At 35.1% G+C, this 72,089-nt stretch overlaps 1 protein-coding gene across 1 annotated transcript; it reads right to left on the bottom strand.

The window, feature by feature from the left end:
* Nucleotides 1-35,487: 35,487 nt before the first annotated feature.
* LOC113715850 (uncharacterized) lies at nucleotides 35,488-51,815 on the bottom strand. Its single transcript, XM_027240150.1, has 2 exons — nucleotides 51,138-51,815; nucleotides 35,488-35,589 (listed from the first exon to the last, which is right to left on the bottom strand). Exons 1-2 carry the CDS (start codon nucleotides 51,813-51,815, stop codon nucleotides 35,488-35,490), a joined length of 780 nt encoding a protein of 259 aa, XP_027095951.1.
* Between the last annotated feature and the right edge of the window lie 20,274 nt (nucleotides 51,816-72,089).

Below are 72,089 nucleotides of genomic sequence, written 5' to 3'. Positions count from 1 at the left end.
GATAAAGAAATTTGAAGAGCTCTTGAGTTGTTTTTCTTGCTTGATGGCTGGCCAAATGAGAGAGTAAGAGAGAGAGATTTTGGTCTGAAATGAGGCTTCCAAAGGAAGCTTTAATGTGTGGCTACAATTTGCTCAAAAGTCAACTCTCCCTCGCGCGCGCGCGCGTTTTGTGCTCGATTTCTCTTGTGTTTGTTTTACTAGTGCACTAAACCTCTAATGCACTTGTATTCATATTAATATTATTCACTCTTAATTGTCCCAAAATAAGGGTCTAAAGTCCCTCAATTAAATCGCGCGTGTGGAACGTGTATTTCGGATTTAAGCGCGATACAGTGAAACTTCCAAGAAATTCTTATAACGATAGTACTACTAACTATCACTTAAGTATTTAAACATAAAAATACCTATTTTTAAGACCATTGTACAAGTCTCAAATTTTTCAAACTTATTGTACTCCCAAATCGGCTATAATCTCCAAACGCGTATTCGCTATTCACTCTAAACGAGATTCCAAAAATAAATTTTTGAATCAAGTCATTTTTATGACACAATTAAGTTATAGATCCATGTAATTAGATCTAAAAAAGTTATAAAATAATATTCGGAATAAATAGGCAATTAAATATTTAAATAAGCTCGAAATAGGAATTTAAAATAATAAATTTTGCGAGTTCTCACAGGAGTCTAGTATTAATTTCTCAATTAACATTTTTTAATCTACTATTGATCATTCTTAATTCTCCAATATTAATACGCTCTCGATTCAAGTATAGCCTCGAAAAACGTGTATTCGTTATTCCGAACTAAACGAATTTTCAAAAAGTTAATTTTTTCGACAAAACGCTTTAAACCCATAAAAGGGACGTTGTTCCATATGAATGGATTTAAAATGGTCGAAATAAATAATTCGGAGAAAATGAGTGAATAATTATTTAAATAACCCAGTAATATTCTGTAAAATTAAGAAAATTTTCGGGTCCTCACATCCTCCCCTCCTTAAAAGGAATTTCGTTCTCGAAATTCACACCTAAGACAATATCATTCTCTTAATGATTAAGTCTACCAGATCAATTGCTAACTTACGTTTTTCCAACCCATGCATCACAATTTTTATTCATTTAACTAGCAACCAAACTTTGATTTTTCTCATTAGATATTTTAATTTCCAGGTTATAGGACAACATAATCGATCTTATGTCTACCTCACATAAATAACGTCTTCACTCTTAATGCTACTATTACCGCCACTAATTTCAAATCATGAGTTGGCTACTTTCTCTCGTGATATATTAACTTTCTAGAGACATACACAATCGTCTCATCATGTATCGTTAGTATACATTCTAATCCATCCTTTAAAGCATCTGGATAAATCACAAAACTACCTCCTCCGTTCGGTAGGACTAACACAAGTGCATCGGTTAAACACCTTTCACTTTTAAAATTCTTCCTCACATTTAAAATCCCAAATAACTTGTCAAGTCTTGCACTCTTAAGAAATTCCTTGATCAAACTAAAGGAAAGATTCGACTACTTCCAAGAATTCCAAATTTCGGTAGGATTTTCTAGTCGTTTCCTCTTAAACAACTTCCACTGTAGTTGAGTTAATAACAAGTCCTTCCTTAAATATTGTATAACCTTGAAAGGCTATTTCCTTCCAATTGAACTCACATTTATTGAATTTAACGAAAGTTGGTGCATTCTTGAGGTTTGTAAAACATCATCAAGTATCTTTCATGATCTCCTCAAACCTTAGAGTATACCGATATATCATCAATAAATGCCACTATAGATTAATCCAATTACGATTTAAAACCTCGATGCATTCAGGTCATAATTGCTGCCAGTGCATTGGTCAACCCAACGGTGTAATTGAAAGTTCAAACTGTCCCTATCTTGAATTGGAAGTGATTTTAAACACATCAGTTTCTAGGATTTTCAACTAGTAATAGCTCTACTTTAAATTCAACTTGAATAATATCACGACTCCTTGTCATTGGTCAAAATCCCTGGTTATGTGAGACAATGAAGTATTTGTTCTTAATGGTCACATCGTTCAAGTCTCGATAATCTATATATATATATATATATATATATATATAGCCTCAAGCTTCCATGTTAAATATGATATCCGATCCCTCAATCATTATGCTCATCAAATCTACCAAAAATTTTCTTTCACTAACCCAAGTCTCACAGTATTAATATATCAAAATGGCAATCAAACATTAGGTCCCAACTTCAACACCAAATTCTCGATTTGGTCACGATCCCTGGTCATCTCCAAGATCTCCAGTTTGCCTACCCTTTCACGTACAATCTCGATCACGTCTACCACTGTTCATGTTTTATTATCAGTCTAAAGGTGTAGGGCAAAGTGTAACTGTACATATAAACCATGAGATTAATTAAAAACAAGGCACATCTCCATATATCATGGAAAATCGTAATAGTTGCATCAATTCGAGATAGGTTTATCAAATCATTTCAAAAGGAAAAGGAAAACAATAAGATTGTACCAAAACGTGTCAAGTTGCCAAGATACAAAATAACAAAAGACTTTCCCTTATTCAAAAGATTAAATCTCCAAAAGTGCTAGTCTAGTTTAGGGTAAAGTTACAACCTCTATCTCTCGAGTGGAGTTATCTACCCCCACTCGAAAACTTCCAACACTTAGACCCTTTCTGGCACTCGATTTCTTTGTGGCAAATCTAGCTGGCCGCTGAGTATTTTCTCTTTTTAGGTGTACTAGGGCAATTCAAAATCTTATGCTCGATACTACCGCACCTCAAACACTTTCCTTGCTTTATCCAGTACTTGTCCTCAGTGTGGTTAATCTTACCACAGTATCCACAATTTGCGTGAGAAGTGACGGCTTGACCAATTTGAGGATTTTTCTTGTATTCCTTCTCCAGTTCTACATTCCTACGTAGCAACTCAATTTTCTCTGCATATTCTTGTTTCCACCGTCATTCCCAGTAGTCAGCCAATTTCTTTTGAAATTCTACCTCATTTCGAAAAATATCCATTTCCTTACGCATTTCTTCCAAAGTTGTCATCTCACCAGTTGGTTTAAATCAGATGCTAGCCTGCCAGGCAAATCAAAGGATCAAAATAAGTAGCTATTCATAATGGAAGTTCGAGCCATATTACTCTTTCATTCTTTCACTTATAGATCGTCCCGAAATATAAATCTTAACTATTCTCTGCTAATATGGGTGAGCTCTTAAGTCTCTATAAATTACTACCATTACTTACGAATACAACTAGATACGGGGACTCTATTCCTTGATATAGAGTTTTTCATGTCTTACTTCACTCTTCAATACTTGTCTATGAAGTTGTTCGAGAAGAGATCATAATCTCTTAGTCTCATTAGTGCCTTATTGTATCCTTTCAAATCAATCTTATTATTTCGAGGTTAGGTTCTCCGTGAAACCTAGATAGGCGAATTTCAAGAATCATTTCATTTTCACATCTCTCTTGATCCCCAAGGTGGTTAATTGATTTAGAGCTTTAATGCTCCACTAATCGTGCTAGGGCATCAATCGTCTGGTTAATAACAATAACTACACGATTATTTTCCTTCATTTCTAAGGTTTTGGTTTAGTCCAGCAGTCACTCTATAATCGCCCTCTTGAACTGGGAGTTGCTTAATCCCTCGCCCTCGATCCTTTTTCACTCCTTTGACTACCCATAAATTTAACATGTTTAAAGACATGACATGAAGTGAGTGCACATAAACGGAGTTTGAAAAGGGATACCTTTATCACGCCAAACAAATACAAGAATAAAAACAAGACACCGAAATAATCGCAAATGTGTACAACCCAATTATGGATTTGAAATCATGAAACAGTAAAGTCAATCATGTCATGAGTAACATCCAATTGTTTCACATGGTAGTAAACATAATCAAGCAAAACACGAAGTGCAATGGCCTTTGAGCAAGCATCACCCCGACCACTTTGCCAAAACCATTAAGGTAGACTAAGTCACGGGTTTAGTGATTGGTGGAGCCAAAAGTCTCTACTATCCCGTAGGATCATTTTCATTTCCAGCACTAGGAGTTTTAATCTAATGTCCCTTATCGAATATCTTGTCATTCTCCACTTGTTCAACCAAGGCAACACACCTAGCCATCCTGTCTTTAATTTCGGATACTACCCCAACAAGTCGATTCTTAGCTGTATAAAGTTTCTCACAAGGAGCCTTTGTCTTCCTCGCTCCTTAAGTATCTCAATTTCCACTTCAGAAATTCTAGTAGTCTAGGCATCCGCAATTGCCCTCAATTCTCGATTATCCCCTCGAATCACCCTAGTTTCCTCGGATAGCCACTTTTAATGATCGACCATTATTAACACCCCATTATTTGGGTGCGAGCAAGTTCTTTGAAAATCACATGAACTCCTAGTTCTGTGAATTGGATTATCTCTCCAATGCTCTCTTAGGTCTTTCTCGATAATGGACCATCAGAAGGCGTCCCGAGACAATTTAATATCACCCTTACCTCCCATAGCTTATCCTTAAAAGTAAAAGCTCATGTAGGTCCAGATATATTCAATAAACTAAATCTGATCATTTCGTACTATCCCACATGTATCACACAAGATCAAGACTCCTTGTCATCCACTAATTCAAACCTAAGTTCTAGTTTTCATTTTCACAAGTTGTCACTTAACTTCCCAACTTGTTCCACAGTCCGGCATCCTAAACTTTTAACCCTATGATACACTACAGAGATCTAAAACCTAAACTCTGATACCAACTGTGACGCCCCCACTTCTCCCTAAAGCGAACCAAAGGGTATCCGCGGGACACCTACCTAACTCTCGCCAGGACTCAAGACGAATTCCGTTCAACCTTAATACAATACTAGTTATCACGGTAAGATAAAGTAAGAAAGAGAAGTCACCTCCATAAGCAACTTTCAAACTTATACCACGAGTTCCAAAATACATCAATTATCCAATCCTTACATCGATTTCTCAAAAGTTTCATCAACTCCCGAAAATATACAATCATCACAAGTCCAGCCAAATACATTGGAACCCCTAATACCCAAGGTACATCCGAAGGGTTTCTCCAGGTTTCATCTCATCCATTCTTGTTAAGGAAAACAAATCTACAGGGTGAGCAAAACGCTCGTGAGGCCAAGAAAACACATGCAAGCACATAGTCCAAGTAACACGCCCAAATAACAGGTCAAAGGATAAAGTACAAGTAATTGACAATTTCAATGAAATGTAAACAGATACAATTTAAGGATATGGTAGCTTTCAAGAGCTAAGTTCCACATGCTTTGCCAGGGTCATTCGTATACCTTCCCGCGACGACTCTCCATCAACTGGGTCGATATTTCCAATCCGTAGATCTCCAATTACTTCTCATGTCCGTCCACCGTACATACCACACCAGGCCCGCACGACATTTATAGGGCGTGTCTATCTCAACTCATATCTTTTAATGATTACAAAACAAATGGATATTTCTAATACCTCTTGTAGAAATCCTTTTCAGAAATGAACCAAACAGGTCTGAGGCTTTAAAGCAGAAAAAGGAAGATCAAAAAGTATGAAGATTGCTGAGGATGATGTCGGACGCACAAAAGGAAAGTATCGGACGTCCGATATCCTTTGAGCACCTTCGGACGAGTAAAAAACTCAGACTCGGACGTCCGAAGAAGACAAGCCAGAGGTTCGATGACTATTAATCATGATCGGACGCTCAACATCTGTGTATCGGACGTCCGACAAGTATTGCTGCTCTTCGGACACAACACTCTGAACGCATCGGCCGGCCGAAGGATTTCAAGAAAACTTCCAGAACTCATTGATCTCGTTCGGACGCATAAAATCCAACCATCGGACGTCCGACAGCACCAACGGCTAGTTGACTCTTCAGCTGCTTTCTACCCGTTGACAGCATTAATTGAGGAATTCTCTGGTCTCCTATAAAAGGAACAAAGTCAGTCACCTCAGAATAACTTTGTACATCAAGCCTACATCAGATTGTGAGTGATTCAAGTGCTAGAATACTCAAAAGAAACATTTGTATTCCTTGCATGTGCAATCTTCGTGTAGCTGTTTTTCAAGTGTGACATAGCTTCTTCAATAGTGTAGCATAGAGAGGGTTTGCGAGTGTTTGTAAAACTTTCTTACTTGACCAAGTGTGTTTTGGGGCAAGAAGGAAGTGATCCCTTCCTTGTACACATAAGATTGGTTGCAAGTCTATTCAGCTTGAAGTAACTTGGTATATAATAGAGGTTTTCAAACATCAGTTGTGTTTGAAGCTTGGTTTGGTTCTTTACTCTCATTTACTGCTTTTCTATATAAACTGCTCTTCTCCTCATCTCACTAATACCTGTGCTACTATATTATCTTGTTCATTGAGAAGCATCTTGAAAAAGAAGGGCCGTCTGTCAAAAAAGGTTGAATATTTACTAGCAGGTTTTTGAAAGCCTAATTCACCCCCCTCTTAGGTTGTCCTCGATCCTAACAATTGGTATCAGAGCTTGGTCTCCTAGAGATTAAGCTCAAGCGGCTTGGAGTAAGATGACAACCAGTCATGCTATGTTTGTTGAGGGGCAATCTGTTACTAGGTCTCCCATGTTTACTGGTTCCAATTATGTTAGCTGGAAAGAAAGAATGATTATCTTCTTGCAATCCATTGATATTGAGCTATGGTTTATTGTGAATGAAGGACCGCATGATGCTAACTTTCTTGATGCAGAAACAGGTTTGTTGCGGCCAAAAACGAGAGCTGAGATGAATGCTCAAGACAGAACCAATCTCACATTGAATGCCAAAGCCATGAATATTCTTTACAGTGCCTTAGACTCAAATGAGTCAATTAGAGTAAAAGGGTGTAAATCTGCCAAAGAAATGTGGGATAAGTTAAGAGAAATCCATGAGGGCAGTGACAACGTAAGAGAACAGAAAAAGTCCATTCTGGTCACCAAATATGAATCTTTTAAGATGGAGCCTCATGAGAACATCGACAAAATGTATTGTAGATTCAATGATCTGATCAAGGATTTAGAGGTACTCGAGAAGGAATACTCTCTAGGTGAAAATAACAGAAAAATTCTGAATGCTCTATCAAAGGATTGGGAAAGCAAAGTGACTGCTATAGAGGAAGCTAAGGATTTAAATTCCTTATCCATTGAATCTCTGATTAACTCTCTAACCTCCTACGAACTGAAACTTAAATCTAAGTTGCAGGAAGAAGAAGACACAAAAGGAAGGAAGAGTATTGCTCTGAAAACTTCACAAGATGAAGATGAAACAGCCTCACTGGATGAAAATGACTTGGAAGGTGATGATAGTGACATTGCACTCATCACAAGAGGCTTCAAAAGATTTCTTAATAAGAGAAGATTCAGGAAAGGCGGATCCAGCAACTCCTTCCAGAATCAGACTAATGACTTCAGGAATAGAGGGAAACTAGAGTTCAACAAGAAGCAGAATGATAAATGCTTTGAATGTGGCCAACCTGGACACTATGCAAATGAGTGTCCAATGAAGAAAAAGAAGGAAAACAAGATTGAACGAAAACCAAAGTTCAACAATTTCCAAATTACCTGGAATGACTGCAACTCAGAAGGCGAAGTTGAAGAAGAAGAGGAATCTGCTCAAGTAGCTTTCATGGCCATTGGAGATGAAGAGGTAACACAATGCAACTCTCAAATCAATAGTGATAGTGAATCTGATGATGATGTCAATTCTTTTCTAGAAAAAATGCATGACAGCTTGAAAGAATCCTATGCTAAAAACAAAGAACTGAAACAAAAAATCAGCTTTCTAATACAAGACAATGCAAATCTTTTTCGACAAAACAAATGCCTTAAGCATGAAAATGATAACCTGAAAAGGACTGAAACTGATGTGATTGCTGAATTTTACAAAAAGAAAAATTACTGTGACTTACTCAAAAGTGAGCAATGCAGCCTGAGAAAAAGGATGGATGATTTATGTAAATTGTTACATCATGTGAAACAGAATCATCTTCAAAAAATTGACACTGTACCTTATGTTAATACTCATCGAATAAGACTGAACCAAAATACAAATGAGTTTGCTATCCACAGAAGAAGGCAAGTCAGATTCATCAAACCTGTTCATTTGATTAATCCTATGTCAATATGCAACTTTTGTTATCAATCTGGCCACATGTACAGCAACTGTCATGTTAAGAAAAATATGAGGAATGGGATGAGATGCATGTGGATAGTCAAACATAAGACTAACTCTCAAGGACCCAACATATAAAGGGTACCAAGTATTATCTTGTGGGTTTGTGTGTAGGTGAACCAGGATTACAGTGCTAAAGGATTAAAATGGTTCATTGATAGTGGATGTTCAAGACATATGACTGGTAATGCATCACAATTTATTAAACTCAAGCAAAAAGCAAGTGGAAAGGTAACTTTTGGAGATGATAACAAAGCCAAAACTGTTGGCATTGGCGATGTTGGTAAGAATGATCAAACTTTTATCCACAATGTTCTTCTTGTTGATAATTTGAGCTACAATCTGTTAAGTGTTAGCCAATTGTGTGATAGGAATCTGTTTGTATTATTCAAAAAGCTTGAATGTCTTATATTTGACTCAAAGTTCAACATTATTTTCAAAGGAAAAAGAGTTAATGATGTCTATGTTGTGTATCTTGAAAATTTTGATTCCTCATATCTCAAATGTCTCAAAGTAGCAAATGAGGACCCATGGTTATGGCATAGAAGGTTGTGTCACTTCAATATGGACTTGCTGAAAGAAATTTCTAAAAAGGAACTTGTTAGAGGTCTTCCAAAAATCAGATTTGAAAAAGACAGAATCTGTGATGCATGCCAATTTGGAAAACAAGTCAAGGTCTCTTTTAAACCTAAGAAATGTGTTTCCACTTCAAAACCACTTGAACTTCTGCACCTTGATCTATTTGGCCCTACACAGACTGCAAGCCTTGGTGGTAAGAGATATTGTTTTGTGATTGTTGATGACTTCTCTCGATATACTTGGGTAATATTCCTTGCTCATAAAGATGATGCCTTTAAGAATTTTACCTCATTATTTGCTAAAGTACAAAATCTGCTTGGCTTGAAAATTGTTAGAATTAGAAGTGATAATGGGACAGAATTTAAGTTCTGTGGTTTTCCAGAATTCTGTGATCACAATGGTATTACCCATGAATTCTCCATTGCTAGAGTTCCTCAACAGAATGGAGTTGTAGAAAGAAAAAATAGAACTCTCCAAGAGGCTGCTAGAACCATGCTTAGTGAATGCAATTTACCAAAATATTTTTGGGCTGAAGCCATAAACACAGCCTGTTATACCATGAATAGAATTCTTCTAAGACCAATTTTGAACAAAACTTCCTATGAGCTCATGTATGATAAAAAGCCAGTAGTCAGCTACTTCAAAGTATTTGGTTGTAAGTGTTTCATTTTGAATATCAAGGAACATCTTGGAAAGTTTGACAAGAAATCTGATGAAGGAATTTTCTTGGGATATTGTGAAAACAAAAGAGGTTTCAGAGTTTATAATCGTAGAACATTGATTATAGAGGAGGCTATACACATTACTTTTGATGAATCTAATGGTGACATTTCTATGAGTTGTGGTGAAGATGATGACACAGGTGTTCAAGAAGGACTAAAGAAACTAGCAATCAATGACCATGACTCTGCTTCACCAGAAACTGATTCAAAAGATAATGATGCTCAGATCAGTCCAACTGAAGAAGTGAATAATAGAGATACCACTACTCCTAATGATCTTCCAAGAGCCTGGAAATTTGCTCATAATCATCCCAGGGAGCTCATAATTGGTGATCCTTCTGAAAAGGTCAGGACTCGTTCCTCTAGACACCTGGTAGATAATCTTGCTTTTGTATCACATATTGAACCAAAAAATGTTGTTGATGCTTTGAATGATGAGCACTGGATTTTAGCTATGGAAGAAGAGTTAATCCAATTTGAAAGAAACAAAGTCTGGACTCTGGTTGCCAGACCACAAGGCCATCCTATCATTGGCACAAAATGGGTGTTTAGAAACAAATTGAATGATAAAGGGGAGATTGTTAGAAATAAGGCTAGACTGGTGGCTAAAGGATACACTCAAGAAGAGGGAATAGACTTTGATGAGTCTTTTGCACCAGTAGCCAGGCTGGAATCCATAAGAATGTTTTTAGCATTTGCATGTTTCAAGAATTTTAAATTATTTCAAATGGATGTTAAGAGTGCTTTCTTAAATGGATTTATAGATCAAGAAGTCTATGTTAACCAACCACCTGGTTTTGAAAATGTATCTTATCCAAATCACGTGTTTAAACTCTCAAAAGCTTTATATGGATTAAAGCAAGCTCCTAGAGCATGGTATGAACGTCTGAGTGGATTTCTGATTGAAAATGGTTTTAAAAGAGGCATTGTAGACACTACACTTTTTACAAAACAAAGCTCACAAGATCTTTTGATAGTGCAAATATATGTGGATGATATCATATTTGGTGCTACTAATGAAAATTTGTGCAAGGATTTTTCCATCATCATGCAAAAAGAATTTGAAATGAGCATGATGGGAGAACTGAATTTCTTCCTTGGACTCCAAGTGATTCAAACCCATGATGGAACATTTATAAATCAAACAAAATACACCATGGAGTTGCTGAAAAGATTCAGAATGGAGGATTCAAAGCCTGTTGGGACACCTATGTGCACCTCTACCAAACTAGACAAAGATGAGGAAGGTATTAAAGTTGAGGAGAAGAAGTACAGAGGTATGATTGGAAGTTTACTTTATTTAACTGCTAGTAGGCCTGACATCATGTTTGCTGTGTGTTTATGTGCTCGATTTCAATCCTGTCCAAAGGAATCACACTTGAATGCAGTAAAAAGAATCTTGAGATATCTTAAAGGAACCTTAAATTTTGGCTTGTGGTATCCAAAATGTTATGAACTTCCCTTGTGTGGATTCTCTGATGCTGATTTTGGAGGTTGTAAAATAGATAGAAAAAGTACTACTGGTATATGCAACTTTCTTGGAAATTGCTTGGTCTCTTGGTTTAGTAAAAAACAAAATGCTATCTCACTGTCCACTACTGAAGCTGAGTATGTTGCTGCTGGTGCTTGTTGTGCTCAATTGTTGTGGATGAAAAACACACTAAATGATTTCGGTTTAGTGTATGAATGTGTACCCATGTACTGTGACAACACCAGTGCAATTAATCTAACAAAAAATCCCATTCAACACTCTAGGACTAAGCACATTGATATTAAGCATCATTTCATTCGCGATCTTGTCTCAAAGGGGATAATCCGTGTTGAGTTTGTTTGTTCTAAAGAACAGATCGCTGATATACTCACAAAAGCTCTTCCGCTAGATCAATTTGTGTCTTTGAGGACTAAATTGGGTGTTACAGAAAAAATGTTCTGAGTCTTATTACCAGTAAATCCTTATCGGACGTCCGATGAATTGGAACGGACGTCCGACAGTGTTCTTCATCCAAGGTCCAGAAAATCCCTGGCTCGGACGGTTGTGTCGGACGCATCACTTCGTTCGGACGTCCGACACTCACAAAATTGAGTCCTATAAGACAGTTATCCACTCTTCTCAATTCATTTTCCTTCATAAGTCTCGGACGCGACCTTTCAGTTTCTCTAAAATTTGAAATTCAAATTCCTCTCTCCTTAAACCAAGTTTCGAGAAATTGACTCAACCAACTCCATTACACCTCTCCTGCTCATTAATCATTCATAAAAAGCACTCCTAACACCCAACTACCCCAAAATTCCTAATTTACATACGAAACCCTAAAATCATATAACCATCTCCTTGCGGCTTCTCAGTACTCATCAGTTGGTTCTTACTCCACTCTTTCTTTGTACACCACACTCTTTCCAAAAACATATCCACATTGTATCATGGTTAGAATGAGAGGAGGATCTTCTAGTGTCGGACGATCCTTTAGGCTTAGAGATGAAGATATTGAAATTTTGGAACCACCTCCTGTGGCACCCAAAAAGAAGACTGTAACCCGTAGTGGTAAGGTGAAGCAGACTGCCCAAAGAAGACTGGATATCCAAACTGCTGAATCATCTGATGAACAGTTGGATGGGCAGAACTCTGAAGAGAACATTGTTGGTAGAAATGAGGAACCAGAACAGGCTGACCAGGGAGATAAAACTGTCACAAGATCCTCTGCCAAAAGAAAGAGGTCCGCTAAGAGGAAGAGCACTCCTCAATCCAAGAAAAAACAGTCTGCTGATCCCACTGATGATCAACAGAATGAAGAGAACACTACTGGGAGTAAGAAGACTCCTGAACCTTCCACCAGGAAGTCTCCAAGAACTAGATCTGAGGCTCAAAATGTGGAAGCATCTGCCACACAAACTTCAAGCAAGAAACGCTCTGGAAAGGATCCTGTGTCTCAACCAGTTGAAGAACCCACTCCTCTTCCGAAATTCATTGATGATGAAGCCAGAGACAGATTTGAGTTGGTCTCTCAAAAAGGTTTTATCACCCAAAGACTTATCATTCCCTATGAATTCCGTAAACTTGATCTTGAATCTGTTGTCAAACTGTTTGAATTCCAGAAATGGACCCATATTCTGACCATTCCTAATGTCTTTTACCCTGACATGCTATATCAATTCTTTGCTAATCTTAGAAAGGGTAAATCACACACTGAACTCATCTCTAGGGTCAATTCTGTGGACATTATGTTAACTCCTGACATTGTGAACTCCATTTTGAAAACCAGCATTGAACCAAGTTTCAAAGGAAAAATTGCAAACTTCTTTTCATATGAGGAATTTCCTTCTGCCTATCATCACTTTTACAGTGCTAAACTCATGACTTATTTTCAATCCAAATTCAACACCCCTGCTGAGGCAAGATTGGATGATCTCAGTCCTCAGAATCTGATCATCTTCACTATCATCTCGAATCTGTTGGTGCCAACTGATGGCCACAGAACAGATGCAAATAAAATGGAACTCTATCTTTTCTACTGCTTTGTTGAAAAAATCCGCATTGACTTTGGATTTGTAATGTGCAAATTTCTGCTCAAAATCAGCACTGATAGTCGTAGGAAGCTTTCCTATGGCAGATTTCTGACCCCCATTTTTGCTCATTTTGACATACAAAGAGACTGTAGCCGAGTCTAGAAGAAAAAATTTGCATGAAACCCCTGTCACTCCTAGAACTCCCCATGATCAGTCAGGGTATATATCTCCTTTCACCATTCATCCCAGAAAGTCTGCCAGTAAGTCCTTCTCTTCCAATTCTGAGGTCATCTCCCTGCTTGAAGACCTTAAACAGCATGTTATGCTTCTTGAAGATGGTCTCATGATGACCATGACCTCTGCCCAACAATCCTCCTTTCTTGAAAAAAGGAATCTTCTTGTGCCCCCTATACCTGAAACAAATGAAGCTGCTCATCAGAAAGAACCAAGAACTGAGCCCACAAGGCCAACCACTGGTGATGAGACTACTCCAGCTTCTAGTTCTCAGCCCAAGGATAAAGGCAAGGCTCCAGTAACTGAGGAAGCATCTGAAGATAGTGATGAAGAAACTGAGGAAGAAGAGGATCCTGCACAGTATCGTCTGGCCAGGAGAAGGCCTGGATCATCTAAAATCACCATCTAGGCACTACTAGGTCACTGCACCTTTATCTAGGATTATAATTCATCTTTTTGCATTGCACTTTTGTATCAAGTGCTGAACATTTGGTCTGTAATATCTAGCAATATTTTCTGTTTCTGAACACCTGGTTTGTATTAAGTGTTTTGTTATGAATGTTTTGAATGTGTGTTATAGTTGGTTATGTGTTTATGTTTGAATGTTTCTAATTGATTCCAAATTGTGCTGAAAAGTGTTACTGTGTATACTGATATTGCTTCTGATGGAATGATATTGCTTCTGATATTGCTTCTAATATTGCTTCTGTTTACTGTGTGATGACAAAAAGGGGGAGAAATGATTGAAATTGGATAATGATTGAAATTGGATTTGATTTAACACTGGTGGTGTAGAGCAACTAGTTAGGGGGAGTCAGTCTCAGGGGGAGTTGCAAAATGATTGAAATTGGATAATGATTGAAATTGGATTTGATTTAACACTGGTGGTGTAGAGCAACTAGTTAGGGGGAGTCAGTCTCAGGGGGAGTTGCTACAATTTTTTGCTCTATCCAATTGTTTTGTCATCATCAAAAAGGGGGAGATTGTCTATCTCAACTCATATCTTTTAATGATTACAAAACAAATGGATATTTCTAATACCTCTTGTAGAAATCCTTTTCAGAAATGAACCAAACAGGTCTGAGGCTTTAAAGCAGAAAAAGGAAGATCAAAAAGTATGAAGATTGCTGAGGATGATGTCGGACGCACAAAAGGAAAGTATCGGACGTCCGATATCCTTTGAGCACCTTCGGACGAGTAAAAAACTCAGACTCGGACGTCCGAAGAAGACAAGCCAGAGGTTCGATGACTATTAATCATGATCGAACGCTCAACATCTGTGTATCGGACGTCCGACAAGTATTGCTGCTCTTCGGACACAACACTCTGAACACATCGGCCGGCCGAAGGATTTCAAGAAAACTTCCAGAACTCATTGATCTCGTTCGAACGCATAAAATCCAACCATCGGACGTCCGACAGCACCAACGGCTAGTTGACTCTTCAGCTGCTTTCTACCCGTTGACAGCATTAATTGAGGAATTCTCTGGTCTCCTATAAAAGGAACAAAGTCAGTCACCTCAGAATAACTTTGTACATCAAGCCTACATCAGATTGTGAGTGATTCAAGTGCTAGAATACTCAAAAGAAACATTTGTATTCCTTGCATGTGCAATCTTCGTGTAGCTGTTTTTCAAGTGTGACATAGCTTCTTCAATAGTGTAGCATAGAGAGGGTTTGCGAGTGTTTGTAAAACTTTCTTGCTTGACCAAGTGTGTTTTGGGGCAAGAAGGAAGTGATCCCTTCCTTGTACACATAAGATTGGTTGCAAGTCTATTCAGCTTGAAGTAACTTGGTATATAATAGAGGTTTTCAAACATCAGTTGTGTTTGAAGCTTGGTTTGGTTCTTTACTCTCATTTACTGCTTTTCTATATAAACTGCTCTTCTCCTCATCTCACTAATACCTGTGCTACTATATTATCTTGTTCATTGAGAAGCATCTTGAAAAAGAAGGGCCGTCTGTCAAAAAAGGTTGAATATTTACTAGCAGGTTTTTGAAAGCCTAATTCACCCCCCTCTTAGGTTGTCCTCGATCCTAACAGGGCGATACTCCACGAGTATGCCAAGCGAGATCTCTCAAATAGATCAAGCTTATCATGTAATCTCATGGCTCACCGAGGTTTACGACCAAACCCATGCCGGCTCGAGTCCCAACGTCGGCCTATGAGTTTGGGCGTCCCCCATGTAACATGTGTGTGTTGAGGAGATCATTCCAGCGACGTATGCAGTCATAGCATACTATTTCATGTCAAGCAAGCATTTGATATATTCAACCATTCATGTCATGTCCAGCAGGTCATTCATTTCATGTCAAGCAAGTTAATCATGAGTTATTTGTTTTAAATGAGAACGAGTGCGATAAAGTACACACTCGACTCCATTTTCAAAATCTTAGATCATTGATAACAGATAAGCATGTATCAAGTTCACAGGAGTTCAAGTAATCATGCACTTGACACTCACCAAGTAAACAAGAAGAAAAGTTGCTTGAAGTTCAAGTGTTGACCGTGGGATCCTCTTGAAGGTCCTCGCACGAGCCTGAGTAATTAATAATGATTCGTCACTCATAAACCCCAATTATCGAAGAAGATTGCACTAGTGTACAATCTAAGGAAATCTCATAAAAATGAACTCCAATTATTCGTAAATCGAGACTCAAAGATGGGGTTTTAAAACACAAGAGCAATCGAGTTTTCATCTTTGAAATCAAGTATAAAATGTCCAAGTAATATCGATAGAATAAGGAGAATTCGAAAAACTCCATTTCCTTAAGATTCGAAAATTTCAGTTTTGATACGAGATTTTTGAAAAATCGTATCTCACTCTTTACAAGTCCAAAATTGGAAAAATTGGTACTGTTGGAAACCTCTTAGAAAGTGCTAAAAGTTCTTAGAAGACACTTTTCGATGATTCCAAACGTAAGATATTCAAAAATTGGCTCAAAGTTACTATTTTGGGGTACTTAGGACCGCTTCGGGGTTGGTTTTCGGCAAAGTTGGGAAATTCGGTAAAATTCACACAGTACAAATCAACCTCTAAAATTTGTAACTCAATTAGAGTTGCAAGCAAGGTTTAATACACAACAAGCAGATCAAGAATCAGAGTTTTGAGTACCAAGATATGGTATCTCAAAGTTATTAAAATTTCCTTGTTAAACAAGCGTTTTCCAAACTCAAATCATGAACTTTGGAAGTTTAGTTGAGCAGCGAAACAGACTCAGAATGACACCAAATTTGGTATGATTACATTAACATATATGGTCTATTCCTCTACCAAATTTCATGGATAAATAAGCATGGAAAGTTGGTTAACCAAATCACTCAAGTTTCCAAAATTTTAAGGCAAAGCTGCATGCCTTGTGTATGAAAATTTCCTTTTCTAAACTTTTGACCAAGGGAAAATGCCTAAAACATGTCTCGTTTATGATAATCAGGTCTAGTGAGGATTCAAAATACATTTGGTAGGTGATTTACACCAAGAATTTCAAATAACAAGTCCCAAACCAAGATTAGTTAAGGATCAGTCCAAAAATGAAGAATTCCATCACTGAGTCAGTTCCAAACTTTGGCCACAACTCACTCAATTCAACTCGGAATTGAGCGTGGTTGGTGGCGTTGGAAAAAAAATTAATAAAGATACAATGTTTCAGAAGAAACCATTTTCAAAATCTGTCCACAACTAGCCGACATTTGAGCATCAAGTTGTAGTTCATGTTCTACCTTCCAGTGAACCAACGAAACAGGGTAGCCAAGTTCAAACGGTTGGTGTGGTTCACTCAGGTGGAATCAAAACATGTACTGTTGGAAAACTGAGAATGTCTAGTTTCCAATGCCTCAAACGGCACTCGATTTTGACATCGGAGCAAAAAGTTATAGCTGAAACAAAAACACTGTCTGGGCAAATCCGGGAAAATTTCTAGTTTTGAAGAGCCTTCGAAATTTCAACATCTACCCAACCAAATCACATTATTTGTCAATGAAACTTTCTACACACCCCATATAACATGTATACATCATAAATAAGCCATTAGAACCTCAAAAATTTAAACTAAAGTGCACGAACATGGCAGGGGTAAAACGGTCACTTTTGTCCATTACACCTCCTTTGAGTTTCTACCAACAATATAGCCTTATTCCACTAATTTAAGCACTAAACCAACATTAATAACATCATCCTTTATCAAATCAGTCCATCCAGCCAAAGTGGGAGTTCATAGAGTTTACACAACAATTTTTCACATAAATAAAGTTACCCACATGGATTTGCAAGCTCATAAGTTCACTACTACTTCCATACATCAAGTTTTTCAAGGTGGATCATCACTTACTCTTATTGGTGACTTCAAGCAGAATTTTCAGTCCAAAGATGCTCAAGAAAACCATGGAAAGCAGCCCTCTTTCTTAGCTTGATGTAATCTCCAAGTGATTTGCTAAGTGTAGGTGAAATTTGATGTGAATTGGAGGAAATTTGATGAAGATTTGATGAAGAAATTTGAAGAGCTCTAGAGTTGTTTTTCTTGCTTGATGGTCGGCCAAATGAGAGAGTAAGAGAGAGAGATTTTGGTCTGAAATGAGGCTTCCAAAGGAAGCTTTAATGTGTGGCTGCAATTTGTTCAAAAGTCAACTCTCCCTCGCGCGCGCACACACGCGTTTTGTGCTCGATTCCTCTTGCGTTTGTTTCACTAGTGCACTAAACCTCTAATGCACTTGTATTCATATTAATATTATTCACTCTTAATTGTCCCAAATTAAGGGTTTAAAGTGCCTCAATTAAATCGCGTGTGTGGAACGCGTATTTCCGATTTAAGTACGATAGAGTGAAACCTCCAAGAAATTCTTATAACGATTGTACTACTCACTATCACTTAAGTACTTAAACATAAAAATACCTATTTTTAAGACCATTGTACAAGTCTCCAATTTTTCATACTTATTGTACTCCCAAATCGGCTATAATCTCCAAACGCGTATTCACTATTCACTCTAAACGAGCTTCTAAAAATAAATTTTCGAATCAAGTCATTTTTAAGATACAATTAAACTATAGATCCATGTAATTAGATCTAAAAAAGTTAGAAAATAATATTCGGAACAAACAGGCAATTAAATATTTAAATAAGCTCGAAATAGGAATTTAAAATAATAAATTTTGCGAGTCCTCACAGGAGTCGAGTATTAATTCCTCAATTAACTTTTCTTAATTTACTATTGATCATTCTTAATTCTCCAATATTAATACACTCCCGATTCAAGTATAGTCTCGAAAAACGTGTACTCATTATTCCGAACAAAACGAATTTTCAAAAAGTCAATTTTTCCAACAAAACACTTTAAAACCATAAAAGGGACGTTGTTCCATTTGAATGAATTTAAAATGGTCGAAATAAATAATTTGGAGAAAATGAGTGAATAATTATTTAAATAACCTAGTAATATTCTATAAAATTAAGACAATTTTCGGGTCCACACAAAGAAACCCTCTTTTCTTTTAATATTTCCATAATAATGGATTTAGGGCTTTATTTTAGTAGTTTTCATGAGAAATTTTAAGGTTTGAGTGGTGATTCAAAATTTTCAGTTTTCATGGTGAAGTTTCAGCTTTTATATGATGCTTTGAGTTTGGCCATGATTTAGTAGATTTGTCATGTGAATTTTCTAACTTTTACAAGTTATTTTGGCTTGCTTATGGAAAATTTCAGCTTGTAGTTGAAAATTTCAGTTTAGGGTTTCAAATTTCAGCTTTGTTGTAGTTGATTTTAAGCTAGAAAATTTGATATTTTGGATGGTTTTGTGGCTTTAATCAAGTTTACTTTATAGCCTCTAACTCGTGGTTTTGATTGAGGTTGAATTGTCATAAATATTGGTGTTGAGTTTGGATGCAAAAGTTAAGAAAATAAGGGGAAGTGTTGCAGGAAATTTTCCCGCAGGAGACTCTAAGCAGTTTTGGAAAATCTGTTATATCATGGTGTAGAAAAATTCAAATTGAGTTCTGATTATTGCGTTTGAAACTAGATTCAGATTAAATTCTACCACGAAAATTTCAGAATTTTTCTCAATTCCTATAAATATCTATGATTTTTCAAAGTTGACTGAATTTTCACACCTGCTCTGTTTTTCTACTTGATGAAGCAGCAACTTGAGATGGGAATTTGACTGATTTATGGACTGAATCTTATAAATGTGTATTCTGGAAAATTGTATTCCTATGAATCTATTTTCTAATAGTATAAAGTTTATAAATTTTGGATTTAAGAAACTTGCGATACGATTTTCAAACAGTGTTGCGTAAAATTGGAGAAAATTCTGTTTTCTGAACTTGTTCTTGCTTCCATTTCCAACTTTAAGTTGGAGTTGTTAAACCATTTTGAACTTGTTTTTATGAGTGGAATAGTGATTGTTGATTGGTCGAGGTCCAGTTTTCCTACTAGCCCTTAGTCATTATTCGAATAGCGCGTAGCATGAAATCCTTATTTGATGGTGTTAAAGGTTTAGTATAGGATGGTAGGACCATAATATCTTTATCTTGGTTGTTCTTAGGGTTTGTTAGTGAGCACAAGCATAACCCGGAGATGAACTTTTGTCATTTACTCTACTGATATCGGTGAGTGTTCCAATACATGTTATTTGATTATGCCTGACTTGAAAAATTTCTATTATTTGCTTAAGTGCTCTCCTTTGAATGACATGCTAATAAGTGAATGACTGTTGTAATTTTCTTGTCTTGTTAATTTGTTACGAGCGCATGTTCACATTACATGAATGCGTGATAAATGTGCAAGAATGTAGGTCGATGTGTACTTTATCGCATCGGCTAAACTAAGTTTAACCCTATACTAGCACCCTAACCGAGACCCGCCATTTGCGAGGTCGGGTCGGCTGGACAGCTTGGGTTTATAACTTACCAATGTTAAGTGCAAAGCTCAAAACTCTTTGGCGAAAGGCCTTGAGTACAATGTTAAATATTTAATGTTAAATGATGGGATTGTTGATTTTTCGGAGGGTATAAGGTGAATGTTAAATGAGGGGATTGTTGATCTTTCGGAGGACATAAGGTGGGAGTTCAGAGGTTATAAGGTGGTAAAATGTAGGGGATTATTTATTGGCAGTTATAAGGTGAATTTTGCTCCTTGTGAGCCCCGTATTCTTTTAATATTTAAATTATTGTTCATCCTTATATTTACTTGAACGAATGATTGAATGCATGCATAAATGTTATTGTTTATCAAGTATTTTACATTGAAAGATTCCTATTACAATTAATTGCTGCACTATCAGTTTCTAAAGTTAAGTATCGATTTACTTGAACCTATATTATTTGGGAAAATGTGCTTACATGTTAAATTGTATTATTCTCTTATTTTGCCTGTTTACCTAGAATGCTCACTGGGCGTAAGATCATCCCACTTTTTTTTTTCCTTAACAAGATTCGGATCCGAGAGTGCTCCAGAATATTGTTGGAATGTTTTGAGAGATTTTAAATTTTTATTTTAGTAGAAATGATTGTAGTGTATATACATATTTGGGTTGTAATTAAGATAGACGCCGAATGATGAATCTTTTATACGCGAATCTATGTAATAGCTTTTGGATGTATGTAAATGTTATTTTGGGGTGTAATGAATATTATTTTGGTTAGTTTAAAAATTTTAAATAATTTTTGTTATGGATTGTAGTGAGTCTTGGCAAGAGTTGGGCAGGCGGTTCACTGACCCCTCTAGTTCGCCTTTGGGGAAAGTGGGGCTGTCACAAGGTGGGGTGCCACCAAGGTCATAAATTCAACCCCTAAATGCCTCCTAATTATAGAACAATGAATGGTATGCAATGAGGGATGAACTGGCAAATACAGTGTGGAATGCCTATCGTAGTGCGAGGCGAAAGCAGTAGGATGAAATTTGTGACCGTCGTGTTTTAATTTTAGTGTGATACGAATAAAGTATTGAATGTATTCAGTGCAGTTGTATTTTAAATCAACTCCTTCACTTGGTTGTATCATTTATGGGTGTGCGTAATTCGTCTAAGCTTGGTGTGCTTGTGTGTGACCACTTCTTTATATTGATTGTTCTCAAGTCATGAGAAATAAATTTTCTTTTTTTTTCATACACTTTAGGCAATGGAAAATTATATGCAAGATGTGTAACTGTTGGCAGACTGAGGCTGAAATCTTCTAATAAGGTGATGGACAAATTATGGTTGTGAACTGAAATAAATTAATAGTTGTAACTATAAAATATACAATCCAAATGGGAATCCTACGTAGTATTCTCACAAAATTAACAATCTGAATGAGATTTTGTTATGCTAAAACTCTCAATGGATTTGGCTGGAAAACAAAATTATTCATTAGAATACTACTAATCCAAACATAGTTGATCTTATTCTATTGGAAATAAATATAAATTGTGGCCGTATGAATGTTAGCATGAAAATTATATGTAAATGTCACATAATTTAGCAAAATTGTGCAATAAATGAAAATCATTTAAAGCGAATATGGAAAAAATAGTGTTTTTGCCTTTTTAATGGATTATAAAATAGTTTATTTTTTATTTTGAAATTTGTATATGTCGTGTTGTGAAGATCTACGTAAATAAATTGATTTTTGACTGTATGTTTATCATTTTAAATGATACATATTTGTAGTGATTTAGAAATAAACAAATAATTAAAAACCTATGATAGAAAGGGGAAGAAATGAATTAGTTAAAGGAGAATGTCTTAACATAGTATCGGTGAAATGTGGGCCCAAACTTTGCATTAGTCCTTTTCTGAAATTGAATTTTTGAAGTAATAGGAAACAAAGAATTTGATTAAACACATTAAGACTTAAAAGGGTAAAAGTAGTGACAAAATATAAGTTTAAATTCGAACAAAATCACTCATTATTTATGGAAAAAGAGGTTGAGGTAAATGAAAAAAATTCAAATAGGAAGAAATAAGTAATAAGACAATACATTATAGCGTATGATTGTAATGTGAAGGCATTATTTAACACAATATTTTAAAGATAATTATGGGGCATAAATTTATATGTGTAGAGAACTAGATATAATTCAGTTGGAGGTCGTTCATGCAATTAGAATATGTGCAAAATGGTGGATTGTGGTGATTAAATAATATTGTCTTTAAAAGTTGGTAGAATTTAATCTGCAATTATGAAAAGTAAAAAAGTGTTAAAGGTAAAGCTTTTAAATTTACGTGGTCCTTATTACAGATTTCCTAAGCATTAGTAGAGTAATAATAGAACAAACAAGGAAGGAAAAAATGAGACCATGAAACATCCTTCAACTAGAATGAAGATGTACAATTACAAGAAATAGAGATGCTAGACTCAACAGAAGTAGGAGGAGGAGTAATGCAAGAAACTCTGATGTCCAATTTTGAAACTGTTTGTGTAGATGATCTAAACTATGATCAAGTGATAAGTATGACATTTGAATAATAGAATATACGGATGTATTCTATTTTGTATATGCTAAAGCAATGGGATTTGGCATAAAAAGAAGTGATCGAAAATATTATGATGATGAAAAAATATATTATAGAAAGTAATTGTGTTGCAAGGAGGGTGAACACGAGGAAAGGTGAATCTGGATCAAAAATTAAGTGAGAAAGTCGAAAACTATGACTAGGGTGAAACACATAGTTTACTTTTGAACAAAATACGATATTCTTAATAAAAAAATTTATGGTCACTACATTTTCAAGAGAAGATAATCATCCATTGACAACGCCCACAGTAGCCATTTTTTTAAGGGCACATTGACATGTTTCCAAAGCAGACTATGCATACGCACATGCAATGAAAAGAGTTAGGACATAAATAGACCATATTATGAAACTCTTTGTGCTGCAGGTAGGCAGCTATGACAAAGTTACACTTTCAAAGCAAAGATTTGTATAATAAAATTAACAAGAAGCGTAAAAATGAGATAATACATGGTGATGCCGAATGTGCAATTGCACTTGGAGAGGAAAAAGAAGTTGGATAATCACTTCTATTACAAGTATCACAGATTCAAAAAGTAGGCTGATTTGACTCTTTTGGGTAGATTCGCAATCCTTATTCGATGACAAATGCTTTGGCAATGTCCTGGTATTTTACTCCATGTATAAAACAAATGAGATGTTATGTGAAGTGAATAATCATTTCTTAACATGCATATTTATTATCCATAGAAGATGAAGATGCATATGATTGGGTTCTTCAAACACTACTCGATTCAAATGGTGGGAATAAACCAATCTCTATTAAAATAGATGCAGATTCTGCTATGAAAAAAACTATCCAAAAATCATATTCAAGGCAAGGCATAAGCTTTGCTATTGGCACTTCCAGAAAAATGCAAAGTACAATATATCCAAATTGAAATAAGGAACCAGGAACTATTTTGATTTTAAAAAAAGGAAAATAGGTATTGTGTTGCTATCAATTGTTTTCTAACTGTTTGTATTGGTCACTGATCACTAGGTTTTCAATTATATCCTAACAATTTAGTGAATAACTTATCGATAAGCACTTGGTGACTGCAAAATACAAGGCTCGTCTTTTAATGGACAGCGTGATAGCTTTGTACTTCAACAATGAACCAACAATGGTCTACACATGGCCAACATAACAAATATAGTAATTGATCAATTAATAATAGAATGATAACGTTAAGGTTATTAATGTGTTTTTGATAGTCATAATTAACATGAATCACCTTACCCATTAGCATTCAAATTAAGAAATTCAGCAAATCAAGACAAAAAAAAAATTAAAATCAACGCAACAGGTTCTTGTGCACCAAATGACGAAATTTTATTAGTATTTTTGGCAAATATATCTTATGTAGGGTCTTCAAGAGGAAGAGACTTCATATCTTAAATTTTGACCAATAGAATAAAATATAAACAAACAACCAGAAACATAGAATACTTCACCACCACTTGTGAAACAATCATTTCCTTCAGTGCCTCCCTTATCTTCACTACTTTAGCTCTTGTCTACAGAATCTCAACCCGCATGTAACCTTGCAACTCGTCAATTGTGGATGTTATGAGGTAGCCACCAGATTTAGCAGTATCAAGCATATCTCCATATTCTTGTACCATTCTATCCATAACCAACAATGCTGGTAGATAGATCAACATAGACATAGTGTTAAAAAAGATTAAAAACATTAATGTATATATACTTTTTTTTATTTAGTAAGAAATTAACCTTTCCACGTCACCTGGGCATATAGTAGTAACTCTCCCAATTAGTCTTCTAGCCACCAAAATTCGATAGTTACCCATCTTACACTTGTCAAAATGATCAGGACATAAATAAAATTACGATATTTGAAAAGCTGCTTGCCATTGTATTTTCTACCTCCAAACTATGCAAGTATAGAGCAATAATATATGTGTATGCATATATATAGACATTAATGATATCAATTTCTTTTGCTTTTTTCTTTTTGTAAATTTATCCTTTAGACTACAGTATACTTGCATGTTTAGATATTATGGACTTGTATCATAACCAATTCTATGTTTAGAAGTTATAACTACAATGTATTAACTTTAAACAGAATCTGATTTATTTTAGCCTAAGTGGAATTTGAATGTAAAAGTAATTTTGCCTAAACTTATTATATTTCTACAAAAATTGAGATGTTGGGATAATTTGGATATTGTCACAATTTTTTATATTTGTGCAAAAATACATAAAATGCATTATTTAAATTTGGATAATTTGGATGTTGTCACAATTATTTATTTATTTATTTTACAAACTACCCAATAGATTCCAAAATAAATTTACATTCAAAATAAGCAATTGTGCAAAATAATTTAGTGTTTTGAAAATAGGATTGGACGAGTCGGATCGATCGGTCAAACTGCGAACCGATCATGCTTTCGGTCCGATTTAATGAATAACCCAAAGAATCAATTAAACTAGTCAAATTCAGTCAAGAACCAATTGAACCGTTAAAAATTTGTCAAAATTGAGAGGTTCAACTGATTTTTATTCAATTTTTATTTTCTAAAATAAATATTTTAGTTTTATTCAAAAAATTTTAATGCTAAAATAAATAAATAATTATTAAACCTTTGTATTAGGATTGAACCGATCAAATTGTGAACCGAAAGAATTTTCGGTTTATTCTCCAATCCAAATTTAAAAATATTGAAATAATCTCTCTGTAATTGGCTGTCCCCACCATTAATCCCTCTTACATGATTGGATTTCAAAACAAAAACACACGAATTGTGCATCATCAAATCATTATATGTTAACTGTAACTCCAAGTCCCTTAAACTTTACAAAAGCAAGTCATAAGCCAACCCATTAGTCTTTACCCGCCCTACCTTTGATCTACACTTTCAGCCACCAAAAACAAAACCATCAATAGTGAGCCATTCTAGAGCATCAAGGAACGAATATCTCTTGAAGGCCTTCTAATTCATCCACAAAACTTTGCCAAACTTCAATAGACGCTTCCATAAAAAGTTCAATAGCTGGACTTCTCTTGGCTCGATTTGATATTATTTAGGACAAAGTAAAAGCAAAAGATCCCCATCAAGCAACAATAAAAAAAATGCTAATGCATGAAAATTTCATGCAGTTTATCCTTAGGTTAACTACCTACCTCAATTTTGATACCCTCCTTATTTCATCACACAATTCCATATACTTCATCACAAACACATCAAAATTCCACCTACCAGTTTTTGTACGTGCTTAAAAAAAGATTAACAAATTAATTACAATTCATAGATCTAAAATCAAATCATGACTCATAAGCTATTTAGTTATGAAATTCGGTTATGAATAAAAGAACTTCCTAAAGCAGTATCAAACAACTTACTTGTTGATCTGCCTTAGACACTGGTCAACCTTTGAATACTCAAATTCATTAAAGCCATATGTAAATCTCTTCCCAAACCCCACATATAGTGCACTACTGATTTTTGAATGCTACAAAGATTTTGTTACAAGTGGTTCTCAATCAATACAAACACTTCTTGCTATGCATATCCAATACCATCCTTAATTATAAAATTATGAACTGTGCCATGGAAGATATGGTTCTTACCACCACATATGCTTACATCAATTGCAATTTGTTGAAATCAGAGTCAAGAAATGAGTCAAATATCATATCCTTCACTTTCAAGTATGTGACTGCTAAGTACTAGTGATTCCTATCCTAATTCAGTGGTGTACAAATCTGTTTATGTTTTACACCATATATCATTAAATCAATGAAAATACTAATTCTTGTTTTTAATACATTCTAATCAGCACATACTGGTAAGATCTCTTATCTTCTCACACTCCAAATCATGCCACCGAATTTATTCTCAATAAGGTAAGAAGCATGTAACTCATTGAGTGTCAGCTCATTTTTAATCACTACTTGAAAGAACAATTTTTATTATACTCAATTTTCACAACAAATCACATGCAATTCTATACTTCATTATGTGACATTTACCTCGACCTCAATCCCTAGATAAGGCAGCATACATAGAATATGTGATCAGTTGGCTACTTGACTCTTAATTTTGACAATGACTTACCTACATATGCTTCTCCAATGACAGTGTTATATTTATGAGAAAATTATGAATCATAGCACTGATAGTCTTGTAATTTTCAAATCTCTCTTCCTTTATTGCCTGCCAACATCAAAACAAATATTAAAGATACATATTAGAGGTCTCAGATCACTTTTATAAACAAAAAATTTAATTCACAATGTTCATGATCAAGCTTCTTACTTTAGAGAATTCTTCTACCCTTCTCTCTTGTTGAGTCCTTCTTTGGCTGTATATTGATTGATAACCTTCCTACTTGTTCTATAGATTTCTTCTATGTGCCCTTCTTGGCATTTATTTCCTAACCGTGCATTTGTTTGTTTTGTCTTACAAGTTCGATGACATCTCCGAATTTGCCTCCCCAATTTTGGGTGACTTGCTTGAAACCTTTCTCTTAGGTTTGTCCTTTTGGACAGCAATGGTCCTCTTTTTGTGTTTTGAGGGTTGTACTCCCTACTTGAGGAGACCAAGTGGCCACCAAAATTTTTATCTTTTCCACCACTAGTACATGTATGACTCTCTCTTCTTCTCCTATCCTCAGCCACCCTTTGCTTCATGAATTGAACTAGTGTGTTGGGAATGTGACTATTTTTCTTAGTTGAAGTGAAGCCACATCCCATTTTTGCTTTCCTCCTTACTTTTCACCCAATTTTCTCTAATTTATAGAGAATCACTTCCCCCTCAAACACCACCAAAGCAGCCTGCACCGATTCTTTGTAATTCCTTCATTATCTTGGACTCTAGATAATTTAGGGACTTGGATAAACCTACCACAATATTAATAACTTGTTTCTGGCTTTCCTTTATCCTTATTGTGCATCTTTTAAGGTGATTGAGTCGATTCTTCATCTCCCCGTAATTTTCATCCTCCCCTTATATTTGCTTCACTTGGGCCACTAATTCCTTCACATCTTTTTGTTGGTCAAATGAAGGGCTTTTACTTTTACCATCGGTATCCGAGAGTTAGCTCCTAAATTGGTCCCACTTTTGTAAGTGCAATCTAATGGCCAAATCAAATACAAGGTCACTTTAGAGTTGAGATTGAATTTCTACCACAGTAGAAATTCAATTCTTTTTTACGCCATATAAACATCCAAAATAGCTTTCAAGGATAAATGGAGCTCCTCCAAAATATTACAGTCTTCCAATACTAAATTCTGTAAATGAGAAAAATAGTCCTCATAGTTGCAAGCTGTCCACCTGATGATATCCAAGGAAGATAATTTCTAGAAGCTAAGTTTAGGGAATTCCTCCAACTCCAAACTCCATATTGGTCCCTGAAAGGTTCAACTGAGTAATTTGAGAACCTCAAGATTAGGTAGATTTGCGATTGTCAACATTTGGCACCATGGCAAGTGAAAGCCTAACAGAGTCAATTTTCTAATAATGGAAGAGAAATGAAACTCAAACTGATACTACACACATTTTAAATGAAAAATTCAAATTGAATGATTCTAATAGACTTAGAAAGTAAAATACCATAACACTGATTCTTTCATCTTAAGTCGAGTGCTTATCTACCTAAATTTCGCATTTCAGTTGGCGTACATTTGGAAACTTTCTTAATATCTTCTCCAGGTTTTCCAAAGAAGAAATAATCACATTGATAAAGGTATCTAAATCACACAACTGTGAAAAGTCGTCAAGATTGTTGGCAGGCAAATGAAAACCTACACAAGTTGGCAGTGAAATTCCTTTACTTGATACTACAGCAAAAGTTTTCAAATTCGAGAGATTTGCTATTGATGAAAAGATGAATTCCATATCACCTCGAATAGCTAGTACTTCAAATGAGCAAGCAATCCTATCTCTTTAGGAACAGTGGGTCCTAGATGAATATTGATTAAATTTTAACACTCTAACAAGTTTGAAGATGTGAAAAAAGGATGAAAGATGCTACAGAACTTGAAGTTTTTTTCACCATGAAGGAAGAATAGCAGACTAACGTATGGTGGGAGAAAATAACCTTGACTTGTAAAAGTGCTCGGGCTCAGAGTTGATGCATAAGCGGTGTAGGTTGTGTGGCATATTGACCGTATCTAGTTCATCATAGCCATGTATCACTTGCAAAATCTGTTCTTCTTCGACTTTTGTCACAAAAAACTCATGTAACAAGTCGTGATTGTGACAAGTATTGACCCCATCAATGGATCATTGTTTCAAAACAATGATTAAATTTCTGCCAACGAGATCAATCATGTAATCATTTCCTAGACCCTCTGAGTTTCTGAACTGAGTTTTTAGCACAAATCCTTCAGCAACCCACAACCAAATGAGCTCCTCAACAGTGTGTTCATAGTCTTTGGGAATTGCTCCAAAATAAAGAAAACAAGGCTTTAAATGATTAGATAAATGTTTGTAACTCTTTTTTAATGTAGCTTTGCATTGTTCTATACTCAAAATAGTGCTTGGGCTTAAACTTTGTACAACTTCTTCCCAACCATCTTGGTCCATGTTTGCAAGAATTTTAGCAAGAATGGTAATTATCAGAGGAAGTCCTTGACACATTTTCATGATTTGCATTAGATGTTCACATAATTTTGAAGGCAATTCTTTTCCAAGAACTAGCTTTTCTTTCAGCAATCCCAACACTGATCATGCACGAGTTGACGAAGAGAAGAGATTCTTTGTCAAGTTTATCTTGTGGAGCAACATCACGAAGTTGACTTGTCAAAATAACTTTACTTCCATTTGAATCATCAGTAAGTGAGGCTTGTAAACTTCGTATCCCAAACGCCATCCAAAACAATGAGATATCTATTCCTTAGCAAGCATCCTTTGACTTCTTCAGCTTGACTTCTTCAGCCAGATCTTCTTTAGGAAGTTAGGACACAATACAAGTCAAAAGTTCAAGAAACAAATTTTTCTTGTGATAAACTTGAGAAATAGAACACCATGCATGCTTATGGAAGTGGGATATCACTCTTGAATCATTGTATACTCTGTTAGCTAAAGTTGTCTTACCATGTCCCAGCATACCCACGATGGAAATAATTTGCATCTGGCACGATCCTCTTGTTAGTTGATTGATTTTTTATGTTATTTCATCCTTGATTCACACGACCTTATTGGTTATTAGCTTACTTTCCTATGATGGCATGTAATTGAATCTCTTGGTAACTTCCTTAACTCGACTACCATCAAGTCTTCTGCTATCACAGATCTCCAAGGCCTCAGCTTTAGCAATTTTAATTTCTTTTGAAATGGAATCAAGTGACATTGAAGAAGAATCTATTATATCTCCAACCATTAAGGAGTCAAGAAGAAATTCTACCCTATATGCTACTTCTACAACACGATCCCATAGTGCTTGGAGCTCCACATCTTCATTGCACAACTCCACAATTTTCCCCAAAATAGTATGTATGCAAACAAGTTTTTCTTTAACTGTTTGAACAGGTTGATTTGCAAGAGCATTCAAAGCAAAGCTCAGTACTTGTTAGATTCACCATTTGTTCTAGAAGGAAATCAATAAAGCCCAACTTATTGGTCCTAAGAAATTTGAGTGATAATGTTTCTTGGCATTCCTTTACAACAGTTGTTTGGATAAGCTCAATCCTTTCCAACAAATCTAAAGACATGATGTCCATTTCCTTATTCATCATTCATTGCATTCAGAGAAACAGAAAATAGAACCAGCCTTGTATTACAAGCCACGATTCTAGTAACATGTCTCACTTTCTCATCAAACTTCTTTGGCTTCTCTATCAAAATAAAACGCAAGGATCTTAGTCTCTCATAAAGCATTTGAAGTTGATCCTAAAAGAAATCTTAAAATCATAAGACGAGTACCATACTCAAAAATCTCCCAAAAATTACATAGGAGAGAATTGATGAAGTCCCCCAACATATGTTCATCTGCTCCTCTACATGATTGTCTTGATAACTTTGAAGTAAGCAGGGCTTGAATTTTCATAAGCTATTTTTCACTCATGATAAACGAAAACATATAAGAGAGTCCAATTGTGTCAACAGCCATAGCTTCAAGGTGAGTCAACAAAGGTCCCAATTGCCTACTTTTAGTGCCACGCAGTATAGCAAAATAGTTGAAATTTTTCAAGAATCTTAACTTTGGTTGAATAGCTACGATTTGTTATACTAATTATTAGTCTCTAAATTGTAATAAGTAGAGAAAATCCTCTAGATTCTCCATAAAAGAGTCCATGAATTTCATAAAGTCATTTGTACTTTTCGGAAAATTACTAGGTTGCTTGGATGATCAATATTTTGAGAAAACAACATAATATTTGCTGATTTTCTGCTTGAAAGATCTGATGTCACATTAGCCATATCCTAACTACTAGACTGATAAAGAGAGCGAATCTTCTACTCCTTTTTGGAAATGGCATCTTAAATCTCAACTACTAGAACTCCTAGACTTGCATCATGATCAATATTCTTGACCCACTTTCTCGCCAGATAAGAAAGCTTCTCAGAAAACTTAGCCCGACTTTTAGGAATCTAAATCCCACATGATCTGGAGTAAATTTTCCCCACAATTGCAAATCATTCTTTGCTGGAAAAGTACAAGGAATGCTTATAAGCCAACTGATAAAATGGACGATTAATTAGGGGAACCACAAGGGAACTCAATTTAGAGATGAAATAACTCTAATATTTTTCACATGATCAGATCAAAAGAACTGCAGAACCTTAGAATCAGGTTCTCTCCTATTTCTTTTCACATAGATCGATAGGAAATAATTAAAAAAAAAAAAAGCAAAACTGGATATTTCTTGATAGATGACAAAAACTTTATAAATGAAAAATGACTCATTGCACATGCATTTGTCATTTGGTCCAAATGTTTTAATTATACAGCATTTGATTGTGCCTTTTCTTCTAGTATTTTCATGTGCTTTTAGTATAAGAAATGCAAAATTTTGTGTTTTTTAGTCACGGCATATTCTCCCAAATCTGTCACCTTGTTTAGATTGTGATTTTTTGAAGAAAATTTTTTGTGTTTTTCGTGAATATTTCTTCTATATATTTTTCTATTATCTTTTTAACTCATATACATCACATCCTAAAAAAGTACTGCAGTAATTTTTTCCCAAAATTCCCTAAAAAAATACAATCCTAAAAAAGTGTTGCTTAGTCTAGCATGTTTCAGTTGTTGGTTAAAGTTAATAAAGTAGCATTTTAATTTGACAATAAGAATAAAGATTAACTTTGAGATGGAGAGTGATATAGCATGAAACTTATTATTATTATTATTTGCATAAACAACCACATAAATATTTATTCAAAGTCTAAATTAGTGATTAAGGGATACTTTATACATATAGAGCTAATCAATATTATAATAACTAAGTACTGGATATAATTCACTTATCAATATGTCAGTAAGTGTTATATGATAAAATATATTTCAACTTTTCAAATTAAATGAGAAAAAATTGAGTTTTACAACTCACTACCAAAAAATCAATTAGCATGTCATGTTAATTTATTTGTGTTGACTGTGCAGGAAGATTTCCACAAAAACTTGTTCGGTTACACATATTTTTTTAAAATAATATTTTGCTTGCATCGTAATCATATTTTTAACCACCTTTTATATTTACATGCATCACATAAAAAAAATGCTATAGTAATCATTTTAAATAATATATTAACTAACATCCAATTATCAGTTTCATCAAATAACATCTATATTCTTGGAAAAATAATGACTGGACAATGTCCAGTACTTATCCGTAGATTATTTAAGAAAACTATGGAGATAATATAGCTAAGAGATTGCACCACCAAAATTGGTCTAACGACAACAATACTATGATTTTACTATATCTTTTCATGGTGAACTTTATAATTTCTACCAAAAAGTAAAAATAAAAAAATGGTGTGGCTTATGAGGGTTTCTTGTTTTTCCTATTCAAGTGGCCTAAATGCACACGATAAATGAACCAAAAAATTAAGATGAACCTATAATAAAATGCCTAAAATTATTATACAACTCTTGAATTACATGCATTTTAGCAAAAAATCTTTACCTTTCTGTGTAAAACAAAACTATATGATTTTATTTCTTATCCCGTATTCAAATATTTTTCTGTGCCAAGGGGTTGTCCTAGAATTACTCATCTCAGTTATACTGATGACACTATTATTTTTTCTAGTGCGCGTCCTTCATCATTGAATTTAATTATGAAGACACTGAAGACTTACAAGACATTGTCAAGTCAACAGCTCAATGTGCATAAGAGTTATTTTTTGGTGCATGACAAACTCTTGATGCAACAAAAGACGAATGTGCAACGTATTACTGGCTTTGTTCAGCAGTCGTTCCCTGTGCAATACTTGAGGTGCCCATTATTTCCTGGAAAGTGCAAGAAGATTTATTTTATGGTGATGGTTCAGTCTGTGATTAATAAAGTGGCATCTTGGAGGCATTGATTCCTGTTGGCTCGGGGTAGAATCACTCTAATTAGGCATGTCTTGTCAGCTATTCCTACTCACATACTTGCTGCCTCATGTTAGCCGAAGGGTGTGGTTTCACTAGTTGAATATGTTATGGCAAATTTCCTTTGGGGGAGAGAGATGGGAGCTTTAAGTACCATTGGATCAAGTGGCAAGATCTCTGTGATGACATGGCTCGAGGAGGAATAGGCTGTCACTCAATGTTGGAGGTTGTTGAGCGTTCTAGTTAAAATTACGGTGGCGCTTTCAGACATGTGAGTGCTTATGGTCTGAATTTATGAGAGCCAAGTATTGTCGGAAGAATTATCCGTGTATGGTGGGCATGACTAGGGGTAGCTCATAGATGTGGAGGCAAATGATACAAGTTAGGGAGATAGCGGAAGATAATGGTTACATTGAATTTGTTAGCTACTGCGATCTAGCTGATGTAACTTTTGGTTTGACAATTGGCTTGGGTCTGGTCCTTTATGGCAATGATTACAGTGTTTTGGATCACTTGGTGATAGACTTTGTTGTCAATGGTAGGTGGAATCAACATATGCTTAGGCAGTGGGTTCCGGAGCATGTTGTCGCTAAGATTCTAAGCAAATCACCGTCATCTTTGGAGGGGAATGATTGTGCTATATGGTGTTTAATAGAGTCTGGGAATTTTTTGATTGCATCCTCTTATCAGGTGAGTCGGGTTCCAATGCCTGCTTCCTTTATGTTTGATAAGGTTTGGCATGGTTTAATACCTATAAAAATTTCCTTTTTCATGTTACATTTGCTGTTGAACTAGTTGCCATTAGGGTCTTCAATGTATAGATTTGGTTTTCAAGGTCCGTCGAAATGTTTTTGTTGTTTGGAGTCACAATCTAAGCCTTTAGATCATGTGTTCTTTGAAGAAGAGTTGGCTGGGTATCTCTAGGTCTATTTTGGGAAGGTTGCGGGAGTTTCTTATAGAGGGGTTGGCATTCGTGCTCGCTTGTCTAGATGGTGGTGTCAACCCAAGCGAAACATTTTCTTGGATGCCCTGAATAATGTATTACCTAGCTTAATCTATTGGCATATTTGGAAGGCTTGAAATTATGCGTATTTTGAAGGGGGGTGTACTCGTAGACAGACCACTTGTGATAGAGTTCTTTTGGATTTGCTAAGGGATGCTTAATAACAAATTTCAGAGGCAGGGAATTGGTTGTGCCTCCTTGCAAGCCTTTTATTCCAATATTGCTGCATGGAAGGGTCGTTGGTTTTATGAGTTGGTTACTTGGGTGAAGCCTATGCAGGGGCATTGTAAATTGAACATGGATGGTTGTTCATTAGGCAATCCGGGTTCAAGTGGTGGAGGTGGAGTTCTAAGGGATTTGAATGGAGATTTCTTGTTTGGTATTTCCATTCCTTTGGGAATCCTCTCAAGTGCTCAAGTTGAGGTTAAATCTCTTCTTTTTGGGGTTCAGCAATGTCTTTCATGGGGTTACTCACGCATACACTTGGAGGTGGATTCTCTTGTCCTTGTGAATATTCTTCAAGGCAGCTCGGCATGCCCGTGGATAATTAGGATGGATATAGATGCTTTAATGAACATGCGTCATTTGTTTGTGACAGTTGCCCACTGTTACAGGGAAGCGAATTGGGTTGTAGATGACTTGTCGAAGGTTAGGGTGCATTTAGCGTCTGTCAATATTTATAGTTCACAAGCAAATCTAACTAAGTCAGCTCGGGGTTCCTTAGTTATGGATAAATCAGGAATTCCATATATTCGTGGGAAATGGATTAGGTAATGGTTGATCATTCGATAGATTTGAATTTATGGACATGTACCCCTTGGAGGCTTGGGGTCGTGTCCCACTTCGTTGTTTTTTAAAATTGATTTTAATAAAACATGGGGGTGACATCCCTCCTACGCACGGGGTTAGTCAGTTAAAAAAAAAAGCATATAGAATTAAAGAATACTTTTATGAATTCACAAAATGAAATGGTACAGACACGCATTAATAGGGGAGACCATTGACTAATTAATTATTAACACATATGTACTAAGCATGAACGGATGTTGCAAAATGGAGTGGTTTTCGCTAATGTGTCACATTACTATTGGCCACAATGTGGTCGTCCTCATGTGATCATCATGTCAGAAATAAGAGCTTTAGTTTTTTTTTTTTTGGGTGAAGAAACATGATGACTTTTCTCGTTGTCCACGACTAATGTTGGGCTCAAGGTCACAGATGATAGAGCTACTCCAACATATTTCCGCCCACTCCTCCAGAGAACTACCCCAGAGCTACGCCAATATGTCTTCCTCTCGTCTTCTTCTCCTTTCTTCTATTTTCCTTACTTTTTTTGTGTCAAAATCTCTTCTTCCTTCACCGCTTCTCCACTCTATCTGCATGTGACAGACAATTAGCAAAGATAATTCTGAGATTTTTCTAGGTTTTTAGGAGATATCTCATCAACATTGAATCTGAAATTTTTTACCTTGAAAAATTTCTCCTTCTTACGTTTGAGCTTGTTTTATTGTCTTAATTTTTTTTTTTTTTTGTTTTTTCTTCTATTACTAATCTAAATTTTACATTTTTTTGTGGTTGTAGGTGAAAAAAAGTTGGGCTATTATTTGCTCCAATCACAGAACAAAGGTTTTGCCTTTTGCCCTTTTTATGCTAACATGACCTCTGATCTTTTAAGTTTATCTCTCATCTTCCGGTGCTCGGAAAGTTTTTTTCGCTCGTCTCTTTTTTTTTTATATGAGTTTCTTGTTTATATTACTATCTTTGCAGGAACAAAGATACAGATGATACCCACTAGGGCTGCAAACGAGCCGAGTCGAGTCAAGTTTTGGGTTACTCGAGCCGAGTCTCGACTAAATTTTATCAAACTCGAGTTCGACGAGCCAGCAATTTAAAGTTCTAACTCGACTTGAATTGATTTGAGTCGAGCTCGAGCTCGAAAAAAATAAAAAATAATTATTTTATTTTTTAAAAAATAAATAAAATAATATTTTTTTCTTAATAAATAATAAAATATTAAGAATATATATGTACTATTAAAATAAGAAAATTAAAAATATATATATACTTAAAATTAAAAATATATATACTTAAAATTAAAAAAAATAAAAAATATTTTATATATATACTCGAACTCGTGAGCCGGCTCGCTCGAGCTCGATTTTGACTCGAGCCAGTTCGAACTCGACTCGAACTCGATATTGATCGAGCTCGACTCGAGTTTGACTCGAGCCGCTCGATTCGTTTGCAGCCCTAGTACCCACTTCTTTTATTATACTATTTGACAAGATACAGCAGTTGCAAATCTGCTCCATTCTTTTTAGTTCTCTACAGGTCCATCGTACTCAAGTTTTTTAGCTTTTAAAATTTTTGTTGATAAGAAATTTGCTCACGTCCCTTGAATTTCTTTTGTCTCTTATTCTATTAGAGTATACTACCATACTTACAGGGAAAAGACAACTTGAACTGTAATATTCTTTTTCTATGGATGTTTCCTTGATCTAATTCGGTAAATTTTGTTTTTTTACTGAGAGTTATGTCTAGAAAAGTAGATAGTGGGGAAATTTTTTCCAGTTAAGTATTGGGGTATGTAAATTACTCCAAAATTTTAATGCTCAATGAATTGGTTATTTCTTCTTCTCAGCAATGGAAAGTTTTTTTTTTCTTTTTTTTTTAAAAAATGGTTTTTTTTTTCATATTTCTGATGTTGCAAGTGAAAAATTGGAAATTACCTCCAACCACCTAATGGGATCTTGCAAGCCTTTTGCTTTCTTATGCCTGAGTTCTTCGTACTTTTTTTCGCTTTTTGAAGAAACCCGTGTGGTGCTTTTTTTTGTTTTTTCCTAATAGAGCAAGGGAGCAATGATAAAGGAGGCATCTTTTTTAGGCTTGCGGTTATGTTTAATAGTTTTTATCAATGATTTTTTTTAATCAAGAGCCTATTGTTGATTTTTTTTCTTGAACTAATTTTATTTATCGGTAGCTTTCTTGATTTTCAAGTTTAGACGAGATTTTTGCAATTTTTTTACAAAAATAGCTTGGATGATTTCTAGTATTTTTAGGTTTTTTCTAAAAACTGATTACTATACTATGTGTATATAGACGACCACTAGTGACTCTTTTATGAACTTTCTAAAATGAAATACCTAAAATGTGACAAATCTATATTGTATATTGCCTAGATAAATATGACATGCTATCTAGAAAATATCAATCATCCTCAAATTGATAAATATGTCTTACATAAATAAATATATTTAGGTTATTTGATTATGGAATCATGGATGATTCCAAGTATTTGGTGCATTCCTTTCTTGCTTGCAATGGATAAGTTATATCTTAAGATGTCAATGATGTTACGTTGTTATTATGTTCAGTTTTTGAATCCTTTTATTGCAAGACCAAAATGTTTTTGGTGCCATTTGAAACACTCAACTTTGTTGAGGTAATCATACTTTGACTACTTCAGCTATTTGGTTTTATAATCCTCATTCAACTGATGAATAGTTGATAATAGTTGGTTTTCTAACATGTATTATGTAGGGTTTTCCTTCTTATTTATATTGCTGGATGGATGCAAAGATCTATTTCTTTTTCCTTATAGGCCCATTATTCTTATATCTTAATATGATTCTGCTAGGTTGTTTGGAAATGTGGATTATAGAATTTTGTAGCACATTGTTTGGTAACTTTCTTCTACTGTGATGAGAAGTGCAAAGAGATTTTATAGAATGCTGATTTATTCTTCTAATTTGTTCTCTTTTTGGCTTATCAAGATATTACTAGCATTTTTATGTCATTCTAAATTTCCGTTTATACAATTGACTGCATTTTGGTCTATTTGCATAAGGTAGCCCAATCTTTTCATATATTGACCTATGATGTAATAAAAGTAACTTTCAAAATTTTTAGGCTTAATTCTTTGCTATTTTGAGCTTTAGTTCCTTTGTTATTTACTAAAGTTACAAAGTAATTTTTTTTACTTCAAAAGGTGACACTAGGGACTGTAGTTTCCCTTTTGCATTGGTGTGATCTAGGGCTGCAAACGAGCCGAGCCGAGTCGAGCTTTGAGCTAATCGAGCCGAGTCTTGACTAAATTTTACCAAGCTCGAGCTAGATGAGCCGGCAATTTTCGAGCTCGAGCTCGACTCGAATCAAGTCGAGCCGAGCTCGAGCTCGAAAAAAAATAAAAAATAAATATTTTATTTTAAAAAAATAAATAAAATAATATTTTTTCCTGAATAAATAATAAAATATTAAGGATATATACGTAATTTTACTATAAAATAAAAAATAAAAAATATATATAATATACGTAATTTTATTATTAAATAAAAATAAAAATAAATAAATATATATATATATATATACTCAAGCTCGCGAACTAACGAGCTTAATATTCTTAGCTCGAGTTCGACTCGAGCCGGCTCGAGCTAGATTAATATCGAGCTCGACTCGAGCTCGACTCGAGCTTGACTCGAGCCGCTCGCGAGCCGCTCGATTCGTTTGCAGCCCTAGTGTGATCTAGATTTAAAACTTTGAAAATACATTTAGGTGTTTAGTGCTTCATTCCTATTGTTTTACTTCATATTATGATATACCCTGTGCTATATCTAATGATCTAGTGTAAAAATTATAATTCTTTTTATTTCCTAATAACTTCCATATGTTTGTTACAAGTTGACATATTAAGATCCACACAACAAAATATAGAAGATTGTGAACATTCTTTTCTCAAGGTGAATATTATTTAGTCTCCTTTTTTCCCTTACTTTGGGGAAAAAATAGTTAAATCTATTTAGTGATGACCTAAAGCTCTGTCTTTTCCTTTTCTTCGATATAAAACTTGATCTTACTAATGTTTGTTTATTCTGAGTGTTTGTTTGATAACAAAAAAAAAAAAAAAAAAAGAAGGCTACTTTTGTTTGTGAAGCCTTGAAGGTACTTTTGATGATTTTGTGTTCTGTTGGCTTCTTTTTTTAAACATATTTTTTTTTTATGCAGTGTGCTGTAATTTTCTACATTTTTAACCATATTCATTGGTCTTTAAAAAAGTGAGGGATCAATATTTGTGAAGGTTTCCTCAAGATTCAAAGTTATTCTTAATTCACTTGTGATTTTACTTATTCTATTTTTTTTTTCTCCTTTTGTATTTTTTCCCCTTGGCAATGTATGATTCTCAAAATAGAAAATTCTGCTTCATCTTGTAGCATTTTCTTAAAATCTAGTAAAGTCATCAATAAGAGATTGCAAGGTCATTTTAGACAGCTCTATCCTTTCTTTATGTCCAATAATATATACTTTCAATCATTTGCATTTAACTTATGATTATATCATTAGATGAAATGATTAAAAAAATTTTCTTTCTTCTGCTTATTAACACATATGTACTAAGTGTGAAAGGGGTGTGCCAAAATATTTGGTTTGTTGTTGACATGTTGCTTTGCAATTGGAGGGATGGTGATCATCCTTGTCATGAGCATTACATGTGCTTCCACTTAAAAAAACTGCAGAAGAAGAAAATGGTTACGAAGGAAGCTTATAGCTCATATTGGTCATGGATTGAGAACAAGAATGGCCTTAATTTTGGCTGGCTTATTTTTGTGTTTCAACTTTTGTCAGATCTATTAGGACAAGTGTTGATGTAATTGATTGCCATAACAATTATGATTGTATTGGACTGAATGTAAGAGGGCCTATTTTACAATTTTGTCCATCATTGAAAGATGAATTACTTTGTTTTGTCCATCATTGAAAGATGAATTACTTTGTTTTGGACTTTTCGTTATCTTCATTTTGAGAGGTAGAATTCTTGTTAGCCTTAGGTCATATTTGTAAAATGTGAACAATTGTTAAAAGAAACTCCCTGATTTGACTGTAACTCTTCCTTTCTTTCATCTGTACTATTATTGCAAGTAAAGCCATGCTTTTTTCCTACTCTTTCACTTCTCACAAATTTGACAATGCATTCTCCATCTATTATTTTCGTACAGTTATATCATCAATTTTTGTTTATCCACTGGATATCAAATTATGTCTGGCCAATTAATTTTCTCGTCATTGATTTTCTGTTAATCAGAAATTTCTATCTCAGAATTTTCTCCTCCTTTCTCTGTTAGTGCCGGTTTCTTCTCTCCGTAAACACACCTTGCCCAACAATCTCGATAGATAAGGAAACCTTGAATTTTCTCCTCCTCTTTCTTTCTCTGTTGGAGCCTATCCTTTTCTTTCCATGGTCATCGACCCTATCACTCATAATAGATCAAGTTAACAAACAATAAGAGGAGAAAAGGTGAAAATTTTTTATACTTACTTTAGATTGCTCAATTTTTTTAAAATTATTTTCTTTTTTGGCAAATCAAAATATGATAGTTGTCCTCTCATATATTATGAGGAAACCTTTGAAGATTCTTTCTGTAAGACCTGATATAACGAAGATCATTTATTTTTGTTTTATCTGTCCTATTCTCCATAATGTTATTACTTCTTACGGTGAGCAATTTTTACAATTTTTGAATGGCATTATGTTGATCTTGATCCCTATCTTTTGATGTTTACAAAACAAATGGATGATACTAATATTTCTTCAAGATATATTTTCAGTTATGAAATTATTTGATTCCATGAACAAGTGCAATTGGAAGAAGACAAAGTATGCTGAAGCTGTCGGACGCTCAAAAAGACTGCATCGGACGTCCGACAACCATTGAGTATCTTCGGACGCAGAAAACCAGCCTATCGGACGTCCGAAAGAATTGAAGAAAATTTCTCAAACTCACTGCCTGCTGTCGGACGCATAAAACAGTGCTATCGGACGTCCGACACTACCAACGGCTAGTTGACTGTTCAGCTACTTTCTATCCGTTGGAAGCTTTAATGAGGCTCTTTCTTGGTCCTATATAAATAGTGGTTGGTCAGATACTTCAAACAACTTTGGCACACTGAAGATACAAAAGATCTAGAGAGATTTTAGTGAGAAAATACTCCAAAAAGAATATTTGTAGTCTTAGTGGTGTGAGGTTCATTGTAAGCTTTTCATTTGTGAGTGAATCTTTCATGAGTGTAACTCTGTGAGGGTTGTCCTGAGAGATAGTAAAATGTCCTGGCTTGACCGAGTGCTGCTTGGGGCAAGGAGGAGGTGAACCTTCCTTTGTACACAAGAGTGATTGTAATTCATCAACTTGAAGTAGCTTGTTTCAATTAATCTACAAGCTCAAGAGGAGTTGGGTAGTTAATTGGTTTGCAATCCTTTCCTTTTTTATTTACTTATTGTTTCGTTTATGATCTTTGCATTGGTTGTTTTGGGCCTAACAATTGGTATCAGAGCTTGGTCTCCTAGAGATTAAGCTCAATCGGCTTTGGAGTAAAGATGACAACCAATAATGCTATGTTTTTTGAAGGACATTCTGTTATTAGACCACCTGTGTTTAATGGGTCAAATTATATGAGTTGGAAAGAAAGAATGATTATCTTTTTGCAATCTATTGATATCGAATTGTGGTTTATTATTAGTGAAGGTCCATATGATGCCTCTCTTATAGATGAAAATACTCATGCATCTAGACCGAAAACAAGAAGTGAACTGACTGTTGTGGATAGAGTTCATCTCACCTTAAATGCAAAAGCCATGAATGTGTTATATTGTGCATTAGACTCAAATGAATCTATTAGAGTCAAGGGTTGCAAGTCAGCTAAAGAAATTTGGGACAAACTGAAAGAAATTCATGAAGGTAGTGAGAATGTTAGAGAACAAAAGAAGTCCATTCTAGTTACAAAGTATGAATCTTTCAAGATGGAACCTCATGAAAATGTTGATCAAATGTATTGTAGATTCAATGATCTCATTAAAGATTTAGAGGCGCTGGAAAAAGAATATTCTCTTGGTGAGAAAAATAGAAAAATCCTGAATGCCTTGTCCAATGATTGGGAAAATAAAGTGACTGCTATTGAGGAGGCTAGAGATTTGAATACTATACCTATTGAATCTCTTATTAATTCTCTTATCTCTTATGAGCTGAAACTTAAGACTAAGGTGCAAGAGGAAGAGGATGCAAAAGTACGAAAGAATATTGCTCTAAAAGCCTCACAAGATGAAGATGATTCTTCCTCCCTAGATGAAGAAGATGTGGAAGGTGATGACAATGATATCGCTCTCATCACAAAAAGTTTCAAAAGAATACTCAACAAGAGGAGATTCAGAAATGGTGGACCAAGCAATTCATTCCCAAATCAGTTCAACAACTCGAGAAACAAAGGGAAGCTAGAGTTCAACAAAAAGCAAACTGATCAGTGCTTTGAATGCGGCCAACCTGGACACTATGCAAGTGACTGTCCAGTGATGAAGAAGAAAGAAGGAAGAAAACCAAGAATAAACAAATTTCAATTCACATGGAATGAATGCAATTCCGATGGTGAAATTGAAGAGGAAGATCAATCTGCTCAATTGGCTTTCATGGCCATTGGAGATGATGAGGTAACATCTTCTAGCTCTCAATTTGAAAGTGATGATGAAAATGATGATGATCTTGAATCTTTCATTATAAAATTGCATGATAGTTTGAAAGAATCTTATATTAGAAACAAGGAGTTAAAACAGAAAATTAGTTTTTTGCTTCGAGATAATGCAAATCTTTTTCAACAAAACAAAAAGTTGAAAATTGAAAATGATTACTTTAGAAAAAATGAGACTGCTTTACACTTGGATCTTGATAGAAAAACAAGTGTTTGTGAAATGTTCAAAAGGGAACAAGATGATTTGAAAAGAAGAATGGATGATTTAAATGAGTTGCTTCAACATAAAAAACAGGACTGTTTTCAAAGTAATAAATCTAAACTTCATTTTAAGATAAATTCTGCTGCAAATGAGTTTGTTATCCATAGGAGAAGACAAGTAAGATTTATTAAACCTGTTCATATAAATAATTCCCTGATTATGTGTAATTTCTGTTGTCAAAAAGATCACATGAAAAGTGATTGCTATGTGAGAAAGAATATAAAAAAAGGCATGAAATACATGTGGATAGTTAGACATGATGCTAACTTTAACAAGTAGGAGATTTTGTTAATCACTGCAGTGATTCTTGTTCACAATATTCTTCTTTTGATATTTCTGATATTTTGATTTGAGTTTTCGCTGATATTTTTGAATACTACTGAATCTATATGATGTCAAAAAGGGAGAGAAAAGAACTATTCTGATCTAACGATGATTTGCTAATTTCTCTGTAATAAGTTGGTATGTTGGTATTGCTGAATTCTGCTATCATTTCTCTGTTTTTGTTTGAAATATTGGATTTTCTGTTATTGTTGTTGGATTATGGTTGCTGGTTATTACTCTCATCTTATGATGACAAAAAGGGGGAGAGTTGGATGCAATGTGTAAGGGGGAGTTATTATGAGATTATGAGTTTGGCTCTTAAAAGTTTTGATTGCAATGATTGAGGGGGAGCTTATACTTATTTTTGTTTCTTTCCATCCATTGTTTTGTCATCATCAAAAAGGGGGAGATTGTTGATCTTGATCCCTATCTTTTGATGTTTACAAAACAAATGGATGATACTAATATTTCTTCAAGATATATTTTCAGTTATGAAATTATTTGATTCCATGAACAAGTGCAATTGGAAGAAGACAAAGTATGCTGAAGCTGTCGGACGCTCAAAAAGACTGCATCGGACGTCCGACAACCATTGAGTATCTTCGGACGCAGAAAACCAGCCTATCGGACGTCCGAAAGAATTGAAGAAAATTTCTCAAACTCACTGCCTGCTGTCGGACGCATAAAACAGTGCTATCGGACGTCCGACACTACCAACGGCTAGTTGACTGTTCAGCTACTTTCTATCCGTTGGAAGCTTTAATGAGGCTCTTTCTTGGTCCTATATAAATAGTGGTTGGTCAGATACTTCAAACAACTTTGGCACACTGAAGATACAAAAGATCTAGAGAGATTTTAGTGAGAAAATACTCCAAAAAGAATATTTGTAGTCTTAGTGGTGTGAGGTTCATTGTAAGCTTTTCATTTGTGAGTGAATCTTTCATGAGTGTAGCTCTGTGAGGGTTGTCCTGAGAGATAGTAAAATGTCCTGGCTTGACCGAGTGCTGCTTGGGGCAAGGAGGAGGTGAACCTTCCTTTGTACACAAGAGTGATTGTAATTCATCAACTTGAAGTAGCTTGTTTCAATTAATCTACAAGCTCAAGAGGAGTTGGGTAGTTAATTGGTTTGCAATCCTTTCCTTTTTTATTTACTTATTGTTTCGTTTATGATCTTTGCATTGGTTGTTTTGGGCCTAACACATTATTTTTCTCTTCTTATGGAATATTTATATTGATATTATGGTTATTGTTAACTTTGAATGTCATTCATATGTTTGTTTTTCTTTTTAGGAAATTTTTATAGCTTATGTTGTGCTACATTCTCCTTGATTGAGTAAGTTTACTAATTTTACTATCTATTCTTACCTTTTTTTTTTCTTAACCTCGGTTTAAGTTTTGAGTTTTGTTTTAAAAAATAAAGTTTTCTATTTTGGTCCACTAAATAAAGCAAAACAAGTCTATGACTATGAATATTTATGAAACAAGTTGTTTGCTTCTTAAGTAAGGATTGATGATTGGAAGAAAGGTCAAGACTCGGGAGAGGTATATTCCAATTATTTGTCAACATTCTGTCTACCACTTTTGTTTATATTTGTTCATCTCTGTTAGTGTCGTATTGCTTAGACTAGTGATTGAAGCTTGTAAATTGCTTTTAGAAGTACTTCATAAATGTTTTTGAATGCAGGAGTTTTTTTTATATGTGGGGTGTAGAAAAGGTAGTTGTATTTTTTGGTTACATTTTTGAGTTTTATTTTTTCATTTGCCTAGGGAGTTGCAGGATGGACGATAGTTCTGGCCATCAAATCCAACTTATGAGCAAGTATTGCATTCTTTGGGTATGGTTGCAAGACATACACTTGTGCCTCTTTTAGAAGTGTTTTTTGGTTGGAGAGAAAGGTTATCTATAGCTTTCAGTTCTAGGTTTTATGGGTAATAGATTACTTGTGAGGACCTAGAAATTTTTTTTTTTTTTCAATTTACCTAGTATAACCACATTGCATTTTCTTCATTGAGTTATTTATTCCTTTATTTATTGATTTGATAATGAATTTTGTCTTAATGCTTTTCTCAATTTTTACATGTGAGATTTAGTGAGTGGGTTAAATGCGATTTTCTTTTGTGGGGATGAAAGGAAACTTTGAAAAAAAAGGGAGTTTAGTACAACAAGAAAGAATCGGGATATTTGGAACTAGAAATTACTAAAAGGTAACTGTATGCACAAATTTCGTTGCCTAAAATAAAAGACAAAAAAACTTGTATAAACATCAAATTTATTGAATCAAATAATAAGTGGATTATAACCTTTGAAAATTCTTGCACCAAAGAAATTAATCCCATGATTCTTTTCTTCGAATGAGTTCAATCCAAGGGCCCAAAAAGCTTATTCTCCGATCGAAAGAGTGTCTCCTACAATTTCGGTGTAGAAAATGATTGATTTGATGATGGTATCAAATACTTGAAACTCGTAAGTCTTCAACACCGATAGCAGGAGGATTTGTCTGACTTGATTTGGACTTGGATTTGAAAGAGAAAGCTTTTGAGAGAATTTAAAAGCGTTTCTCCGGAAGTTAGGAATTCTCTATAAAAAAAAAAAAAAATCGTCCCTTTGTCTTGAGGGAAGACCTCTATTTATAGTCAAAATATGTAGGTTAAATCTTCAACAAAAATCCTTAGAACCTCCCTGCATTTTGGGTAACTTGTAACTCAAGAAATTCATTTAGGTTGGGCTTAAATAGTAGGCCAATCCAAATAGTCCATTGTGAATTAATAAATCAATTCAATTAATTTACTTCAATTTAAATGGACATTACAATTTTGATTTGATAACCCATATAACATTGGCCCAATTTGTTAGTCCAAAATATAATGGACTTCTATGATTTAATTTAATTTAATCAAAATCAATTTAATTTAAATAAATCTTGACTAAATACATTAAATAAAATTTCTTTGTCTATAAATACCCCACTTCAAGACTTGGCGAGGCATTGCTTGGCAATTGCCAAAGACCAGGCTTGAAGTTTTATTCTTGATTTTTATTTTTATTTTTTTTTTGTCTCAAAATTGAGCAATTTAGAATTCCTTTAGCGTAGCTCCATTTGGAAATCAAGCCCAAGCTACTAAAATTCTCATGGTGTGGCTTTGTACTCTAGCTTTACACCACAACTGAACCAAGTTGATTTGGGCATAGAATCATGATTCCTGTGGCTTCAATAATTTAAGAAATCACAAGACCACTTCCCTTTTGACTTGCGGTTGACTTCAAAACAAGCAATACATATTTCGAGAAGGTTATTAGTTACCTTAGTCTCCAAATACTAATGCTTCCAAAACAAATATCATACGCGACACGTAAGTAGGCTGCAAGCAAAAACTTAGCTCAAGACATTAACAAATTGGAAAATTCACCTTACAAGCTGCAAATAAAGACCACCGTGACTTCTTAAAGTTCACATGGAATATTATCCTCCAAACCAAACTGGCAACTACCAATCATCATGCATTAGGAACTTCGACAATTTCCATATTGGTTTCAAATTTCCAAAACTTACAGCTTTCTAAAGAGAATCATCCAACTTCCTGTTTACAACCCCACAACCATTATTTAAAGAGGATGCTTGCAACTCAGCTCGATTGACATCTGATTAAGAGGAGTTGGTAATGCGCCGACGAACACATCAAAAGGCTCTACATTCTTCAGGTAATTCTAAATTTTTTTTTGTTTAACATTACCTAACTCATGAACCTCCCCTGCCCAACTTTGTCCGCAAATCTACTTGTTCCCACTTTGAATTCCTGAATACGTGTGATAATTATCATGTTTGTGGGACAAAAATCCTCAAACTGGGCTTTGTTGGTATCTCTGAGTTGCCGAAAATTGCATGCTTTCTTCATGTCCTTTAGCTACTTGTCAAATTAGCTCAATGTATATGCGACACATATAATTGTATTAAAGCACATGCCAATTCCCGCTTCACTAAATGTGTCAATCCAACAAATTCATGTAGCATAGTCAAGTGACTTGTAGCAATTAGAAATCCAGAAAGACTTCAATGATTAACGTGTCCTCTTCGCATGACAAAATTGGTGAATTTTGCTTGACTTGGATTTAATTGATCTATTTTGTTGAGCATCTGCGTTGCCTTCACCATAGTGATTAAGTAATGCCACACTTGACATTAGAGACGAATATAGCCCACCAGAAGAGCTTGTCCCACCAATGCATGCGACACGTCATTTTTTCTTTTTGTTTTTGAATTTTCTCCTTTACAAAACAACGATCACCGAAAAGGAAAAGAAGAAATAAAAAAAAATTAGATTGCACCTTGTGTTGGCACACGTTATTCAAGGCAAATTGATACTCTTTCCCTCTTTTTTTTTTTTAGTTTGCAAACAAAGCTGCATCTTTGACTCAATCGTGCCCGTGATTCTATAATCGAGAATTTTATCACTCGGAGTATTTAGGTAATTCACTTACTCCATGACTTTTATTTCTTGTCAATACTAATCTCTCCTTTTTTTTTTCTTTTTTTCTTTTTTTTGCATGACAAGAAAGGAAGATTAGTCGCCGCAACAGATATGGTGGATACTTAATTTGAAGAAGGTCCAACCGCAAACTCTTACGAGAGTCTTGTCATGATTTGAGGAGTACAATAAAGAAGGTGCAACCGCAAACTCTTATGAGAGCCTATTATGGCTTGAGGAGTACAAAGAAGATGGCGCAGCCGAAATATGAAGAAGGTGCAACCGCAAACTCCCACGAGAGCCTATTATGGCTTGAGGAGTACAAAGAAGGAGGTGCAGCCAAAATTTGAAAAAAAAACAGTGCAACCACAAATTCTCACGAGAACCTATTATGGTTTGAGGAGTACAAAGAAAGAGGCGCGATTACCCACTTCAATGTGAGCTCATCAAAATTCAAGAAGCTCTTTTACTATTTTCGATCATGTTATTTTAACCAAATTTTCTTTTTCTTGTTTTTGTTACAGGTTGATCTTGATACAATAGTTATGTTCAAGAAAGTCATATCTTTAAACGAAAAGTATCTCCTTATCGCCGACAGCCATGATGACTCTAGTGACAAAAGAATGAAATTATTGGTGCATCCCCCTATACAAGGAATTTACTCTGGTAAATGGTCTTCTCACCAGTACCCAGAATTGAAAGCTTGGTCACTCAAACTTTCTCAAAATGATGGTACGAAAGTTCACTCCTTGAAATCCTTTATTCATAATAAGAAGCCAAGGACAATTTCCTTTCAAACCCTTGGCAGCTGAATCATAGACGGAGACGCACACTGGGGTCCTTTCTTGAGATTTAGTTGTGAATTTAGTTATATCGAAAATTACTAGGAGTGGTTGAAGGATATCCTCAGAAGGAGCAAACAAGTGCTCCGTGAAAATCACTTATTTGACGTCTTATATACTTCGCTTTTCACATATGATAGAAATCTTCATGTACTTAGGGCATTTTGTGAGGCATAGTGCTCGGACACCAATATCTTGCATACATCTGTCGGAGAATTGTCCCTCTCACTTTAGGATTTGCACAAGTTAGGAGGACTTTCAATCATTGGAGATATCCATGAAGAGATAATCCCATGTGTAGAGGAGCTAGTTGGAGTCAACGAAAATAAATCGAGACATAGTCCTCAAAGTTGTGAATATTTGTTCAATATCTTGCATCATCTTCAACATGGAGAATCCAACAAAGCTGAAGCTTCTGCTAGCTAATGGATTACATTTTGATTTAAAAGTAAAACGAGATATTCAAAACTAAAACAAAGAAGGATAAAGAGGGTCTCTCGTGCTCAAGCCATCCAAAATTCGGATGGAAAAATTGGACAACCACGCAAGTTTTCAAGTCAAGACAATGGCGTATTTGATACCATCGGAGTTAAATCTCACTTGCGAGAAGAGACCTATCTTACAACATTTATATCTTGTTGGCTCTGTGTCTCTGCTTTACTAGATGAAGACTTCTATTATATTATGTCATCTAATTTCAAAATGGCTAGTATGATGGCTACCGGTCGTAAGACTTGCTTTGTTGTTCCTGTCTTGCTAAATATCTACTGCGGACTCAATAAAATTTCAAATTCATCTACCCCAGGGTGTGCGCGTGCAGCTTTTCTGGTGCACTACGTATATGCTTGGTTAGCGAATTATTTCTCTATCCATTATTTAATTCCAAATACTATGCCTGAACCAACAATGACAAATTATTTTGAAGAGAATGGCACACGATACTTTGATGAAAACAGTGCTCGCAACCTCATTCATCAAGACACCCTTATAGATACCCCTTATTTTTCCTTATTCTTTCAATAGCCACCATTTTAAACTATCAATTGCAATATAAACGATTTTATCTTTGCATAATTTTGATCACACTTGAGAAGATAAATGTCCAAATAATTTGATAATCTGAACAACATACTTTAAGTGTATGCCGCAAAATAATTTGAACTGTCCTAAAGAGGAATGTTCTTTTTTTTTTTTTTGCAACAAAAGAATCATTAGGGCAAAGAATTTAGTTGTATAGGATTGTAACTGAACTTAGAAGTTACCCTCTAAACTGCATACGTATCTCAAAAGGGAATCAAGTCACATGTAGTTCCTACCATTCATAGTTTAGACTCTGCGAGTCAGGAGTATCCATTTGTTTACCACCTTAGATTTGGTGGAGTGTTTCAATAGTTTAACCATATACGGGTTTGGAGCAACAATCAGTTTAGACTCATACGTCATGGAGTATTTTTTTTATGGCATATATAACTTTAGGAATATTTCATTTATGGGACCAACATTGACGCCATCTTTGTCAACTATCTTGTACGCACCATTTGCATAAATTTCTCGAACAACATATGGCTTATCCCATTTGGAGACAAATTTATCTTTGTTACGATGAATCATAACTATTGATTTTCGAACTACGAGCACCATATCACCAATTTGAAAGGAACGGCGTCGAATTTTCTTATTGAAAATTTTAGAAAGGCGAGCTTGATAGCATTTAAGATTTTGCTAGGATTCCAATCTCTTTTCATCTAAAACTTCTAATTCTTCAAGGCGCAGGCGAACATTTTCTTCTTCCGTGAGCCCTTCTTGGATAGCAATTCTCAGAGAAGAAATTTGTTGCTTAAGAGGCAGGACAGCTTATACACCATAGACTAAAGCGTAGGCATGATTTGTATTGGAGTTCGATATGTGGTGTGATAGGCTCAAAGAGTTTCCCTTATCTTTTCATGCCAATCTTTCTTTGAATTAGCCACCACTTTTTTCAACAAGTTGCACAAAATTTTGTTGAATGCCTCTGCGAGGCCGTTGGTTGGGACATTATACATGAAGGACTTGCGTTGCTTGAATTTGAATTTCTCATACAGCTTGTCCATTAAGCTATTAGAGAAGGGCTTTCCATTATCAATGATAATATACCGGTGAAATCCATAATGGTAAATAATATTCACACTAATGAAATTCATCACATCTTCTTTTCTAACTTACTTGAGTGGTACAATTTCAACCCATTTAGAGAAATAGTCGGTCACAGCCAATATATACAAATGTTGATTGAACGACTTTGGTAATAGCCCCACAATATGAAGACTCCAAGCATCAAAATGCCAAGAAACAATGTCGGGTTTAATGGCTCGGGTGGTTGATGAATATATTTTGCATTAAACTGACAAGCCTGACACCTTTAAGCATATTCCATACAATGTTTGACCATAGTAGGTCAATAGTAACCCATCTTTTTAATCCAAAAATGCAACTTGGGGCCGGATTGATGAGTTCTGCATATTCCAGAATATGTTTTGTGCATTACCCGATATGCCTCGTTTTCGCTCAGACAGCACAAGAATACATTTTCAAATGATTTTCGGTATAGTGTATCCTTATTCAAGATAAAACGAGGAGTACGCCGGCGGATGTCAGGTCTTCTATGTTGCTCCCTAGGTAGCTTTTGATACTTGAAATAATCAATGAGGGGTCGTCTCCAATTTTCTTTGTCAGTTTCGTAAGTTGAGATCACATGAGAATCACTTTTTTCAATATCTTTATCACCAAATAGTGGTGGAACCACCCACTTTTGGCATACACGAACTTGTATATCATGATTTAATGCGGTAAGTAAAGAGACAAGTACAACCAATGCGTCAGCGTGCTTATTTTCTCTTCTAGGGACATGGTTACTATTTGCACCTTCAAGTTGTCTCATAAGTCGAATTGCATACTTGTGATATAGAATTAATTCAGACCTTTTGATTTCATAACTTCCCAAGAGTTGGTTAACTACTAATTGCGAGTCACCATAGATTTGAAATTCCAATTGTTTCATGTCAACAGCTATTTCAAGTCCGAGTATGAGAGTTTGGTACTCAATAACATTGTTTGAACAATATTGGTTTAGAGTAAAAGAGCATAGCAAAACCCATCCATCAGGAGTTATGAATATAATACCAGTCCCAACTCCATGACGATGAACAGCACCATCAAAATACATTTTTCATGGTGCGCGAATTTCAATGAGGAGAATGTCCTCATCTGGTAAATCATCACTCAACTCCATTCAACAGGTATTAGGTGATCAGCAAGAAAATCTACAAGTACTTGACCTTTTACAGCCTTTTGAGGTACATAAGTAATTTCGAATGGTTGTAACTGAAGATACCATCTGGCTAGACGGTCGGATAGTACTAATCTACTCATCATATATTTTATGGGATTCGCCTGAAATAAGTCTTACCCTATGCACTTGAAAGTAATGTTTTAGCTTCTGTATTGCAAAAATAAGAACTAAACACAACTTTTTAATCGGTGAATAGTTTAATTCGTTAAAGTCATCATTCTGCTTAAATAATAAATGGCAGCCTCTTTTCCTTCATTATTTTCTTGTGCCAGTAATGCCCCCACTGAACGCTCTTGGACAGCAATGTAGAGGAGTAATGGCTTTTCATAAATAGGGGTAGCCAAAACAGGTGTTTTCATAAGATAAGATTTAATGCTATCGAATACATTACTGCATGCCTCATCCCACTGAAACGGCACACCTTTCTTCATAAAGCGACTAAATGGTTGACACTTTCTCGCCAAATTTGAGATAAACCTCCGTAAATAGGCTAACCGTCCTTGAAAATTTTGTAATTCATGACTACTACAAGGTTCCGACATCCTTAATATAGCATCAATTTTGGTCCTGTCAATTTCAATATCTCGATTTGAACCATAAAACTAAGAAATTTTCTTGATATGACTCCAAATACACATTTGAAGGGATTCATTTTGAGTTGATACAATTTCAATCTATCAAAGACTTGTTTTAAATCCTCCAAGTGATTATTTCTTTTCTTTGATTTAACAACTAAATCGTCCACATAACATTCGATATTTTTATGAAGCATGTCGTCAAAGATATTTTGCATTGCTCTTTGGTATGTGGCTCCAACATTTTTAAGACCAAAGGGCATTATTTTATAGCAATAAATATCCTTAGGAGTACGAAATGCAGTGAGTTCTTCATTCTCAAGTGCCAATTGAATTTGATTATATCCAGAAAAGCCATCCATAAATGACAGACTTTCATGTCCAGTAGTTGCATCAATCATAAATTCAGTGATAGATAAAGAAAAATCATCTTTGGAACAAGTATTGTTAAGATCCCTGAAATCGACACAGATGCGAATCTATCCGTTCTTCTTTGGTACAAGCACGATACTTGAAATTCATGTGGGACATTTAACTTTACAAATAAATCCAGTTTCAATGAATGTATTGACTTCAATTTCGATCAAGGGAATCAGATCGAATCTAAATCAACGTTGTACCTGCTTTACAAGCCGAGCTTCCTTTTTAACAGTCAAATGGTGGACAACCAATTTTGGGTCTAAACTCGATATTTCTTTATAAGTCCAAACAAAAATATCTTGATACTCTCGCAAGAAGTCGACATATGTTTTCTCTTTATCAGAACTTAATAAAGCACTTACATATATTGGACGTGGGTCTTCTGAATTATCAAGATTTATCTCTTTTAGATCATTTACAGTGACCTTAATGCCTTTTTCAAATTCAGGTGGAGCATCTTCAGCATCTTCTTCTTCTCCAGAAGAGTTGCCATCAAATATAGTTATATAATTACATAAAGCAACACTCTCTTCATCATTTTCTTTTGGTCTTGTGCATATCATAGTACGTTCCCTAACATTTAGTTCAATCCCACAATTTATTACAAGAGTTATATATCTGTTCATTCTTGAGGGAATAATGCTACCAAATTTATGAGGACAATCAGAGGGTTCTTCAAAATTTTTCAATGACTTTGCCATTCTCCCTTTATTCTTATGAGAGTTTTGAGACTTTTGCCTACTTTGTGGTCCCAATATCTTAAAAACAGAAACCCGTGGAACTTTATTTTCATTTTCATGAAAAACTTGAGATTTATCAACTATTTGAGAAGACTCGTACCCTATAGTAATATATTAGCTACTAAATCTATTGATCTTGATGCAAATTGCTGCAGGGGAAGAATAGCCAAGATCAAATTTGAAATTTTCAATGGCATATCCTTTTTTCTTCAACATTTTTTGGATAGGATTCAACCTATGAACCATGTCACTAGTAGATTGAAAGAGTGAGATATTTAACACCACAGATTCTTTGAAATCATATCCAGCCTTAGCGAGAAATTTATACGCACTAGGATCAAAATCTTCTTTGGTTCTTAATTTTGGTATGGTGTCTTGCTTAATTTCAAACTCTTTACTTGAAAAGTTGAACCTTTTAAGTAAAGGAGACGGTACCTTCTTAGCATCAAGATTAATCACAGGAAGAGTCAAACCTTTTAGAATTTTGTGTTGAATTGAAGATGACTGTCCTTTTTCCAATCTTGACTTAGGATGGTAACGAAAGACAACTGATTCATTTTTTGGCAATGAAACATCAGTTTCTTAATGAACTTTCTTTTTTTATTTTGGAATCATTACTTTCTCCCCTTTTACACCTGAAGATTCGGGGTTCTAGATTTTAATCACAGATAATGGTTGCTCAGACTCATCCTTCACATTGTGGTTTTGAATATAAAATTTGGCATCAGCAATATATGCTTCCGTTTCAGTGAAAGGATTATTATCGGTTTTCACACTTCTCACCACCCCATTTCGATAATACTTGAAACATTGATGAATGGTTGAAGGTACAACTCCATTTTCATGAAGTCAGGGCCTTCCCAATAGTACATTGTATGCTGTTTTAGCATCTATCACGTACAATAGTGCTCTAAACGACATGCCATCATGACTATCTCCAAATTTAGTGATCCAAGAGCTCTTTGCCCTCCTTGATTAAAGTCTTGAATCATCAGTTGGTTATTTGAGAGTTCATCAACTGGGATGCCAAGTTCCTTCAGAGTTTTTAAAGGAAAAATATTGACCGCGGAATCTCCATCTATCAAAATTCTATTCAGCTTTTGCATAACCAGTCACAAACAAAGGACGATTATGCGGCGTTGACCCAAGTAACAAGTTTTCACTAGTGAGGGTGATACTTGTGACATTCACCTCTTCATTGTTGGTAGGCATACAGGCTATTTCACAAGGAGATTCGCAAGTATTATCTTTTTGTTCTTCAATATGATCTACTCGTGTCGTGTGACTTGCGACCACATCGACATCAAAGAATTCTTTGGGCATGAATTCTTTTAGAGTGATAGGAGTACGCGACTTTTGTTTGAAGATTTGACTTCCTTGAAGATTACAATAATTATTGCTTTCCTTCATGTCCTTCATTTTTCCCTTCCAGTCCACCATATTTCTTATTAAGGCCTTATTCGCCTTATTTGATGGACGACGTTTTCGCCTCTTTCTACGTATGACTAGAGTCCATCCTTCACCATTCACATCAGGCTGTAAAGCCTTTCCATCTTCATATGCATGTTCTTGAAGAGTTGAAATAGCAGTTTCTTGCTCGACTTCTATGGGATCAAACGATCCAAATTGAATTATTGGCAATACAGGTACCATGACCTTTTCAACTCCCTCGGCAATCTTTTTAACCTCTATGGACTGCAGGGAATCAATGGACGTTTGATTCACACTAGCCTTATCTTCTTCAAGAAGAATTTTTCCTTGTCTCGTCAACTCTATTAGTATATCTTTGAAGATAAAGTATTTTTGAATGGGATGCCCAACCAAACCGTGATATTTACAATAATTTGGATCATCGATGTTCCTAGCCTCGTTAGCTCACTTCATCTCAGGAAGCGCAATCAAGTTTATACTTAACAGATCATCAAACATACCAGGGATATTAGAATCAAGGAAAGTGTACTCCTTGACTTGCATCTCCTTGAGAGTCGATTTCCCATTTCCTTGCTCTTGATGCATAGTGATCTTCCTATCTTCTCTGCTAGCGATTTTAGGAACAATCTTAAAAGGTATTATACTTGTAGCCATGGATTCCTTCTTTTCATTTTTGATTGGTGGCTTGCCACCTTTCCTAATTTTTTTCTTGTCTCTCCTTAGCCTTGCGAGAGTCAAGAACTGGCGGCTCTTGTCCATCAAGATTAATTTCACCTTATGAGTTTTGTGGATAATTCATCAAATGTTTTCGGTTACACACCTTACAAGATGTACCCGAGTCCCCAATGCATACCTTGATTGCACATCTTGATCGCGAAAGATTCAGAAATTCGATCCTTACAATTCAGAAATTCGATCCTTACAATTCAGAAATTCGATCCTAAGATTCAAATTCCTCCAACGATCGATAAAATCAATGACAGATTTATTCTTCTATTGACGTTTATTAGAGAACTCAGTCATGCTGACAGTTCTCTTCATACTTTAGAAGTGATTAAGAAATTCATGCTCTAACTGCTCCCAACTATCAATGGTGCCAGGTTCCAGATCGGTATACCAATCAAAGGCATTACTCTTCAATGAGCGAACAAATTGCTTAACAAGCAAGTCACCATCAGTGCCAGCATTGTTACAAGTTTCAACAAAGTGCACAATATGTTGTTTAGGGTTGCCCTTGCCATCAAATTATTGAAATTTTGGAGGTTCATATCCCACAGGCATCTTCAAACTTTTCACTCTTGAGGTGTAAGGTTTGGTATAACCGCTATACGACTTGGTACTCCTACCAATCTTGTTCTTGATTGTACCTTTGATAAATTTCTTTAAATTATCGACATGAATGGTGCTATCGGGGGAGATTGAAAACTCCTTCATTATTTGTAGTTTGGCATTCTCTTTCTCCTTCTCCCTCGATGATGAGTCACATTCATCTTGCATTTTGGATTTCGATTTGGAAATGCTAAGGCTATTTTCACCTATATGTTCCACCATAATCATTAATTTGATTATCTTGGCATCTTGACCTTGCGTATACACTAATAGCCCTTTGACAATTTTGGCTAGATTCGAAATTTGATCTTCTGTAGTTGTGGTGTTAGTCATCATGACGGGTATCACCACAGAGGCTACCGAATCACATGAGCTATCGACAGATTCATCATGGACTCCTTTTAAGTCGAGAAACATCTCCAGGTTTGTTTCTTCAACCACAGCATTCGCCTTAGCCTTCTCTGCTAACTTTTTGGCCTTACTCCTCGTTAAGGGTGCAGTGTATCGTATCTCTTGAGTTGTTAGGATACCGGCAACTACGCTCTCAAGAGCAAAGTTCACCTTCTTGGACTTCATTGACTTTTGAAATAGGTAAGCTGTTGGAAGAAAAGAAATGATAGGCAGAGATGTCCTACTGGGCGTACGAGAATTTGTATGCACAAATTTCATTGCCTAAAATAAAAGATAAGAAAACTTGCACAAATATCAAATTTATTAAATCAAATAATAAGTGGGTTACAACTTCTGAAAATTCTTGCACCAAAGAAATTAACCCCCTGATTCTTTTCTTCGAATGAGTTCAACCGAAGAGCCTAAAAGGCTTATTCTCCAATTGAAAGAGTGTTTCCTACAATTTCGGTGTGGAAAATGATTGATTTGATGATGGTGTCGAATACTTGGAACTCATAAGTCTTCAACACCGATAGCAGGAGGATTTATTTAACTTGATTTGGACTTGAATTTGAGAGAGAAAACTCTTGAGAGAATTTGAAAGTGTTTCTCCGGAAGTTAGGAATTTCTCTATAAAAAAAAAATCATCCCTTTGTCTTGAGGGAAGACCTCTATTTATAGTAAAAATATGTAGGCTAAGTCTTCAAGAAAAATCCTTAGAACCTCCCAGCATTTTGGGTAACTTGTAACCTAAGAAACCCATTTAGGTTGGATTTAAATAGTAGGCCAACTCATATAGTCTATTCTAAATTAATAAATCAATTCAATTAATTCACTTCAATTTAAATGGACATTACAAATTTGATTTGATAGCCCCTATAATATTGGCCCAATTTGTCAATCCAAAATATAATGAACTTTTATGATTCAATTTAATTTAATCAAGATCAATTTAATTTAAATAAATCTTGACTAAATAAGTTAAACAAAATTTCTTTGTCTAGAGCAACATGTGTCACAATAGGAACCAAGTTTTCTTCTTTAAGACTTCTTTGACCAAGTTTTCTTACCATTTTTCTTCCATTTCTTGTCTTAAAATAAAACAAAACAAACAACAAGAGAGAAAAAGAGAGAGAGAGGGCTAAGAGTTTGAGAGGAAAGAGGAGAAAAAATTTTATTCAACCTAACTTCAATCTTGCTTAGATTTTGAGGGAAAAGGAAGGAGATATCTTGGGTTTTCCATCAATCTTGGCTTAAGTTTGGAAATGAGAAGATTTGGTGGATTGAATTTTATCTTGGTTGCAAGCAAAAGAGGTAAAATGCTAGATTATCCTTCTTTCTTCACCTTATGTTGGAAATAAGTTAGATTTTTGGATTAAAGACAAGATTTGGTGGTGAATCTTGGTAGTTTTTCAAGTCGATGATTCTTGAATATTATCTTTAAGTTTTAGGGTTTGTATGTAGATGGGATTATGGTAGTTTCTTGTTGAGATTTTGGCTTTATATATATATATAAATATATATATATATCTAAAGTTATGTTGGTGATGAAACTTTATGGATTTGCTAGGTATGTTTGGTTGGATTTGGTAAATTAGTTGGAGGGTTGTTGGAAAAATTGGAAAGAAATTTTTGCTTGTTGGCCGAACTTAAGGGCTGGAATTTCAGCCTTAATTTCTAAATTTTCATGATAATTTTAAACTAAATTTTGCTCAACAAACTCTATGAGACTTTAAGTTATAAGTGTGTGTTGGATTTGAACCAAAATCATGGATTTTAAGTTGTTTAAACTTCATTTCTTTCATTGTTTTCATGGCTGGAAATATGCTCAAGCTGGCCAATAGAGAGAGAGAGAGAGAGAGCTTTTGTTAGTTTTACTCTTGATTTTATGTGGTTAAATTTTCTTATTAATGCCTAGACATTTAATTATACTTTAACCCTAGAATAAGTGATGGATTTGAGATCAAAATGGAAGGTTTTAAGAGGTGAAAACCTCACCTTTACATGTTTTAAGTTTCAAGCAAGAAATTTCCAGTCTAGGAGAAAATTGATTTGGACAGTTTTAAACTCAATTTGGTGGATGAAAATGGGAAAATTTTGCACTACATTTGCTTAAATTATTAACTTAACGTATAAATAGATGTTTACCCTTGAGTTGAGCTAGAAATCTGCAGGTTGGGGTGAGATTACTTAGTTGATTGGAAAGTAGTTCTTTTAAATATTGTGGTTTAGAGCAGTGGATCTTAATGCAGTCTACATACTTGATTCTAGGGTTTGGAAGTGAAGCTGAATTTTCCCCCGAGACGAACACTTAAGTTTTGTTGCCGTGGTGAGTGTTCTAAGTGCTTGTGAAGTGTTTATGTGCAATGGTTCTTTTCTTGAATGACATGCTTGCTTAGTTGAGATACTTGCTCTTGAATTGATAATATCGGGACGAGAATGTACTTTATCATACTCGATCCTTTATGGCTAGATTTTTTATATTTGTATTAAATGAATTGCTTTACTTGTGCTTGACCTGTTGGTCGTTTGGGTGGTTATTCCATCAACTTTCTTGCATGCTTGGGGCCCCAAATCCCATTGGCTAGTTGTTCAAATCGAGCTGGCAAGAGCTTGATCGATGAGATCGATGAACCATGGGTCTTGTTACTTGAAATTGAACTTGAACTTGTACTTGAGCTCTTGAATTTGTGCTTGAACCGGTATACTCGAATATTACACTTCTTGATTTTGATGTGCGGGCTCGAAAGGGATTTGAATGGTGGTTGGAGAATGGCGTGAAGTGGTGAAATACTTGATAGTATTTTGGAATAATGTTGACGGAGTGTCAACAGAATAGAATCTTGGATCTTGATCAAGCTACTTGAACAAGCTCATGAGAGCCTTGTAACCTTTTAAGTGAATATGTGAATTCTTAATTGAAGTGTACTCACTTTATATTGTGGGGTATTATGATTTTTGTGGTTTGAGTATTATATCATTGTTTGCATGACTTTTTTGGAATCTCATGGGACGAAAGCACACTCTTCTAGTTTTGTTTTCCTTACAGGGGGCGAACGCGTGGACTAGTCACTAGGAAAGGTCAGGTCTTGTCGGAATCTTTTGTTTTAGCATAGTTGTACCAACTTTTAGTTTGTTTTTTTGTAAGTTGGGATCGCAATTGTTGTAAATGAATCTAGTAGTGTATTTTAAGATTGTATTGATCACATACTTATGTATTCGGCCAAGAATCATTTTATTTTGTCGTTGGATATGTGACTCTTATTTGAAAAAGGTTTATTAATAAGTTGGTACTTGAGTTCTAACGAGAGTTGAGCAGGCGGTCCGCTGAACCCTTTGATTCGCCTTAGGGGGAGGTGGGATCATCACAGTTGGTATCAGAGTCTAAGTTTAAAATAGTCTGGACAGAGTTGTGGAAAGTTTATATGTGATAGTATGAAGTGTTAGGATCTAGCTTACTAAGTGTGCTTAAGTTTACTTAAATTTCGAATTGTGATTTGTAGGATATGGAAGAAACTGGCGGAAAGGGTGAAAGGGAACCGCTTCAGAGGCACCGCCCGATAGTTCGTTATCGAGAAAGGCCAGGGGGACCTCTCCAATGTTGGAGTCCAGCGTGCAAGATTAGGCAATGTGACTGTTGAAAGACCTACTCCTATCCGGATCAAGTGGTCTTGGCAGTAGTAGATGAAAGAAGAAGAGTAACTAGATACAATAATAGAGTCCAAACTGAGATAGAATGAATGAAGGCTATTATGATGATGCAAAGGGATAGGATCCAGGAGCTTCAGGGAAGTGTACTCGAGAAGCAAGAATGAACGAATGCTCTTCGTGAGCAACTGCGAAAGGTTGATGAACGTCTTGATAAAGGAGTAAGAGAGGTTAGGAATAGAGTTGACGAAATTTTGAATAACTATGAGGTCCTACTTGGAGACCGGAGCGTTGAATCCTCTAGTGTTGGAAATGTATTTGAATCTGAACCGACTAAAAACGGGGAAGCCTCTGGCTCGGTGGCGGGCCGTGAGGTGCTAAGCCAGTGATTTTAGGACGTGACCCTTGTTTTAAACTTTTGTAAAAGTGGATGGGTTGAGAGTTAGGATGGTACTCGCTTTGACTTTTGTAAAGGATTTATTATTATATTTTGTGATGACTTTATGTATTTGCTATATGACTTGATCAGGTCTAGTACTTATCGACTTTGGTTATGACCTATGATGGACGATGTATGAAAAACTCGTGTTATATGAAAAAATTATTATTATGAAAAACTCGTGTTCTATGCTTCTTGAATTTACGATGTATTATACTTGATATTCTAGTCTATCTCCATGTTTAATGATTATTTCTGCATATCTAGACCATTATAAGTATGAAAAGTAGGAGAAGTGGACTCAGCCGTGGGCGTGGACTCAGGCAATCCCAAGAACAAGGGGGTAACCGAGAATCTGAGGTTAATCAAAATCAAGAACCAAGGACTAGAGCGGGAGACCAAGTGGCTACGGCCATTAATCGTATGACTGATCTATTGACTCAATTAGTGGATCGTCAGGGTCAACATCCTATTAACTAACCTAAAAACCTTGAATATCCTGCGAAAGGAGAAGATAGAACCTTAGAACGGTTTCAAAAATTTTCTTCCCCTAAATTTCTTGGAGGACCCGATTTGGAAGTAGCCGAGAATTGGTTCGCAAAGATGATTGATATTTTTGCAGTCTTGAATTATCCGAAAGAGAGGCAAGTGAATTTTTCCACATTCCAATTTGAGAGAGCTGCTCGATCTTGGTGGAATGTCATACGAGTTAGGTGGGAAAGGGAACGAACTCTTAGGATCTGGATAAATTTTACTTGAGTATTTAATGAAAATTTTCTTCCACCCTTGATCCAAGAGAAAAGAGAAGATGAGTTTATAAAACTATGTCAGGGATCTCAAAGTGTCACTGAGTATGAAACACAATTCACTAAATTATTGAAATTTGCCCCTGAACTAGTCGCGATAGAGCAAAGAAGAATAAGACGCTTCATACAAGATCTTAATGTGGAAATTTAAGAAGCATTGGTAGCTGCTCAAATCACTACTTTTGGGGAAGCACTTGAAAAAGTTCAAAGAGTTGAAACTGCAAGGTCTCAAGTAAAGACCTTTCATGCCAGAAAGAGAGGTGCACCACGTACTAACCTGGGGCAAGTCGATAGGAGGGTACCTCCATCTAAGGTTGAAAGGGGGTAGGAGGAGCAAGAATTTGGAGGACGCCAAGAGAGGCCCCGTCAAAAGGAGTCTAAAGTGGGCAAGGACAACAAGAACTACCTCACAAGGAGGGCAGGCAATGGTTCCTCATGTAACTTGTGGATTTTGTGGAAAGTCCAACCACACTTAGGATGAGTGTTGGAGGACGGGGCAGAAATGTTAGCGTTGCAGAAGTACTGAGCACAAGATTAGCAATTGCCCGAATTTGCATTGAGAAGGGAGTGACGCTCAGCGATCAGACAAAGCAAACACTATGCAATCAAATATAGGAGGGAGTAGGCCGAGAGTGCCAGTCAAGGTCTATGCAATAGATCAACACCAAACCTCAGATTCATTTGAAGTTATTGAATGTACGATCCCCATTTTCCATGCTAAGATCCTGATAGATCCCAGTTCAACTCATTCATTTGTGACTCCTACTTTCATGTATGGAATTGACGTTAAACCTAATCAGTTATCCTATGATCTGAAAGTTAAAACCCCTACCAGTGATCAATGTCTAATTGCCAACACTATTTATAAGAATTGCGAGATTTATATTGGAGAGCGAAAATTGTTGGTAGATTTGATAAGTTTAGGTATCAAAGGGTATGACGTCATACTAGAAATGGATCGGTTAGCTCGATATCATGCTCGATTAGACTATAGGATAAATGTGGTTAAATTTTGTATACCTGAAGTAGCCACTTTAAGACTAAATGTGAGAGATAGATTAGTCTCATCTGCTCTTATTTCAGGCATTCGAACTAGAAAATTGTTGAGTTAAGGAGCCCAAGAATACCTAACTTTTCTCATCAATACTCCAGGGGATAAGATGAAAATTAAAGATGTGTCGGTAGTAACAGTATATTCAGATGTATTTCCTGATGAGGTGGTATCGTTGCCACCTAAAAAAGAGGTGGAATTTAAAATTAATTTGGTACCTGAAACGATGCCCATTTCAAAAACTCCCTATAGGATGGCACTTGCCAAATTGAAAGAATTAAAAGTGCAATTGCAAGATTTTTTAGAACGAAAATTTATTCAAGAAAGTGAATCCCCGTGGGGAAGTCTAGTTCTATTTGTTAAGAAGAAATTGGGAGTTTGAAATTATGTATAGATTATCGAGACTTGAATAATATTACGATTAAAAATAAATACCCTTTACCGCATAATAATGAGTTATTTGATCAGTTGCAAGGAGTAGTGCTGTTTTCTAAACTGGATCTTAGGCAAGGATACTACCAATTAAAGATTAAGAAGGAAAACGTGCCCAAGACTACTTTTTAATTCGTGATATGGGCATTTTAAGTTTGTTGTTATGCCTTTTGGACTGACAAATGCCCTAACCGCCTTAATGGATTTGATGCACCAAGTTTTTAAACCCTATTTGAATCAGTTTATCGTAGTGTTCATTGATGATTTTCTGATTTATTCTAAAACTCGTGAGGAACATGAACACCATTTGAGAATAGTTTTACAAACCCTAACGGAACATTAGCTGTATGTCAAATTCATAAATGTAAGTTTTGGTTGGAGAAAGTATCATTTTTAGGGCATATAATTTCAAAGGATGGAATCACTATAGATCCGTTTAAGGTGAAAGCTATTGCTAAATGAAAGCAACCAAAGAATCTGATCGAGGTCCGTAGTCTCTTGGGTTTAGCAGGATATTACCACCGATTCATCCAGAATTTCTCTAGAATTGCAGGACCCTTAATCGAGTTGACTAAGAAACATGGTAAGTTTGTTTGGGATGCAAAATGTAAGGCAAGTTTTCAAGAACTAAAAGGCAATTGACCACTGCACCAGTCTTAACTTTGCCAAAGGAGAAGGAGAATTTCATGGTGTATACAGATGTTGCAAGAGAAAGATTGAGGTGTGTATTGATGCAAAACGGAAACGTAATTGCTTATGTTTCTAGAAAGTTGAAACCCCATAAGCAGAACTATCTAACTCATGACTTAGAATTAGCCGCTGTAGTTTTTGCTTTGAAGAAATGGCGGCATTATTTGTATGGGATAATTTTTGAGGTATATATGGACCATAAGAATTTTAAGTATCTCTTTTCTAAAAAAGAATTGAATTTAAGGTAACGTCGGTAGATAGAAATTTTGGAAGATTATGAATGTACTATTAATTACCATCCTGAAAAGGCCAATGTGGTGGCAGATGCTCTAAGTCGAAAAACTCAAGTGGCCAGTTTAATGGTTAAAAAATGGGATTTGTTGGAGAAAATCAGTAAGTAGAACTCTCGCCTTGAAAGACAGAAGTAATTTTTGAAAATATTACGGTGAGATCTACTTTATTGGATCGGATTAAAGAAGTGCAAGCTAAAGAATTTATGGTGCAAAAGTGGTTGGAAAAAGTACAAAGAGGAGAGCTACTTGATTTTAAAGTGGGACCCGATGGAATTCTAAAGTTTCGAAATCGGCTAGTAATACCAAAAGATACAGAGTTGACAAAGAAAATTTTGGAAAAGACTCATCGCTCCAGGTATACTATACATCTCGAAAGTAGTAAAATGTATCAAGAGCTAAAAGGGCTGTATTGGTGGGACAACATGAAAAGAAAAATTGCACAGTTCGTCCAAACTTGTCTTATCTGTCAACAAGTAAAAGCTGAACACCAGAAACCATCCAAATTGCTGCAATCCTTAGAGATACTAGAATAGAAGTGGGAACATGTCACTATGGACTTTGTATCAAGGTTACCACGGATACAAAAGGGACATGATGCAATTTGGTTTATTGTGGATCGTTTAACTAAATCGGCCCATTTCTTACCAGTTAATATGAAGTATTCCTTGACAAAACTTGCTACATTATATTTGGATGAAATTATGAGGTTACATGAGGTACCGGTGGATATAGTCTCTAATAGAGATTCTCGGTTCGTATCTCGATTCTGACAAAAATTGCAAGAAACTATAGGGATCAAACTAAGTTTTAGCACAACTTATGATCCCCAAACAGACAGACAATCTGAGAGGACCATCCAAACCCTTGAGGATATGTTAAGGGTATGTATTATGGACTTTGGTGGAAGTTGGGGTCAGTACTTGACCTTGGTTGAATTTGTATATAACAATAGCTATCATTCATCCATTCAAATGGCTCTGTATGAAGTTCTCTATGGAAGGAAGTGTCGATCACCGATTTATTGGGATAAATAGGAGAAAGAAAAGTTTTAGATCCTTCAACGGTACCATGGGTTGAGAAAGCTTATGAGAAAGTGAAGTTAATATGCCAAAAAATTCAAACTGCCCAAAGCAGACAGAAAAATTATACGGATAATCGGAGGAAAGATCTGAAATTTGAAATTGAATATAGAGTGTTCCTTAAAATCACATCACTAAAAAGTGTCACGGCTGGTAAGGGCAAGAAGCTAAAACCGAGATATGTGGGACCCTTTAAAATTCTCCAACGAGTGGAAAAAGTTGCTTATCGGTTGGAGTTACTCGTGAGTTTGTCCAAAATTCATGATGTTTTTCATGTTTCATTGCTAAAAAAGTACCATCCAAATCCAACTCTTGTGCTCTAACCAGAAGATATTGAAATTGACGAGACCCTAACCTACGAGGAACGACTCGTACAACTTCTAGATCGAAAGGTGAAAGAGCTAAAAACCAAACAAATTCCCTTGGTTAAAATTCTTTGGAAGAATCACGAGTTGGAAGAAGCAACTTGGGAAGTAAAAAAAGAAATGCAAAAGAAATATCCTGAACTATTTGCAAGACAATGTGAGAATTTCGAGGACGAAATTCTTTTAAGGGGGAAGGGTGTGAGGATCTAGAAAAAAATTTCAATTTACCTAGTATAACCACATTGCATTTTCTTCATTAAGTTATTTATTCCTTTATTTATTGATTTGATAATGAATTTTGTTTTAATGTTTTTCTCAATTTTTACATGTGAGAGTTAGTGAGTGGGTTAAATGCGATTTTCTTTTGTGGCAGTGAAAGGAAACTTTGGAAAAAGAGGGAATTTGGTGCAACAAGGAAGAATTGGGATATTGGAAACTAGAAATTACTAGAAGGTGACATGTGTCATAATAGGAACCAAGTTTTCTTCTTTAAGACTTCTTTGACCAAGTTTTCTTCTTTAAGACTTCTTTGATCAAGGTTTCTTACCATTTTTCTTCCATTTCTTGTCTTAAAATAAAACAAAACAAACAACAAGAGAGGAAAAGAGAGAGAGAGGGCCGAGAGCTTGAGAGGAAAGGGGAGAAAAAATTTTATCCAACCTAACTTCAATCTTGCTTAGATTTTGAGGGAAAAGTAAGGAGATATCTTGGGTTTTCCATCAATCTTGGCTTAAGTTTGGAAAGGAGAAGATTTGGTGGGTTGAATTTCATCTTGGTTGCAAGCAAAAAAGGTAAAATGCTAGATTATCCTTCTTTCTTAACCTTATGTTGGAAATAAGTTAGATTGTTGGATTAAAAACAAGATTTGGTGGTGAATCTTGGTAGTTTTTCAAGTTGATGATTCTTGAATATTATCTTTAAATTTTAGGGTTTGTATGTAGATGGGATTATGGTAATTTCTTGTTGAGATTTTGGCTTTATATATATATATATATATATATCTAATGTTATGTTGGTGATGAAACTTTATGGATTTGTTAGGTATGTTTGGTTGGATTTGGTAAATTAATTGGAGGGATGTTGGAAAAATTGGAAAGAAATTTCTGCTTGTTGGCCAAACTTAAGGGCTGGAATTTCAGCCTTGATTTCTAAATTTTCATGATGATTTTAAGCTTAATTTTTCTCAAAAAACTCTATAAGACTTTAAGCTATAAGTGTGTGTTGGATTTAAACCAAAATCATGGGTTTTAAGTTGTTTAAACTTCATTTCTTTCATTGTTTTCATGGCTGAAAATATGCTCAAGTTGGCCAATAGAGAGAGAGAGCTTTTGTTAGTTTTACTCTTGGTATTATGTGGTTAAATTTTCTTGTTAATGCCTAGACATTTGATTATACTTTAACCCTAGAATAAGTGATGGATTTGAGACCAAAATGGAAGGTTTTAAGAGGCGAAGACCTCACCTTTACATGTTTTAAGTTTCAAGCATGAAATTTCCAACCTAGGGGAAAATTGATTTGGGCAGTTTTAAACTCAATTTGGTGGATGAAAATGAGAAAAATTTGCACTACCATTTGCTTAAATTATTAACCTAACGTCTAAATGGATGTATTCCCTTGAGTTGAGCTAGAAATCATGCGAGTTGGGGTGAGATTACTTAGTTGGTTGGGAAGTAGTTCCTTTAAATATTGTGGCTTGGAGTATGGATCTTAATGCACTCTATATACTTAATTCTAGGGTTTGGAAGTGAAACCGAAGTTGCTCTAGAGACGAACACTTAAGCTTTGTTGCCGTGGTGAGTGTTTTAAGTGCTTGTGAAGTGTTTACGTGCAATGGTTCTTTTCTTGAATGACATGCTTGCTTAGTTGAAATACTTGCTCTTGAATTGATAATATCGAGATGAGGATGTACTTTATCATACTCGATCCTTTATAGCTAGATTCCTAATATTTCTATTAAATGAACTGCTTTACTTGTGCTTGACCTGTTGGTCATTTGGGTGGTTATCCCATCGACTTTCTTGCATGCTTAGGGCCCCAAACCTCATTGGCTAAGTTGGGCGAGTCGAACCAGCAAGGGTTTGGTCGATGAGATCGATGAACCATGGGTCTTGTCACTTGAATTTGCACTTGAGCTCTTGAATTTGAGCTTGAACCGATATACTCCAGTATTACACTTCTTGATTTTGACGTGCAGGCCCGAAAGGCGGTTGAACGGTGGTTGGAGAATGACGTGAAATGATGAAATACTTGATAGTATTTTGGAATAATGTTGACGGAGTGTCAACAGAATCTTGGATCTTAATCAAGCTATTTGAACAAACTCATGAGAGCCTTGTGTCCTTTTAAGTGAATATGTGAATTTTTAATTGAAGTGTACTCGCTTTACATTGTGGGGTATTATGATTTTGTGGCTTGAGTATGATATCATTGTTTGCATAACTTTCTTGGAACTTCATGGGGCAAAAGCTCACCCTTCTAGTTTTGTTTTCCTTACAGAGGGCGATCGCGTGGGTGAGTGACTAGGAAGAACCGGGTCTTGTCGGAATCTTTTATTTTAGCACAGTTGTACCAACTTTTAGTTTGTTTTTTTTTTTGTAAGTTGGGATCTCGACTATTGTAAATGGATCTAGTAGTGTATTTTAAGATTGTATTGATCACATACTTTTGTATTCGGCCAAGGATCATTTTATTTTGTCGTTGAAAATGTGATCGTTTTATTTTGTCATTGGATATGTGACTCTTGTTCGAAAAAGGTTTATTAATAAGTTAGTGCTTGAGTTCCGACAAGAGTTGGGCAAGCGGCCCGCTGAACCCTTTAGTTCGTCTTAGGAGGAGGTGGGGTCATCACATTACTACTCACTATTTGTTTATTAATCATGAGATGTTCCTACTGTGAACACCTTATCCATTAAAAGTTACTAAATGATCCTTCTTATATTTGAATAGAGTATATTATATATGTGTATTTTCTCTTGGAGGCCAAAATTCGAAATCAGAAGAAAGATAATAACAATTGTTTTCAATTTTTGGAATAAACTTCCTATTGAGTAATAAAGAAAATTCAAAGAAAAACATTACTGAATAAAACAGAATACATGCTTAACTTTAGAACCTTAACTGGAAGATTCTTTAGTCAAATGAAGATGTTTATGTAAGTATAACATGTTTGTATTCTTTTTCCTCAATGAATTTTTTGAAATTTGAAGAGTGAGCTCTTTGGAGTTAAGGTGTAAGTGGTTGTGTTTTTTGTTTCCTTTCCAACACAAGTTTTCTAGGCATTATTAGCTACTATTGGACTTGTTTAAAATTAAGATTGGCCGATACTCTTTATTTTTGTTTGTTAGTGAAGAGAATTTTAGAAATTGTATTTTTGATCTCCTACAATTTTCTATTGCGAATAGTGAATCTCTTAAAGAAGCAAACGATACATCAACATTTTAGAGAAAGGTTTGTCCATATCCAATGAGTTGATAACAAAGCTGCAAGCAAAAGAATGCATATGTCTATTACATGGAGTATTTGTTATTTGCCCTATAATTGCCTATATGTGAGCAAAAGCATACATTGTAATGCAACTGAATATTTCTTCTAATGGCATAATGATATTAAGCCCGTTCACAATGGATTCATATGTACATGAATCTGTTGAATATTTTACCCTATTATCTAAAGCATATGTATTGCTATATTTTTCTCTTTATTATATACACTTTCAATACATGATTTCAAATTATTTTAACATTCATAAACAATTTTCGACCCAATCATTTCAAATTTAACTTCATCTAAAATCGTTATAATTTAATACATAATTCACCAAATCCCTTACTATCTACAAGTTTCTTCTTATTCTAATATCAAACTAACTCCCAATAACCAACACAAGTTGGGGCATAATTACATTAATCCACCGTGCATCGTGCGGTAATCTCCTGCTAGTAAATAGGGGAAATACAAAACAAGATTATTAGTACATTACAACATCACAAGTTTTTAAGGGTAGATAACAAAACAACCTCCTATGGTTTGGATAGTTTTTGTAAGTTTGATAACTTGATTGCCATAAAAGTAGACTAAGGCCCGTTTGGGATTGTGGTACTTTACTGAAAAATGCTTCAATTAATAGAGTTTTTAATAAAAGCACTTATTAAATGTTTAACCACTTTTAAGTATATAGTCTGAATACATAGTTCAATAAGTACTTATTGTATCGGATAACATATAATTTAAATTTTTAAAAAAAATTCATTTATCTCTTTATTCAGTTCATAATATACAATAACATGATTAAATTTAATATTTTATTTTTTAAAACACAAAAACTATTCTAAAATCATCAAATTTGACCTTTCGCTAAAAGTGATTTTAACACCAAAATTTTGATTCTAATTTTATAGAATGATATTCACCAAACGCCTCAAAAGTAATTTTAGCATACATAAGTGCTTTTTTTACCAAAAGTACAGCAACTCTAAATGGACCCTAAGCATCGGTGAATAAAGAGGGGCCCCAGGTGAAGAGTGGGATGCAGGTTAAAAAAGTAAAGTTAAAGGAATTGAGAAAAACATCTTTTAATTTTTTAAATTTCAATTATCGTATTAACAAAAATTTTTGAAGGGCAATTTTGGTGCTAAAACTTAACCAATAGCCATTTTAGTCTTATTTGATTAGAAAATGGTGATAATGAATGTACTAAACTTTTAATGGATTATAAATTCAAGTCCTAATTATCATCCTCTAGTGGAACGATGCTTGATTCTTAGGTTCACCTTCGGCCTTTTGTGACGACCCAACCGGACCTTAGGGTTTAACGGACCGCCTGCCTGACTTTTGCCAGGACTCACTCACTCAAATTAACTTAAGAGATAACAATTCATTAACTAAAGCCATTAACAGTCCACCAAACTTAAGTACATCCCAAACAAAAGTAAAGTTATCCAATCAATTCACTAAGTACAAATAAGATGGTAATTTAAAGACTTCAACTCTCAAACTTACTATTCCTCAATTCCGCATTTCAACCCCTATTAAGCCCAACAACTAAGGGATGAGCTTATGCCCAGTGAGGTTATAAGAAAGTAGGTAACATTAGACACACAATTTCATACTTTCGGTAGCAAGATAACCAATCAATTAATAATAAGGTAATTCATAAAACAATTCTTAACTAATAGCACAATCAATATTAAAGGATACGGTACTAGAGATGGCTCCCGATACGGTGTTATTGGTACTGATACGGACTCTATAGGTGGCTCTCGTCTGATTCTAGATGTAGCACTTAGCTCTGTTTAGTAATTCATTGGACAACTTCTTGCGATCACTTCATACTCCACCAATCTCCTACTTATATCCTCCAGAACAATAAACAATCCTACTTATATCCTCCAGAACAATAAACAATCCCCTACAATCATTAATCACTTCCTTACTCCAATAGGCGCCTCAGTAAAGGGGTAATACTCGAGTATACTAATAAACAGTGTCCAAGGACTATCGACCTAATCGATCAAGCCCGTTGCTGGCTCAAATAAGCCGATCGTCATTGTGGTTTGGGCCCAATAACAGTATGCATAGTTACAGTATCACTTGGTCAATTATCAACCTTCAACCTCAACTAAATCGAGTGCGATAAAGTACACTCCCGACTCAGAAGGCGAGGGACAATTGAGATATACTTTACAATGAATCACTAACGATATTTCCAAAATTCACTTAGGTCCGGTGCAATAAAATATGTGCTCGCCTTTTAGTAAAATAGTAGCAATTATCAAACTCCACTCTAAACAATTCAAATATCAATAATCCAACAAGTAATAGTCAACTAGGCACATAATATTTATCATTCATCATGTATTCAATCATTACAAACGAATATAGAACATTCACCACGTAGTTTGAAATTATTCTTCGGTGCTCAGACTCTCTTTAAATTCACCTTCTGCTCCTAAGATATTTGTAAACTTATTAGTCTACTTATTGTTTTACCCCAATGGTGGAGTTAAGGTTCATATGATTATTTTAGTTAAAGTGTATATATGTGTATATATACAATCCATGATGTTTAATTGCACATATTTATATACATATAGAGAGAGAGTTTTAAGGTGATCTTAGTACTTATCTTATTCTAGCACATCAAAGATTCAAAGTCTAGGTAACTTTAATCATTTTAAGCCATAAAATTCCATATTTTACCAAAGTAAAGTAAGGTAAGGTGATTATATTGGCAATGAAGTTGGAATTTAGGTTCTAAAGATCATTTAAAAAATCAAGGTTCAAAGTTAGTAAGTTTTTTAGAGTTTGGCAGTTAGAGATCTTATGAATTTCTTTGATTTCATCCTAAATTTTGGATGAGTTTTATAGGTAAAACTTTTATAAGGTAACTTAGAGAAGTTTTGATCAGTTTTTATTCATTTCTACCTTAAAAATTCAAAGTTAAAAGCTAGAATCTAAGTTC

This window comes from Coffea arabica, chromosome 11c, assembly GCF_036785885.1.
Source record: "Coffea arabica cultivar ET-39 chromosome 11c, Coffea Arabica ET-39 HiFi, whole genome shotgun sequence".
NCBI classification, from domain to species: domain Eukaryota; kingdom Viridiplantae; phylum Streptophyta; class Magnoliopsida; order Gentianales; family Rubiaceae; genus Coffea; species Coffea arabica.
Note: the sequence above shows the minus strand (reverse complement) of the source record. Positions and strands in the feature narration are given on the sequence as shown.

Coding starts and splice junctions, on each gene's coding strand:
- LOC113715850 (XM_027240150.1), bottom strand. CDS start 51,815: ATGTATTTTGATGGTGCTGTTCATCGTCATGGAGTTGGGACTGGTATT. Junction 35,590..51,137: donor GCGAAAACGAGGCATATCGG/GTAATGCACAAA, acceptor TGTCACATGCAG/ATAGAGTGGAGAAGCGGTGA.